The following is a 72,089-nucleotide window of genomic DNA, read 5'->3' as shown; positions in this document are numbered from 1 at the left end:
GACACACCACATTAAAGAGTTATACACGTCGGGTGTACGCCTACACCCCGTGCTCTGGTCGTGGCCATCTCGTAAGATAATGCCAAGGATATCCGGGACACGGTCAATAACCCCCCAAAGCCTTTAAGTAAGACAAGACTGTTTAAACGAAGTCGCACAAGCTATTCAAGACTGTACACCCATAAGGAGCAGGACTTGTGCGCCCGATCAAGCGGTATTTTAAATACCGTACCCCAAGCCCGTATAGGGAAAATAAGTCAAAATGTATTTACCTGAGCAAGTATAAGTCACAAATGATAAGTGTTGGTAGCTTTTACCGGGCCTCCTAATCTGGAACAAAGGTTTATAATTAACCTATTAGATTCCTAACGGCCTTTTATTTAAGCTTAAGCTTTGACCGGTTAGTTTAAGGATGATACGGTTTACGCACGATTAAGCGAAAGACCGGATAGAATGTGATTTAGACCCGACAAGTTTGAATACTTGTATAATATGGGTATACTAAATACATTCTGGATTTTGAAATAAAAATGATATCGTTTGGCCCGTTTCGGTCAATTTACGCAAACTAGTTACGTAAACCGAACCGAACGTAAAAAGGGCGATACGGGTAGACAAATGATTCAAATGCAAGTTCCCTGATATAATATGCTTTAAATATGATATAATATCAGTAAGTTATGTTCTATATTGCCCGGAATAATTTTAAACTCAATTTATGCCTTAGAAGGGCATTTTGGTCATTTAAGAGATAATAAAAGAGTAAAATTAGAACTCTGAGTTTCGGGTCTGGTTCATACAGTAATTATACTTAATATAACATATTATATCAGTAGGGTATGACCCATATACCAAATTTATCATTTAAAACCAAACTATGCACCGTAGGGGTATTTTAGTAATTTCACAAGGGCTAAAAATGCCAAAACTGGAAGTCTGAGTTCATATACTTATACTTACTGTTTTTATATGAAAATATGCTAAACACATCAGTAGGTATAGGTCTTATATGTTTAAAACAAGTATAACGCTCACTATGCGCTTAAAACGCTAGATATGCGATTTAAGGGCGTTTTCGGGTTTTCAAATTAAATCTGAGATTTTTATATTTCCAGAATACTTAAAATAATTTATTCATCATATAAAATCAGTAGAAAAACGTTTCGGGTCAAAAGGATGTGTAAAACTCATTTTATGACTAAAACGGTCAAAACCGACATAAGCCGAAATGACTAGGCGATCTAGGATTCGTTCAGCCAAAAATTAATTAAAAATCATCAAAATTCCCAGAATATTATATTACTTCTGTTGGTAAAGAGTTTCGTATCAAAACGTGGCCAGAAACGGGTTCTACGCGAAAAGGACCGTTTATGTAAATTTATAATATAGTTTTACGCTAATGGCCATAACTCACAATCTGGACCACCAACTGATCCGAAATTTTCGGTGCAAGTTCATATATTAGAAATGAAGATTTCTATCCTTTCACTTTTCCAAAAATCACGTTTTAAATCAAAAAGGGCAAAATAGTCAACTTTATGCATAAATCGGAAACATGCATTCGAATCGGCTAAGCATAGACTTATGACATGAAATTTCCAGAAAGTTTAACTAAAATGCCAATGGTCAAAAATGCTCTAAAATACAGATCTCACACATGCATGTACGGATCCGAACCGATAGTTTACGAAAAAGTCGTTTATTAAGACTTTCGGTTCCAATCCGGGTTTACACTAAAGATTGTCGAGTTGATCGTGGTAAAATACATTCTTATATTCATAATAAAGCTTTCTATGAAGATCAAACAGATTGCATGTCATCTATATCATTATTCATGTCATTTTTCACAAAAATCGCTTCTGTTGACTTTTTAGAAATAGGTTTGACTCGACATTTAGCATGCATGTAGTGGGAATCAGAGAGTACCCTTTTGAGGGTTTGTTTCCCATACTATTACCAACATAAATCAGGTTTCAATTCGAGAAATGACTGATTGAAACTTGTTTAATCATAAAGTCAAAGCTTATGAACAAACAGTTTGACTTTTAGCAATAATCACAACAAGAACGGATTAGAGAACGAATTGAAAGCTTACAAAGGTCCTATAGGTGATTAGTGAACACTAGGATTCGGCCTTGATGATCAGATTAACTCCAGAAAGCTTGAGAGAGTTCTTGAATGTAGAGAGCTCCTTGTTCACAACTTCAAGTGCCAAGAACAATGATCTAAATCTGATTTAAAGCTGGAAATTAAGTCTTGGGAGTAGCCTACTGTAGTAATAGCCATGCATGGCATTTTATTGGAGCAAAAGGAGGCAAGAACCAGCTGTTTACAACTCAAATTCGGACCCAATTCAGCCCCAAATACGAATTTTGTCGCTGGCAGACCCACGCGGCCCGCTTGGGTCAGTCCAGGCGGGTCGCCTGACCCCTGTTCAGCCAAACAAGTTTCAATTTTGGCAGAAATGGTCCCTGAGCTTGTACGCGATGTTTCGGCTACTTTTCTCGACCCGTAAACCCCCAAACTTGGTTTCTAAGAACCTTAGGACTTTTACCAACATGGAAATGTCCTCGGAACATTTTGCGCTCAACCGAAAAGCCCTGAAATTCGACGTTGACGCTTTTAGTCCTTCAAGTACGGTTTTGGCCATAACTTTCTCATACGTTGACGAAACTTCATGAAATTTTTACCACATATTCTAGTGAGTATATTTTAGCTTTACAAAGCTTCGGGTCTGCCAAAAGTTCACTCAGAGGTATAAATTAAACATGTTGACACTTTTGGCCCCTATAGTTTGCAATACTTCACTTTTGTGCAATTTCCGCGTCGTATGATCCATGAACCATCCGTTTAAGGTTATAAACATTATGTAGGGTTATCATAGAGTCTATTTATCCATTGTTGACACTTTGGACCCTTACGTTCCATAGTTTTCACTGTTTGTCACTTTTAGTCCCTCTAAAGTATGTTTTCACATAACGGAACCTTATGACACGTGTCAAGACATTATTGGACGAAATTTTTCGAGGTGTTACAATAACCCTCGAATTTACATACTTTCAAGGTTTGTCAACTTTAGTCCTTTATTTAATATTAAACGCCACGTGTAAACTCAAGACACGTGTCAATACATTATTGGACACAAAATTTCGAGGTGTTACATTAACTACCTGGAAGGGGGTTAGGAGGGTGGTTTGGTAAAGTTCTTGTCTCATTCAGTGTATAGATCTTGCGAGGACTTGGTTCAAGCTTACTAGGTCCTCCTTCAATACCCTAAAGGTATTGGATGGCGGGGGTGCGAATAGCTTGAACCCCTCATATGTAAACTACTACCAATACTTTAAACCGGCTTCTTGGGATTGTATCCTTGCTGACTCAAACCATTTAGCCGAGGGTAACGTCACCTTCAAAAGAGGGACCTACCATTTTTCACATTAATAACTTACTTAATTGTCTTTCAATATTCTAACCCTTTGGGATTGTATCCCTGCTGACTCAAACCACTGGGTTGAGGGAAACGTCAGCTTCAAAAGAGGAGCCTACTACTATAACTAAGATAATCTCTTAAAAAGTCTGAAAGTGCGAAAATCATCAAAGGGTATATTAAAGATAAGTTGGATCCAAGTGATTCTATCTTGTCTATTTGTTTTTCATTTTATTATCTTTTCATTTTTAGTTTTACTTTCATATTTAAAAACTTTCCTCAAAAATTTAGATTGATTAGACGTTGACGATAAATCGGTATTAAAAGCTCTTGTGTCCTTGGACGACCTCGGTATCTTACCAACACTATACTACGCTCACAATGGGTGCACTTGCCCAAGTGTGTGTTTAGTGTTACTACAATATCATGTTTTATAAATTTAAAACTTGACTAATGCGTAAAATGGGCTTAAAATATCAATAAAATCATATCACGCTTAACGCACACCAATACCTTTCCCCTTGTGTGCACATCGGGTAAGCTCGAGAATCACGGGGCAGCCATAACATACTCATACCAGCCACAACAAGGGCCTTCTCATCCAGTTGAATCATCGGGGTAGCCCTTCGACTCAACGTCTTATACCAGTTTTCATCGGTAAAAGTTATGGAAACCGTAACCCTTGGTACACCCTCACTCTCCGACCGATAGTGCATGTCAATGGGATAACCCCACGACGAGTGTAAAAGAATTTATGTTTCCAATCATGGAGGCTCTTAGGAGGATCTCGGCTACAAGGTAGCACACCACTAGTACGAGAGTTAAAGGAATATAAACCCCCGGTGTAAGTAACGAAATAAAAAACGTTGAATTTCTCGAACGTCGGTTCTATCCGTTGAGCCCGGCAAATAAAGTCAAAGTGAGTTATCCAGGGTAATCCCAACGCATTTATCTGAGAAATGTGTAACCCATAACCAGTCAAAACATCCCCAACAATCTTCGACATCGGCAACCGGAAGTTTCCCTCCCAGAAAAAGTCAGCATACAGAGTCATATAACCGGGGGGAGCATCTAACGCCGTACTGCTAGGAGTAGGGAACTGGATACCCCAATCGGAAGGATATGCAAACGTTTGAATAATATTGTGCAGATCTTCTTCCCCCCAGTTAATAACAGCCTGATCGAGACCAGGAGGGTTTTTTGGCTTAGATTTCCTTTTCCTCGTATCAGTAGGTTTAGCACCGGTAGACATTTTCTTAGAAAAATCAAAAAGATGAGAGGAGATTTAAGGAGGAGAAAGAGGATTTTGAAATTTGAAATTCAAGAGAGTTGGAGAAAAAGGTGGAACATCTGGTGGAATCGCCAACTATTTATACCCATCACATTTAATGTGATGGGGTAGTGGATCGTCAGAAGATAGGCGGTCAACCAACCAGGAGATGACACGTCAGGAGAGAGAAAATGAATCGCCGCCTCTTTAGGGCGCGTGGCCGCCACGCGCCTAACACACGATGAAAAACGTGCCTGCCAACTGGAAAAGTAACTGTTCCACCCCTCCGACAAGACAGCCGCCTCAGACGGAACATCAGGCACACATCAAACATCATCTTTTCTCCAAAGTTGAAGATAAGACTTCTCCTTGAAGAAATCTCTAGGGATAAACTCCATGCGCGGTGCGCCGTTTTGGCTCAATTTTGCACGCCATCTCCATGCGTCGTGCGCTGTTTTGGCTCAATTTCGCACGCCATCTCCATGCGTCGTGCGCTGTTTTGGCTCAATTTCGCACGCCATCTCCATGCGTCGTGCGTTGTTTTGGCTCACTTCTGTACACCATTATCATGCGCCGTGCGCCATATATGACCCACCACGCGCGCCAGTGATCGAACGCAACGCGCCGCGTCAATCCAGAAATACATACCATTCCTTAACATGGAACAACATGCAAATCAACCAAATACAACCGATAACATCTCTATTCTTCTGAGTCCAGAATCTCTCCCAGATAATAAACTCACCTAGAAGACACACTGCACTAGGGGGACTTGAAGAGGTATGGTCCCAAATCCATGCACACATGGCAGGGACCACACCACTTTCCCCAGCTTGGCGCCCACATCAGCAGGATGAATCCAGAAGTTTCTAGAAGCTTCTAGAAGAAATCGTAGGTGACAAAGAATATGCTCTCCCAGACATAAAGGACGACATGTGTCACCTATGGATGGACGTCAACTAGACCTGCAAGATATTTGGAGGACAGACCGACAGCCACTGCCATAGTACACCCAGTTGGACAAATGGGGGCATGCCACGTCACCCACTACCCTGACGACAGTAGAGGAGACAAAGAGGTTATTCCCCTTGGTCGGACAGTTGGCACCCGCTGGCTAGCTGGCAGTTCTCCTCCTCCTCCTTCATCCTTCGGCTATAATTAGAGGACTCCCCCTTCAGGTTTAACATTCTGCTCTCACTCTATTTCACTCTAAACACACACTGATCTCCTCAGAACAGTACTTATTCGCACGCCGGAGGGTGGTCACAAGGAGAACCCCCCTATTCCACTCCTTATGGCGAGTTACCGGTGTTCTGTTTTGTTGGAATCCAGCGATTGACGAGTGGAGGAAGAGATTGAACCCTAATACACAAGACAACCCAACTGGATAACCTTGTGTTAACCAGTATTTTATCAACATGCATTGTTGTGCTACTTTCCACATGTTTGTTTGACACACACATTTTTCATTCTTATTTTTTTAAAGTTACATGTTACATTCAAGTTTTACCCTTCATTCCTTTTATTTATGAGATATGTTTGGTGTCTTTTTATTTTAAACGAGTTGACGTCAATCTGCGCGTTGCAGCGGATTATGTATGTCTTACTTATTAATCATGGCATTTTATAGATCTGGCCCAGCATAATAGTCTGATCAATCTTGAAAGTTTTGTAAAACAATCAGCCCGCTCCTATTGAACAAATCCATTTAATCTAAAATTAATTAATTTGAAATGGCCATGCATACATTTTGTTTAAGATGAAAATCATAGGAGAAATGAACATAGATCATATATTCATATTTTTATTATATATTTGTGTTCGATGGTGGAGGAGGAAGGCAAGTAAGCATCATGAATTATGGCGATTTCATATCAATTTTACTTTCTAGAATCAAGAAACACAACAATTACATATTTACATGATGATTTTAACGTTGAATGAATCGAACCAACAGTTGCAGTTATGCATCCGGTATTTATAATTGTTGGAATTTTGGAAAAGCGGTGCATTCACAAACAGAATCAACGCAACCCTTGAGAGTGAATTTTGGTGAAGCGTTGCATAGGGAGTGGTTTTGAAAACGAAAGAAGATCCGTAACAATAATATTAGAAATAAAAAAAATCATGCTGACTCCAAAGCTTATCGAATAGAACTAAATTGATTTTCTATTTTATCCAACTTCTTTCTCCTCTGCTCTTTTTCTACAACCCTAAAATCGAATCATTTTTCCGTCTAGACGTCGATCACACAACCACAACAACAATTTCCATTTCTTTGTTTACAAACACGTTATCAGAAAAGGAAACTTTAATTCCTCTGTTACTTAGACATAATCATATATCATCTATTAAAGTCAAATCGCTGAGAAAAACCTTCTCTAAATCAAATTCTTCACAAACCTGCAAATCGTAACTTCCGGTAAGCAAGTGTACGCAAAAGTATTCAACATCGATCAGACGGTGTGATGATACAAACGAAGATTTTTGGTACCACTAGGAGTTATATAGGGTGGGAAACGACGGGAAATGGTTGTCGAAGGAAACGCGTCGGTTTGGTTATCAATATCAACTATAAAGTCAGGACGGTATTTGAATGTTCTTGCTGGTTTTATTAACGGTTGTCGAACTGTGACGAATAATGAATTTATTCTCCGGTTATCCAGTCGGAGTAACCGCCGTTGTACGTTGATGAAGGGATGCGACGTACTAATACTATTATGTTGAAATAATCTATACTATATATTATACTTGAAACAGTGGCAATGTAATTATAAGCCAACGATTTGTTTTTTAGGACGCAACGGTCATGTTGTTGACGTAACGGTTGACTGCCAGTAGGGATTTTGGTTGGTAAATGTATAAGGGTATAATTAATCGTAATATGAAAAAAAAAAGTGTTAAAAATTGAGATGCATTATTAGTTTGACCAGGGGCGGAACCACGGGAGGGTCAGGGGGGTCAGCTGACCCTCCGGCCGGCCGAGTATAAGTTAACCGGTATGCCACTGAAAACCAATTTTTTATAGTTTGACCCTTCAGAATGTATGATATACATTCTAGAGTAGTACAAGTGGAGAAAAAAACAGTAAAAATAATGTTTACAAAGGTTTTTCCGGTGACCGGAATAAGGCTCTGCAACTTCAATGGAGAAGGAGAAGCAAGAAAGAAGAAAAAAGGGAATAAGGAGTAGCCAATAGGCTTTGGTTGCGTGTAACCTTTTTATTTCTAGTATTTTGATAATTAAATATACTAACTCCTTCTCGTGCTCCGATAATGATCAAACAATACCTTTTTTCCTTCTTTAAAATTATTTATTATTAGTTTAAAATAAAAAATGTTTACCAGAATGATATGATAGTGGTATCTTGGTGGTGGGATAAGGCTTATGACCATTAGGTCATGGGTTCGATTCCCACAAAGGGGGTTTTTCCCAGATTTATTGGGTTTCCTCCTGAATTGGTGTATAGGCATTATTGCCTAGTGGAGATGGATATGATCGGGTGGTTCTGCTGGTGGCACGATGATACTCCAGTAGTCCGTCAGTGATCCAAATTTGCCGTTCAAAAAAAAAAAAAAAAAAAAAAAAGAATGATATGATAGTATTTTCCATTTATGTTAGTTTTTTTCTATTTGTTTTTAATCTCATTACTTTATTATGTATTTTTGTTTATATATTTACATTTATTATATTTCAGTATTATCACTTTATCTAATTTTCGTCATGATGTTTATCATATTTTAAAAATAATGTATTAGATAATATTATTTTTCATAATGTAGAGATATATTTTTAGAAAAATAACCAAGTAAATTAGTTAGGTAAACAATTCTGAAAGCAAACATAATGGGGCTTCTTGTAATTATAAAAAGAGTTACAAAATGGGTTGAACTATAATATACCGAACATAAAAAAAAATTCTATTACGACCCCCCAGTTGTAAAGTTTTAGTTCCGCCACTGAGTTTGACAGAGTTACTTTGATTGAATTCGTTCGTAATTTGAGAGCTAACGTTGAAAAAATCAAGGGAACTAATTCTAGTTTTATTAAAATTCACTATTTGAACGAATATGCTATCTCTTGAATTTAAGGGGTGATCATCAGAACACATTTTCCCTATATTTTCCCTATATTAATTAACAAGTTTTGTTTGTGTAGATAAATTACTATTCAATTTTGTAAAATGTGATTGGTCCATCGATTTATATAGTTCCAAATGGTTAAAAAAACCTCTACTATACACGTACACGTACGCCAATTAAACCAATTTCCATAATTTTTATTTTTAAATTGATTTCATTCTCCTTTGTCTTTTATGGTATCTATAAACATGATACCAAAACATTCAAACTTACCCAATTCTTTTTTTTATTTTTTAACATCTTTAGTTTTTTTAACCTATAATAAAGATACAACACAAAATTAAGATAGGTATTTTGTACACATTAGAACCAAAATAACATACCTTATTTTTCTTTGAGTAAACTGCCAAAATAGTCCTTGAGGTTTAGTCAATTTTATCACTTTAGTTTAAAAACTCAAACCTTTTGAATCTGTCTCCCTATGATTTCAATTTTATTGTTTTTTTCATCCAAAATCAAAATCCGGTTAGATATTTCAGTTAATATCCAACTTTTTGGTCTTTTTTCTCCCTTTTAATAAAGGGGAAAATGGTCTTTTAACGTTTTATTATAACAAATTAAAAAATCTGACCAATTCGCCCTTTATTAAAACGGAAAAAAAGACAAAAAATGCTGAATGTTAACTGAAAAATCTGACCAGAATTTGCGTTTGGAAGAAAATGGCAACAAACTTGAAATCACAGGGACCCAGATTCAAAAGATTTGGGTTTTGGACTAAAATAGCAAAAATGACCAAACCTCATGAACCATTTTAGCAGTTTACTCTTTTTCTTTTAAATCAAAACAACCAATTCAAACTTTTTCAAACTTTAAAGCATGTCACTTTTCTATTTTACATTTTTCATCACTTACACTTAGGTGTTGTTTGTTTTTGCAGACATAAACTGTCTGTAAACTAATTTCATCTGTTTTCATGTCTGCAACTAAAAATATGGTATGAAGATCTGCAAGCTGAAAATATAAGATTGTTTGTTTTTATAAATTGATACTGTTTGTACAAACAATCATCATACACTTTGTATCTTCACAATTAACATATCCATGATCCAAGTATCTAACTCACATTTTAATTAATGTATCTTCACAATTAATAAAATTAAAAAATTATTAACTGAAAAAAAAAAAAACAACCCCATCTTCACATTATTCAACGTGAGCAGCAACCATCTTCAACATCTTCTTCAAGATTCAACCCCATCTTCTTCAAGATTCAACAGCTTCTTCAAGATTCAACACCTTAACAACCCCATCTTCAGCAAGCATAGCATACCTCCTGGACCTAACCCTTAACCCAAATGGTGAGGTCGGAGATGATGATGGTTTGGAGTTCGTCGAAGGAGTCGGTGGTGGTTTGGAGTTCGTCGGTGGAGTTGGTCGGAGGAATGGGTGGTGGTGGTTGAGGGGCGGAAGGAGAGGGAGCGGTGGTGGGTGAAGGGGCGGTGGTGGTGGCAGACGGAGGCGACGGCCGGTGTCGTAGCTTCCTCTGAAAGAGGCCTTCATGGTTTTGTGTGGAATTGAGAAGAAGAAAAGGATGCTGGAGATGTTGGTAGCAAGATGTTTGAAGGAGTTATGTGAAGATGTTTGAAGCAAGGGTTCATAGCTTTTGTTTTAAGATGAAATAAGCCATTTTCAGATCTGTTTAAAAAAAAAACAAAACAAATAGTCTTCAAGAGAAACGTCTACGTGCCTGCAGACAACAGTTCCCTTGAAGATGTTTGAAGAAAAAACAAACACCCCTTTAGTTAACTTATTTTATTCACAACATTATCCTATTTTACATATCACTCCCTAACAATTTATTTAACATAAATTTCTTTAACAATTTATTTAACATAACTTTCTTTACTAATTTACTATCATATCCTTCAGCTTTAATTAAGTTGCACTACGAGTCTTGAACTTTATAAAAATTATATTTCTCTTTTTTAACATTGTAAAGCTTGCATTTAAAAAAAATCACCACATCTTCTATAATCTATAATTTGGCCATAAATGTTTTCCCCATAAACTCCCTACATTTTAGTATCTTTCATTTACACTTTCGAATATGACGTGATGATGGGTGTTTTTATTTACGTTTCGATTTTCAAAATCGGGTCATTACCAGAGCAACGTATTATGTATCATTGCGATTTACTTATTTTTATCTACGTTTTGTACCTACCGCAATATTCTTTTCTACGTAATGTTTACGTTTCGGTGACGAGTCAACACTCCGCAACGCGCATAGTGATTTACATCCCCGTCGCAATGCACGGGTCCTAAAAACTCGTTTTCTTTAAAGAATGAATTGATTTTGGTAAATGAAAATCATGTCTTTCTTTGGGATCTATTCAAATTATACAAAGGGTTGATTTGATTCTAATCAAATTATACACAACGGGTTACTACAAACAACTCAACTAGAAATTTTAAGAGTAAAATATTAAAATGGTCCTGAGTTTAGACCACTTTTGGCACTTCCAAAAATGAAACCTTTGGTATTTGGGTCTCTGAGGTTTCATTTTTGTTGTCATTTTCATCCAATTGGCAAATTGGGTTCGAATTTTCTGTTAACTTCTCCATTTTTTTGTCGTTTTCCTCGTTTAATCAAAATATACTATGACATAAAATGACGAATATACCCTTCATTTAAATGAGGAAAACGACAAAAAGGGGAGAAGTTAACAGAAAATTCTAACCCGATTTGTCAATTGGATGAAAATGACAACAAAAATGAAAACTTAGGGACCCAGATACAAAAGGTTTCATTTTTTGACTGAAGTGGCAAAAATTGACCTAAACTAAGGTACCATTTTGGCATTTTACTCAACTTTTAATTTGAAACACGTATACACCACGGATATTTTTTGTCGCCCCAATCATGACCACTATCGTTGGTGCTGCTACCACCATCACCACCGACGACACCAACACCACCACTCATCTCCGCTAGCCGCCACCACGGCCTATACCATCAAGTTAAATGCATCTTCGAACATGAACGAATTTTAGGTTTGAGATTTAGATCCTAATTTTATTAATTTCTACCTAATAAATAAAGTGTTTTAAAGAATAAGAGAGGTACCAGATCTACGTGTAATAATAGTTGTGGGGTCCATTTTCTTATTTTGTCTACCTAATCTCAAAAGTCAGTCTTGCTAGCGTCTTCCAGGAACTTGCCATGACTCTGTAAACGTAAAGGACAATAAACATTGTGGAGAATTGGTACAATAAAAGTTTGTTAGGACAATGACCAAGAAAATCCCAAAATAGTCTGTCAAGTTCTACCCTCAAGTTTGATACTTTTCTTTTTTGCACCTCTTACTACCGCCTTATGTCGATGTTCACCATCCATTAACAAAAGTGTTAAACATTGCTTCATTTTGTATGAAGTTGTGATGTGCCTACTAACTCATTCCATGTTCCAGTAGTTGTCAAGTTTATTTTAGTATGTAGCTTATTTATTAATTAAACATGTTTTAAGTTATAGATAGTGGGTCAAGATGGTGGGATAGTGGTTAGTTATTTAGCTTAGTATTTATAATGTAAGTCATTGGATGTTTTGGAGATATGAATGAAATTATGAAATTAATCTGATTATCCTTCTACAATTCTAATCTGGTTTCTGTCTATTTTCTTTGGCCAACGATTAACCTGTTGGAACCATAACAGAAGTTAAGGTGAAAAAATCATTAGTGTACTAGTTTAGGAATTCTACTATGCTCCTACTATGTTTCTTGAAGTATTATGCTATGTTTGTCTTATGAGAGAACTAAAAAACACATTGATTAGTTGACAAAACTAACATTTGCTCAACTGGAATAATTTATAAGTGAAAGATACATTGACTACACTTTATAATCATCTTTGCTAAGGTGTCAAATTAAACATGAGGAGTAATAGAGAGATGTTTTTACATGATATACACCATATGAATTATATAATGAAATTTTGAGATAAAATATGATTTAGAAATTAAAGTATTTTAAATTACTAAAAAAAGTTAATTAAAAGAGTGAAATAAGAAAAATGAGAAAAAGAATCTTGGACTTATATAATTGTAACACTTGAAGTAGCCAATTACTTTTTTATTACGTCAGTTACTTTTTTATTAAAGATAGATAGATGGTTAGATTTAGCATACCAACTTATTCAACTTCGTTCTTATGGGATTGTAGGAAACTAACTCTTTGAAATTAATATTCCATAAAATGTAATCAATAATCTGGATTCTAGTTTGTAAGAAGTCTCACATCCTACATAGGCTTTTCTACATTAGAGTATTATAAATGAGATATTCTTGGAACCCTTTCCATTTTATAATTTCTTAGACACCACATTAGTTTGTTTTGTTGACCGCCTTGATTTGAGGTTTGCTTGGTTTTAATAAAATTCACCTTTAAAAAAAAGAAAAAAAAAACTTTTTGGTTTGTTGTATACAAAGTATATACATGCATAATTCAAAGTACAACCCTATAAAGATGACATAAGAAATACATAACTTGTTTTCAACCAAAGTAAAGTTGTCTAAAAAGCTCGCGGCGCAAAGATTGCTCGAATTTAGCTTAGAAAAAACTCATTTGATATGGCTTGGTTTGAAACTGACCGAGCTGGGAAGTGAGCCTAGCTCGGCTCGTAACGAGCCGGAATGGCTCGATTTGGCTCGGTTGGTAGCTCGGCCCGGCTTAACTCGTATTATTTTTTACTTATATTATATTTTATTTTTTATATATATTATAATATATTACAAAGGGTAAATTACACTTTTCGTCCTTTATGTCAATTAATACTTTTATTTAAATGTTTAATAAATAAAACCAAAAAAATTGCATATACACTTCATCTTCCCCAATTTCCTAACCTAAAACCCTAACCACCACATCTTGCCACCACCACCTCATCCTGTTGCCACCACCACATCCTTCCGCCACCACCTCAAATCTCATCACCACCACTCTTGCCACCATTGATGTGAACGGTGATAATCGTGACTTATGTTATTTTCGCTTAAGATTTCGCGTAGGTGTGGTAGGAAGATACATGTTGAAGACCGGAAATTAGGGATTCTTCGTACTCTGGGGTTTGGGGAAGATGGTGTTCTTACTAATGAATAATGTGAGAGTGATGTTCATGTTATTGGGTGGAATGTTTTCATCGTGGGCCTAAGGAACTGAATAGGAGCCTTGAGAAGAATTTGACCAACCGAAAGGAAAAGGTTTCGGAGCTCAAAAAGAGGAACATGGTTCACGGGATTCGGTACTAGTAACCGACAGAGAAATGGATGAAATGATACAAGAACTTCCTAATTGCTTACCTGCTTAGGTCACTAGAGATCAGAGGTGTAACGCCCAGCATCCCTAAACTTTAGGCTCTTGGCAGGATTAGTCCCTGAACTTTTGTCTGTTGTCAGTTCTAGTCCTTGTAATTACGAGTGGTGGATACTTTGACACTTTTGGCTATGAATCTTATTGAAACTTGATACTTGATGCTTGAATCTTGATTCTTGATACTTAAACTATGATACTTGACACTTAAATCTAGATACTTGACTCTTGATGCTTAATCTAGACACTTGATTCTTAATACTATGATGATTCCTGATACTTGATACTTGAGAAGCTATGATTCTTGACTCTTGATACTTATTTGGTGCTTGACTCTTTAGACTCGTGAAATTTGATTCTTGTTGAACAAGAGACTAGAGTCTTGTCACTGGCGGAATCTAAGAAACTTGGAAACTTTTGTGTTTATGATGTAGTCTAGTAATGTGATACCTTTACCAAACTATACGCAATGCAACGCTTAATCTAACTCGTGAAGTGAATCAAACATGGGAACGCGGAAAGGATGGGATTGACCAAGTGGCAATCCGATCGGATGACCACCCGATCGGATGGCCACTCGATCGACCTGTCATCCGATCCGAGTGCGCCCTCTTAGCCTTCACTCTCACACTATAAATAGGCCTGTCACATCACCTTTTTCAGTGATGTGACAGCCCTGCTCGACCAGACACACGCACACTACATTTCTCCATTTTTCTTGATGATTCCGGTATGTTTTAGGCTAGATTCTTGTACTTTCTTGATCTATACTTCATTCTCTACACGATTTACCTTTGAAATCACACTTTTCACCATGAAATCTCTCGGATCTGAGTTCTTGAGGATGATGTCATCATGGTGGTTGTACAAACTGACTATATGATGTCATTCCTTGCAAAATCCAGCTCGGATATAAAAAATTTCATGTGTTTTGCACCGACTATAAGCTAAATCTAGGATTTCATAAATAAAACCTAAGTTTTCTTCATCTTTTCCTCAAACTTTTACTTTAAACGATGGAAATCTGGGAATAAACGGATTGTGGACTCGATGTGTAGTCTAGAGTAGGTTTGAGAATGGATTGTTGCCGGAGAAGACGACTATGGAACGGATTCTGACATAAACCGTTATAAACAGACGACTGACCGGACAGGGGTAATCCCCATCCGATCAGGACGACTGCAAGATGATGAGTTTACCATTGTCTCAATACGTCCCGTGCCGTCATCGTTAGTTAAGAAACTTAGAAATTTTATAAAATTACAAACAGAACAAGGATCACTCGATCGAGTGGCAATCCGATCGGAGGACCATCCGATCGAACAGGCACCCGATCGGGTAATAGTTGTCTAGCTAACTTAAATACTTGAGACTTTGAAACTTTTCAACACTTAGAAACTCTCTTCGGAAACTTGGAACCTTGGGAAAACCCAATCGAGTGGCAACCCGATCGGATAGCCATCCGATCGAGCAGCCATCCAACCGAGGTAACCAAAGCATTTAATCAATTTGAAACTTGAATACTTGGATAGGGTGGCCACCCGATCGGACAGCCACCCGTTCCACTTGCACTAAGTCACCCGATCGAGTGGCAATCGGATCGGATAGCCATCCGATCGGACAGCCATCCGATCCAGTGACTGATCCGGCACTTTGCGCAATCTCGTTATTCTGCCTGACTCTTATCTGTTGTAATCTAACTGGGCTAATTCTAAAAAGAGCTCCCTTTGATCCAATAACAATCTATTTTGTTAAGCAATCACTATGAGTATACTCGATCCCTTTTTATCTTAAACTTTGGGATGTAACATGTGTTCTATAAACTACGATACTTGAAACTTTTTGAATCTAAACTCTATCCTACGTGTATGCGACACTTGTGATTCTTGATTCTTGATTCTTTGTGCTATGTGACGTTTAATCCAGAGTGTATAGTTCCGCCTTAACAATAGTAGCGTTATAGGAGATGCACCTCTCCCATTATTCTCGGGGGTATTGTTAGGAGGATTCTAGTTTACCTTGAGTCTTGGGTAAATACCAAAGCATCGGGATACTTGGGCTATCACTGCATGGACTGCGACACTAGCACAGCTGAAACTATTCTTATACTTACGCTATGGATATGAGTTGTTTTTAGTCTATTATGCTATTATTCAAACTTGTATACTCGCCAATACTTTGTATTGACATTTTAAAACATGTTGCAGGCTGATAGGACGCTACGGGATCTAATGGAATCTAGCTAGGGCGATGCCTAGAAACGTCACGTAGTTAATCTAGAAACTCTAAGATAATATTTGCTGATGATGTGATTTGATACTTATTGTGATGATTGTATGGTTTAGGCAATGCATGAAATCAATTTAATTACTATCGAAATATCTAGTGTTGTGGAATCTCATGAGCAATCTGAACGCTTAGTGCTCGCACCCCGATGTTTCCAGCACCGATTAGGGTGTGATAGATTGGTATCAGAGCCATAACTATAGGGAATTAGGATAAGTAGGAATACTTGACCTAGTCTATAGTTCTAGGAATCTTGACTATTAATTGTTGTTTAAGACTTATGCATTCTACCGTGTCTGCTTCCTAGCAGCACATGTTCCTGTCAAACTTACATGCCTTTCCTAAGGATAACATAATATACACTTGATACTTTGAAAACACTATTCACCAGTGTTTGTATTTTGCACGAGATTTGCCCTTAAGATAGGAGTAACATCCGAACCTTGATGGAAATTCTCCCTATTATTCTAGTAGGTCTTATCTACAGATAAGTACCAACGCTATTAGGGTACGATGTTGTCAAGATAGAGGTGAAACTCTGACCTTGATAACTAGTCCCACTCCGTGTTGGTTTTATGTCTCACCAAAGTCTCGCAACTTCCAATCAATTAGGAACGTGAAATGACTAAAAGGACGAATATCATAGGCCTAACATCGATGACGAATTTGTCTACGTAAGTCAAGACACGTTACCTCAATTCGAAAGGGGTCCGAATCACTTTGGTTAGTCACTGTTCCTCTACCCGGAACAATCCTATGTTTTACAAGCCTATCTTTTATGTTATCTCGATTGTATGTATGTGGTTTTAACTTGATTCTTCGTTTATTTTGGGGTGCTTTTACACTACTCACACGTGTGTCCGCAATTTAAAACGTTAATTCTAATCTGGGGATCAAACTAAATTTATGAAGCTTTTACATTGTGTAATCTATGTGGAAATATTAATACTATGCGAAATCTATTTGATGAATATATGGGTGTTGTTGTGGGTATGGAACACTAAATGGCATGAAAATACGAGACAGAAGTGGCATGTCTGAAGCATGGTGGATACGCCGCTGGTACATTCTATATAAGTGCTTCCGGCATGTTACCAACTTTCGTACCAAGTGCCATGTGAGACTTAGTATTTGCAGACCGATGTGGGGAATGTTAAAATCCAATCTATGAGAGATCTAGGAAATCTATGGGCTCTATGTAAAGTCTATGAGAAGTAAATGTAACCTATGCAATCTATGGGAACTCTAGTGAAATCTATGTTAATCTATTGAGTTAATCTATGTTAATCTATTTGAGTTAATCTAGGATCATCTATTTGCGCAATCTATGAGGATCTATTGAATAACCTATGAAAACCTATTTTGAGTAATCTATGTGAACCTATTTGGGGAATCTATATGCATATGATGATAATGATGATGAGTGAATTGTTGCGTTTGGTAATCACGATACGTAGCATGACACCGAGTACAAGGCAAGGCGATGTGCCCGAAGCGTGGTGGATACGCCGCTGGTACTTCCTATATATAAGCGTTTGTGGCATGTTGACCAAACTTCGTACAACGTGCCATGTGAAGGTCGTGAGTATGCGGTGTTGAGCCTTGATTCTTAAATCTATCGTGTGTGATCCCTTATTTATGAGACTTCGTAATCTAGACTGATACGATCCTCTTGATTGGATCTGTAGATGTCATCTCGAAAGCTATCCGACACTCTCAAGAGATCCAGGGAGAAATCTCAGAAAAAGATGATGTACTTCATGACCGACCAGATTGCTCGAGTTGTGCCAAAGATCATCTCTGAGATCCAAGGATCAAACACTCCTCCATCCTCTATGGACTCAAGGGCCGAGAAGCAAAAGCCTACTAAGTTCAACTATAAGCATTTCATCTCTTGCAACCCTAAGTCTTTCACAGGCAGTGATGGGGTGACTGCTATGCTCGAGTGGTTCGACAGTATTGAAGTTACCTTCATTAACAGTGAGTGCCCAGATCATCTAAAGACTAGGAGTGCAACCGGGATGTTCCAAGGCAGAGCATTGGAGTGGTGGTCGAATGAGAGAAACATACGTTCGAACGAAGAAGTTTACGCTCTTCCATGGGCTGAGGTGCGAGAACTGATGATGCTTGAGTTCTGCCCTCCTCATGAACAATTGAAGCTCGAAGAAGAGTTTTGGCACTTCAAGAAGATTGGTAAAGATAATCTGGCTTATACTACCCGCTTTAGACAACTCAGTTTGATCGTTCCTCACTTGGTTTCCACTCCTAAGCGAATGATAACCAAATACATCAATGGTCTACCTTCTGCTATGCGTGATTTAGGGGTGTGCATGGGTCGGTTTGGTTCGGTTTTGACCAAAAACCATAACTATAACCGCGATGTCGGTTGTTGGATACCCATAACCATAACCGATCGATTATGGTGGTTATGGTTATTCGGTTTTGATGGTTATAGCGGGTCGGTTATGGGTGGTTAACCGTGTATTTAGGCTTAGCTAAAAATAGCTTAATTTTCTAACATGAAATAAATTGTTGTTGCATATTTGTATGTATTAGTATATTACATAGTACTAAAAAATACATATAATCTATAATATTAATACCAATGATTATCAAATATTCCAATAAAGTGATATGATACATTCCATAAATTCAAATAAACATTTAACCAAAACCACAAAATGATATGAAAAACCCATAAGTACTAAAAATCTTCAGTCAAAAACATCAAATATTAAAAATATGGTGAAAAGTCCTAAATTCTACAAAGATTTATTACATGTCGGTTCGGTTATGGTGGGTATGGAAAAAATGATAACCATAACCGACCCGCTACTTTCGGTTTTCAAAAAAACCATTAATCGACCCACCAGTTTTTTATATGGTTCGGTTTTTTCGGTTCGGTTTTGTCGGTTAATTCGGTTATGATTCGGTTAATTTGGTTTTTTGCACACCCCTAGCGTGATTCTATTGAAGCAGCTCAACTAGAAACTATTGAGGAAGTCTACCGTCTTGCAGCTAGTCTCAACAACAACCGTGTGCGTGATAAGCAGTTTGCTACTCCTGCTCCTTCAAAGTCTGCAAATCAAGTTACCCAGCAGCCAAGTGGCAGCAAGAACAAGAAAAGGAAATCTCAGGGTTCAGGATGCAATGCTATTGTTCCTGCTGCTAAGCCTGCTCCTACTACTGCTGCTGCTAACCCTGCTGCTCCTGAAGCTAAGAAACAGTACACTGGTGCTCATCTAAAGTGTACCACTTGCAACTTCCATAATCCAGCTACTTTTGCATGTCGTCTGTTTACCAACTGTAACCGCTATGGTCACACGACTCCCTACTATCGTCAAGCTAACCCTGCACAAACAGCTCAACAAGTCCCAGCTCAGGCAGTTCAAGCAGCTCTACCAGCTCCCCCGCAGAACCCATGTCCAGTCAACGCTGTTCGTGCATGCTTTCAGTGTGGTGATACTACCCACCTTCGTAATAGTTGCCCCCAGCTGAATCAAGATCAACAAGCAGCTGCTCGTGGACGAGCATTCAATCTCAATGCTAATCAGGCTCGCAACAACAATGACGTGGTGAATGGTATGTTTCTCGTTAATAACCTTTATGCTTCGATTCTATTTGATACTGGCGTCGATAAAAGCTTTGTGTCCGTGGAATTTGAGTCGTTGATAAACTGTACACGTTCTAAGTTACCTGAGTCGTTCTCTGTTGAGGTCGCCAATGGCAAGTCGATCCTTGTTAATTCTATTGCTCGTGATTATTCTCTGACTCTTAACGATCACGAATTCTCTATTGATCTCATACCCATGCGTTTAGGTAGCTTTGATGTTATTATCGGTATGGACTGGTTACGTAAGAACCATGCCGAGATTGTTTGTCACGAGAAACTCGTTCATCTTCCTCTACCGTCTGGTGATACTTTGAACGTCTATGGAGACCGGCCTTCAAAAGGGCTGAGGCTGATGTCATGCACACAGGCGAGCAGATGCTTACGTAAACAGAACTTTGCCTTCTTGGCCCACGTGGTGGAACAAAAGGGCAAAAGGAAGAACATAAGCGACGTTCCGGTGGTGTGTGATTTCACCGATGTCTTTCCTGAAGATCTTCCTAGTCTTCCTCCTCCTCGATCCGTCGACTTTCGTATTGATTTAGTACCTGGTGCGACTCCTGTCACCAAGGCTCCCTACCGTCTTGCACCTTCTGAGATGCAAGAATTATCCAGCCAACTACAGGAATTGCTCGATAAAGGTTTTATTCGTCCAAGTGCCTCCCCGTGGGGTGCCCCTGTGCTATTTGTCAAGAAGAAGGATGGTTCATTTTGTATGTGTATCGACTACCGTGAACTTAATAAGCTTACCGTGAAGAACCATTATCCTCTCCCTCGTATTGATGACCTGTTTGACCAACTACAAGGTGCATCCTGCTTTTCTAAGATCGATCTTCGATCTGGATATCATCAGTTGCGTGTCCTCGAAGATGATATTCCTAAAACCGCTTTTTGTACTCGATATGGATACTACGAGTTCGTGGTCATACCTTTTGGACTGTCCAACGCACCCACTATGTTTATGGACCTTATGAATCGTGTGTGTAAACCCTATTTGGATCGTTTTGTGATAGTCTTTGTTGATGTTATTCTCATATATTCTAAGTCTAAAGCTGATCACGCTCATCATTTACATCTTATGCTTGAACTCTTACGAGGTGAACGCCTGTATGCTAAATTTTCTAAGTGTGAGTTTTGGATTGATGAAGTGCAATTTCTTGGTCATGTCGTTAGTAAGCAAGGAATCCATGTTGACCCTTCTAAGATCGAGGAAGTGAAGAATTGGTGTATGCCTAAATCCGTGTTTGAGATTCGTTCTTTTCTAGGATTGGCGGGTTATTACCGTCAATTCGTCGCAGATTTTTCTAAAATCGCGGTTCCTCTTACTACTCTAACCAAAAAGGAGAAACCTATTGTTTGGGGTCCCAAGCAAGAGGAGTCCTTTCAGGCTCTTAAGGGCTTGTTATGCAATGCTCCTGTTTTGCCTCTTCCTGATTGCAATGACGACTTCGTGGTATATTGTGATGCCTCGAACCATGGATTGGGCTGTGTGCTCATGCAGCGGGATAAGGTTATTGCTTATGCCTCTCGTCAGCTCAAGGTACATGAGAAGAACTATACTACTCACGATCTGGAGCTTGGTGCGGTTATTTTTGCGTTAAAGATTTGGCTACACTACCTATATGGCACAAAGTGCATGATTTTCACTGGCCACATGAGTCTTCAACATATCTTTGACCAAAAAGAACCGAACATGCGACAGAGGCGTTGGGTGGAGTTACTAAACGACTACGACTGTGAAATTCGCTACCATCCTGGCAAGGCGAATGTAATGGCTGACGCCCTTAGTCGTAAAACTCATTTTAAGGCTATTCGTATCTCTAGTGACTTGCATACTTGTATTCGCGAAGCTCAGTATTCGTCAGCTGATGAAGGAAGTCTAACTGTTGAAGTTCATGGTGCTAACGTGAACCAGTGATGCGTGTCGTGTGTTAGAGGTTTTTATGTATATTTTTAGCCCTTTTTACACTTTAGTCAAGTTTTAAATTTATAAAACACGATATTTTACTAACACCAAACACACATATGGGCAAGTGCACCCATCGTGAGCGTAGTATAGTGTTGGTAAGATACCGAGGTCGTCCAAGGACACAAGAGCTTTTAGTACCGGTTTATCCTCAACGTCTAATCAAATCAAAATTTTGAAAAAGGTTTTAAACTAGAAAATAAAAACTAAAAATGCTGAAAAATAAAAATAAAAATAAAAACAGATAGACAAGATGAATCACTTGGATCCGACTCGCCTTTAGTGTAACCTTTGATTATTTTCGCACTTTTGCACTTTTTAAGAGATTATCTTAGTTATAGTAGTAGGCCCCTCTTTTGAAGGTGACGTTACCCTCAACCCAGTAGTTTGAGTCAGCAAGGATACAATCCTAAAGGGTTGGATTATTGAAAGATAATTAATTAAGTTATTAATGCATAATGTGGTAGGCCCCTCTTTTGAAGGTGACGTTACCCTCGGCTAAGTAGTTTGAGTCAGCAGGGATACAATCCTAAATAGTCGGGTTAAAGTTTTTATAGTAGTTTACATATGAGGGGGTCAAGGAGTTCGGACCCCCGCCATCCAATACCAGTGGGAATTGAAGGAGGTCCAACTAAACTTGACCCAGGTCCTTGCAGGATCTATACACTGAACAAGGCAAGACTCTTACCAAACCATTCCCTTAACCCCCGACCAGGTAGCCAACATATCTCCATATAGACCGTGGAGATATGAATGGTGAAAATCTTTTATTTTATATGGACAGTAAAATAACGCCAAGACCCCACGGACAAATGATAAGGAAGATTCACCTTCAACATAAGAAACTAGTTATTAAAGTCATTAATACATAACCAAATAAAAAAGTGTGAAAAGATTAAAAATAAAAAGTATTACACTAAACACTTGTCTTCACCAAGTGATGTAAGAGGCAAACATGACCTTTGATTGTCAAGAACTCTTACGATCAATCTTGGATCCCGAGACTACTCACACACTCTATGATGGATGATGGATGATAGTGGTGGATGTGGGTTATGATGGTGGTGGTGGGTGGGTGAAGTGTGAGAGAGGTGGTTTGCCAAGGGATGCTTTGCAAGTGAGCCAAGCACCCCTATTTATACCCTGCACAGAAGCCCGGACACGGCCCCGTGTCCACCCATCTTCTCTTTCTTCATTAATTGCATTTTGTCTGCATTAGTTGACCACGCCCCCGTGTCCGCTGGGCACGACCCCGTGTGCAGAAGTGTATCTGTACTATCAAGATTTGCCTAGATTCTGCGAATCTTTGCGTTGACCACGGCCCCGTGTCTACTAGGCACGCCCCCGTGGTGGGTGATAGAAGCTTCTACAACTTTGTCTTTTCTGCAGACACTTGGGCACGTCCCCGTGCTCATTGAGCATGGGGCGTGTTCAGCCTTCTGTTCTCTTGTTTTTGCTTGGGAAGATGCTGTCAGGGGGTCGGGCATGCCACGTTTGTTCCTTTTCTTGTATTATTGTTAGATTTGGCTGCATTTTTGCTTCTTTTGTTCATTTGAGCTCATTTAATCCTGAAAATACAAAAGGAAGACAAAAACACACTTTTCCCAACATTAGTACTAAAAAAGGGTTAGTTTTATGCCACATTTGATGTAATTTATATGTTGCATTTTGCGCACATCAACCAGCTCGAAACTAAATCTGATGGTCTTCAGTACTATCTCAATCACATCTGGGTGCCAGATCGCGATAACCTCCGTCAGCTCATTATGACTGAGGCTCACAAATCTCGTTACTCTATCCATCTAGGTGCCGATAAGATGTACTAGGATATGCGTACGACTTATTGGTGGCCTGGCATGAAGAGGGACATTGCTGTATATGTGTCTAAGTGCCTTACTTGCTTAAAGGTAAAGGCTGAACACCAGCGTCCTTCTGCACTCTTTGAACAACCTAAGATTCCAGTTTGGAAATGGGATAGCATTGCTATGGACTTTATTACCAAACTATCCCGTACGCCTTTTGGTCACGACAGTATCTGGGTGATAGTCGATCGTTTGACCAAATCGGCCCACTTTCTTCCTATACATGAAGATTATAAAGTGGAGAAACTTGCTCGAATCTATACTGATGAGATTATATGCCGTCATGGCATACCTCTTGACAGAATCTCTGACCGTGATGGTCGTTTTACTTCGCGTCTTTGGCAAACGTTTCAGTCCGCTATGGGTTCGCACTTGAATCTTAGCACGACCTTTCATCCTCAGACGGACGGACAGACCGAGCATACTATTCAAACCCTAGAGGATATGCTCCGTTCTTGTGATATCGACTTTGGTGGTAACTGGGATGTACATTTACCATTGATTGAGTTCTCGTACAACAACAACTATTATTCCAGTATTCAGATGGCTCCTTTCGAAGCTTTGTATGGCCGCCAGTGCCGATCTCCTCTCAGCTGGCATGAGGTTGGTGACAAGCTGTTTACTGACCCTGAAATCATTCAAGGGACAACGGATAAGATTCTCCAGATCTGTGATAACTTGATCAAGGCTAGGAGCAGACAAAAGAGCTATGCTGATAATAGGCGGAAGCCTTTGGAATTTTCTGTTGGTGACCGAGTTCTTCTCAAGGTACCTCCTTGGAAAGGAGTAGTTCGTTTTGGAAAGAAGGGAAAGCTCGCTCCTTGCTATGTGGGTCCTTTCGTGATACTTGAAAGGATTGGAAAGGTGGCGTACAAACTCGACTTGCCACAGGAACTAAACAATGTGCATCCAGTGTTCCACATATCTAACCTACGTAAATGCTTAGCCGACGAGGAACTAGAGGTTCCCCTCGAAGACTTGCAAATAAACGAGGCTGTTCAATTTGTGAAAAACCGGTCGAAATCATGGATCAAGTTGTCAAGCGTTTGAGGCGCAATAAAATTCCCATTGTTAAGGTTCGATGGGAAGGAAAGCGTGGCGCCGAATTCACTTGAGAGTTGAAAAGTGATATGAAGACTAAGTATCCGCAGCTCTTTGAGCAATCTTCTTCTAAGATTTCAGGGACGAAATCTCCTAAAGGAGGGGAGACTGTAATGCCCAGCGTCCCTAAACTTTAGGCTCTTGGTAGGATTAGTCCCTGAACTTTTGTCTATTGTCAGTTCTAGTCCCTGTAATTATGAGTGGTGGATACTTTGACACTTTTGGCTATGAATCTTATTGAAACTTGATAATTAATGCTTGAATCTTGATTCTTGATACTTAAACTATGATACGTGACACTTAAATCTAGATACTTGACTCTTGATGCTTAATCTAGACACTTGATTCTTAATACTATGATGATTCCTGATACTTGATACTTGAGAAGCTATGATTCTTGACTCTTGATACTTATTTGGTGCTTGACTCTTTAGACTCGTGAAATTTGATTCTTGTTGAACAAGAGACTAGAGTCTTGTCACTGGCGGAATCTAAGAAACTTGGAAACTTTTGCTTTTATAATGTAGTCTAGTAATGTGATACTTTTACCAAACTATACGCAACGCAACGCTTAAACTAACTCGTGAAGCAAATCAAACATGGGAACGCGGAAAGGATGGGATTGACCAAGTGGCAATCCGATCGGATGACCACCCGATCGGATGGCCACTCGATCGATCTGTCATCCTATCCGAGTGTGCCCTCGTAGCCTTCGCTCTCACACTATAAATAGGCTTGTCACGTCAGCTTTTTCAGTGATGTGACAGCCCTGCTCGACCAGACGCACTGTAACAACTGCCACTAAAATCAATAATTAGGACAATAATTAGTCAATAAGAAAACCCTAATTGAGACACCCAAGTAATTCTGCATTAGCCCTAGAATTTTCAGAATAATCGGAATCAGGATCAGGGCCCCTAAAACTCGAGGAAGGCAAACCCTAGTTGATAATTATCTAAATGTAAACGTTGCTATGCTCTGATTGGTTAATTTGTTGAATCACCAAGGCTAGTCCCGAGTCTAGGCAGCCTATGAATTAGATTGCTTAGCTTACGGACCGTAAGGGGTCGGGCATACGGTCCGTAAGGGAGACCCAAAAATTACTATAAATAGCAGACATTGGGACTTGAACACTGAAATGAAAACGACGTAAGAATTCTGTCTGTGCGTCGAATTATACTCAAAACAGTCCCCAACACACACACGATCACGAGGTGCTGCCGCAATCAAGGTAATAACTCGATCGCTATTACGATTCAACGTCCGATCGATTATAACTATCCAACGATTGTCCGAGTGCTGCTCAAATTGAGCTTATACTTTGTTATTCATTGTGAGTTCGATTTGAATGTTTGAGTGCTGTTCGAATTCGGACTATGCTCTGTCATTCGTTGTGAATCCATTGGATTGTTAAGTATCGCACTTGATAATAGTTGTGAGGGTTTAATCTCGTGAATTGACGTAACTGCTGAATTAGTTACTAACCCGTTTGTGTGTGTGCATTTTATTTAAATTAGGTTAATCACAGGCAAATCAGTAAAGCTTATACTCTGCTCGTAAATCTGCAATGTGAGTCATTCTCTTTTTATCAAATATGCTTTACAAAACTCCAAACTATTTTAAGTTATAACTACAGGGATTAAGTCTATGTAATCACCAAAATACAGCCGGTATGTGGGGTTTTGTATACATTACTTATTTCCCGTCACACTTGGACAACGAGTTAGCCAAGGGGTGATCTGACCACAGTCACAGACACCATTTGGACAACGAGATAGCCAATGGGTAGTCGAGTGACAAGTACTGTGGGTAGTTGGTTTGAAATCAGAAACATTGTAATTCCCCTTAATACTGTAAATTATAACAAACGAGTCGTTTTAGTAAACTGAATGATTCACTCAGTATTTCCCCGCTGACAAAACCTTTTTCAAACATGTTTCAGGTGATCTGATGTGAGCAAGGAAAAGTGTCGTGGAGCACTCTCAGCTTAGAAAAGTGGCTCAATGTAAATAAATAAAATGAACATGTTTTGAAAATAAAGATTTCCCTGGGAACTCACATTATTGTAAAATACGGGAATTTATCCCTAAGTTATGAAACGAGCAGTTTAAATTATTGAAAGATCCTGTTTTAAAAAGACTTCCGTTGTCGCCTAAATTAAATACCACGGGATTCCTGTCCTGCGGCTCCTGAAACGGGTCAAACCGGGTCGGGAGCCGTGACAGGAAAAGGTGGTATCAGAGCCACTGTTTTAAGCTTACTGATTAAGCTCACTGTTCTAATTGATTTAAGCCTATTACAATTAGGAAAATTTATATTTGTCATTATGTGAATATATGTGCATTAACTTATTAATTGTTGAAATTACAGTATGGGTAAACAAAAGATTTCTGCTATCTACCGCAAATTAGATAGTACACCTAAAGAACAGGGAACCTCTTCCTCCAAATCTCCCATCGAGTTAGAGGAAGGAATCTTTGTTCGTAAGGCAAATTATGAAAATCCACTTACACCGGAGAAAAGGAATTTGATTATTAGGAAGAGTCAAGAGAAAAAGAAACCCCAAACCAAGAAAGTGAGGTTTAACCCAGAGATTCAGGAAATTCACAATAATCCACCAGGGGAAAATAACCTAGGTGAAAAATGGGCAAATCTGTATCTGCTCGCTACTGTAGCAGAAAATGCAAATCTTTAAACTTTAAATCTAGAAATAAATACTTCCCAGTAAATAAATAAATAAATCTGAGTGTGTTCTGTTTGCTGTTATGTTGTACAAATTAGTGTGCAATAAAAATGTTTATTTGTTAAGCTTTGTTCCAAAGTTTTAACTTAACATTTTGTGCATTTTTGCATATATGCTACACAGCATGAGTGAGCTATCCGAGGCGTTTCAGAACCTCAACCTCAATCCTGTGCCAATTGAAGTCTCCCACAACTTCACTGGTTACATTGCTGACATAGAGGAACCTCTGGAATTCCAAGCTCCACCGCTGGAAAAAGCAAAACCTAAAAAGAGGAAAAGATATGTAGGGTGGCGAAAAGTGTGCAGAAGGAAACCTAGGAGACTCCCTAAAATAGAAAATCCTGTAAGTGTAAGCAAGGGAAAGGAAATAAAAACCGGAGAAAGTTCCAAACCAGCAGGGACAGAAATAGGGATAGACCTAAAGCAAAAAGGAATAGAGATCGGAGAAAGCTCTAAACAGCCTGAGGAAATCACATTCCAGGACGAAATAGACCGTCTACTGGATAATTGTGATATATTAGAGCCTACCAACGATAATCTCTTCTCTTACCCTGTGACAGCCCAATTCCCAATAAACCTAGAACCAGCTATTCCAGACCCACTAGTCCACACACGACCGTTAGGCCAAATGGGGGAATGGTGGACCAATGACTGGCAATTCCAAAATATAGTCAATAGTCCCTATAGTTTTCTCCCACAATTTGATCCAGAACCTATCCCTAATCCGCCAATGAGCTATGAAAATTTAGCTGAACTGCGTCAGTTTGGTGAAGAACTGATAGGCACCGGGAATAGGATCCGGGAAATGGGGGAACAAATCTCCTGGAAGTACGACGAGAGGGAGCGTCATTACTGAAACTGCCAGTGAATCAAAAGATAGGAGGGGTTTGGAGAAGTTTGTTTGTATTATAACTAATATAGTAAAACTGATTCTGTAAAATGGGCAATAAAACAATGTAAGATAAACAGTGTGTATTGAAGCAGGTATAATATATAAAACAAAACAAAAGTCGAGGCATCGACAATTTTGGCTATGCTTGCATGTTATAATGATTCATGTGTTTATCTGTGATTTTGTTATCAATAATTAGACACTAATAATTCCTATTAATACTAATTCGCAGATGGAAAACGCTAATAGTGAACCAGTTAATGAAGTAAATCAGTCTGAGCAAAATCAGGAAGATCAATATCTAACTAGACAAGATATTGAGAACTTTATTGCTCAAGGGATAGCCAATGCTATTCCAGAAATCGTGGCTGCTGTTCAAAAACCTGCCGAACCACAACAATTAATTCCTAGTAAACGTACTCCGGAAGATAACGACAGTAACAGCATAAATGGAGGCGGCAATCATGACGATCATGATCCGCAACAGGCCCCACTCCCTAAGAAAATGAAAGCTGCAACGCCTGGTTGCACTTACAAGGAATTTCTTGCCTGTAAACCAGCAGAATTTGCAGGTAATGAAGGGGCAACTGCAACACTGCGATGGTTAGAGAAAACCGAAGCAGTAATTGCGATAAGCAAATGTGCTGAAGAAGATCAAGTAATGTATGCGTCAAATCTGTTCAAAGAAGGGGCGTTAGAATGGTGGAACACAGTGCTACAAGCAAAAGGAAGAAGGGTGGCCTATGCAATGAATTGGGAAGAATTTAAGAGTCTTGTCGAAAGAAAATTCTGTCCCGAATACGAAAAGGAACAAATGGCAAACAAGTTCCTGAGCCATCGTATGATAGGTGTAGACTGTCGAGGATATACTTCGACATTTTTCGAATATGCGAGAGTGGTACCTTCCCTGGCTTCGCCAGAACCAGTACTCATTTCCCGTTATATTTGGGGATTAATCGGAGAAATCCGTAACATCGTTAAAGCTGCAAGACCACGCACTATTGACGATGCTGTAGAGTTAGCCAACACCTTAACCAATGAACTGGTGCGCACAAGAGAAGCAGATCGAAAGAAGGAATTGGCTCAGAAGATTACCTAGGGATTTCGTATGGGTAATAATAACCGCTTCAAAAGAAGAGGAACAGGGCAATCCTCATCACCTCCTGTCTGCAGAAATTGCAATAAGAAACACTATGGGCAATGCAATATAATTTGCAACTTTTGCAAGGCCAGAGGACATCGTGAGGAGGATTGTAGGAAAAAAACCAGAATTTGCTATAACTGCGGAGAAACAGGGCATATCAAACCTGACTGCCCTAAGATAGTCAAAACCATAGATAATAAAGGCAAACAAGCTGAAGGGATAACTAAGAAAAATGCTCGCGCATTCCAGCTGACCACTTAAGAAGCCGAACTCATTCCAGACGTGATAGCGGGTACGTTCTTAGTGCATAACGTCTATGCAAAAGTATTATTTGACTCTGGTGCAAACCAAAGTTTTATTAATACTGCATTCTGCCAAGCTCTTAACCTACCTTTAACTACCCTTAGGCAGATTTTTACAGTCGAAACGGCAGATGGAAATTCTGTCAACATAGATAAGGTATTGCAAGAAGGAAAAATAGAACTGTTAGGTCATAAGTTTTCTGCAAACCTGTTACCTATGAATTTAGCCGGATTCGATGTAGTATTAGGAATGGATTGGTTAGTCGCCAACCATGCTCGAATCCTGTGTGATAAGAATTCCGTAGAAATCCGTACCCCCACAGGAGAAGTAATCTTAATTACCGGAGATAGACCTCGGAAGCCACTAAAATTCATTTCAGTAATGAAATTGGCTAGTTATTTAAGGAAACAAGAAATGGTGTATATGATTTCTGTAATCATTAACACTAAAAATAAGGAACTCCAGGACATCCCTATAGTTTCAGAATACCCAGATGTCTTTCCAGAAGAATTACCTGGGTTACCACCAGATAGGGAAGTAGAGTTTAGAATTCATCTAATTCCAGGTACTACACCAATAGCTAAAGCACCTTATCGATTAGCACCTACTGAAATGCTAGAATTGAAAAAGCAATTAGATGAATTACTAAGCAAAGGATTTATACATCCTAGTTCATCCCCTTGGGGTGCACCAGTGTTGTTTGTGAAAAAGAAAGATGGGTCGACGAGAATGTGTATCGATTATGGGGAATTGAATAAGGTTACAATCAAGAATCGATACCCACTACCTAGGATTGATGATCTTTTTGATCAATTGCAAGGAGCTAGGTATTTCTCAAAGATAGATTTAAGATCCGGATACCACCAGTTGAAAGTACAAGAAGAAGACATACCTAAAACTGCTTTCAGAACTAGGTATGGACATTATGAGTTTACAGTCATGCCCTTTGGACTAACAAATGCTCCAGCCGCATTTATGGACATGATGAATAGGATCTATAAACCATACTTGGATAAATTTGTGATCGTTTTCATTGACGATATACTTATTTATTCTAAAAACCAGGAAGAACATTGTGAGCACTTGCATGCACTCTTAACTTTGCTAAGAAAGAAAAAGCTTTATGCCAAATTCTCGAAATGTGAATTCTGGCTGCAGGAAGTACAATTTTTAGGTCATATGGTAAATCACGAAGGAATTCACGTAGATCCTGCTAAAATAGAAGCAGTCACAAATTGGAAAGCTCCACAAACAGTTATGGAAGTTAGAAGTTTTCTAGGCTTAGCTGGATACTATAGACGATTTATTAAAGACTTCTCTAAGATAGCTGTACCTTTGACCAAGCTAACCTGTAAAGCAGTTAAGTTTGAATGGGGACCTAGACAAGAGGAAGTTTTTAAGATTCTAAAACACCAATTGACAAATGCTCCAATTTTAGCTTTACCCGAAGGAACAGAAGACTTTGAAGTCTACTGTGATGCTTCAAAATTAGGATATGGATGTGTGTTGATGCAACGCAAAAAGGTAATTGCGTATGCCTCTAGACAGTTGAAAAAGCACGAGGAAAATTATACAACTCATGACCTAGAGTTAGGAGCCATAATTTTTGCCCTTAAAATTTGGAGACATTATCTGTACGGAAGTAAGTTTACTATCTATACAGATCATAAAAGTTTAAGGTATATATTTGGGCAAAAAGAACTAAACATGAGGCAAAGAAGGTGGATGGAAATCCTAAGTGATTACGACTGTGATATTCAATATCACGAAGGAAGGGCAAACGTAGTAGCAGGTGCCTTAAGTCGTAAGTATCATGAAAAGCAAAAACAAGTCCGTGCTCTTGGGTTAAATCTACAATTAGATTTAATGGAACAATTGAAGGAAGTTCAAGGAACGGCAATCAAGGACGATGCCGAAGGAATGAAAGGTTACCTAAAGGAACTAGAACAAGGAAAAGATGGAATTTGGAGATTCCACAAGAAACAAATTTGGGTACCTAAGCAGGGAGAATTAAGAAATAAAATTTTAGAAGAAGCACATAAATCTAGGTATACTGTACATCCAGGAAACAATAAGATGTACCAAGATTTAAGAAATAATTTCTGGTGGGTAGGAATGAAAAAGGACATAGCTGAATATGTAACCAAGTGTCTTACTTGTTCACAAGTTAAGGCAGAACATCAGAAACCTTCACGGCTACTACAACAGTTAGAAATGCCTGTATGGAAATGGGAACTTATAACAATGGACTTTGTAACTAAGTTACCCAAAACCAGAAAAGGTAATGATGCTATTTGGGTAATTGTGGATCGATTAACCAAATCAGCTCATTTTCTACCAATGAAGGAAACCTTTAGCATGGAAAGGTTAGCCAAGTTGTATGTAGATGAAGTAGTATCCTTACATGGAGTCCCACTCTCCATTGTATCGGATAGAGATAGTCGTTTCACTTCCCGTTTCTGGACAAGTTTCTAGGAGGCAATGGGAACTCGATTTAACTTAAGTACTGCATATCATCCTCAAACGGACGGACAAAGTGAAAGGACAATACAAACAATGGAAGACATGCTCCGAGCATGTGTAATTGATTTTGGTGGTAATTGGGATAGCCATTTGTCATTAATTGAATTCTCCTATAACAATAGTTACCATTCGAGTATCGAAGCTGCTCCATTTGAAGCACTGTATGGACGCAAGTGCAGAACTCCCGTATGTTGGGCAGAAATAGGAGAAAGTCAATTATCAGGACCAGAGATTGTGCAAGAAACTACTGACAAGATATCACAAATCAAGGAAAGACTGAAGACTGCTAGAGATCGTCAGAAGAGCTATGCAGACAATCGCCGCAAGCCGTTAGAATTCCAAATCGGAGACAAAGTACTATTAAAAGTATCTCCTTGGAAAGGAGTAGTACGATTTGGTAAGAAAGGAAAATTGAGTCCAAGATATGTTGGACCCTTCCCAGTAATCCAACGAATAGGACCAGTAGCTTATCGTTTATAACTACCAGAAGAATTTGTTGGAGTACATGATGTGTTTCATGTATCCAATCTCAAGAAATGTCTATCAGACGAATCCCTGGTAGTACCTCTTCAAGATATAGAGGTAAATGAAAAGCTAAAATTCGTAGAGAAACCCCTACAAATAGAAGACCGAAAGATCAAGTTTCTCAAACACAAACGACTAGTGCTAGTGAAAGTCAAATGGGAATCCAGGAGAGGACCAGAGTACACTTGGGAACTAGAATCAGAAATGAAGCGAAAGTACCCTCATCTGTTTCAGTAAATCTCGAGGACGAGATTTTTCTCAAGGTGGGGAGGATGTAACAACTGCCACTAAAATCAATAATTAGGACAATAATTAGTCAATAAGAAAACCCTAATTGAGACACCCAAGTAATTCTGCATTAGCCCTAGAATTTTCAGAATAATCGGAATCAGGATCAGGGCCCCTAAAACTCGAGGGGGGCAAACCCTAGTTGATAATTATCTAAATGTAAACGTTGCTATGCTCTGATTGGTTAATTTGTTGAATCACCAAGGCTAGTCCCGAGTCTAGGCAGCCTATGAATTAGACTGCTTAGCTTACGGACCGTAAGGGGTCGGGCATACGGTCCTAAGGGAGACCCAAAAATTACTATAAATAGCAGACATTGGGACTTGAACACTGAAATGAAAACGACGTAAGAATTCTGTCTGTGCGTCGAATTATACTCAAAACAGTCCCCAACACACACACGATCACGAGGTGCTGCCGCAATCAGGGTAATAACTCGATCGCTATTACGATTCAACGTCCGATCGATTATAACTATCCAACGATTGTCCGAGTGCTGCTCAAATTGAGCTTATACTTTGTTATTCATTGTGATTTCGACTTGAATGTTTGAGTGTTGTTCGAATTCGGACTATGCTCTGTCATTCGTTGTGAATCCATTGGATTGTTAAGTATCGCACTTGATAATAGTTGTGAGGGTTTAATCTCGTGAATTGACGTAACTGCTGAATTAGTTACTAACCCGTTTGTGTGTGTGCATTTTATTTAAATTAGGTTAATCACAGGCAAATCAGTAAAGCTTATACTCTGCTCGTAAATCTGCAATGTGAGTCATTCTCTTTTTATCAAATATGCTTTACAAAACTCCAAACTATTTTAAGTTATAATTACAGGGATTAAGTCTATGTAATCACCAAAATACAGCCGGTATGTGGGGTTTTGTATACATTACTTATTTCCCGTCACACTTGGACAACGAGTTAGCCAAGGGGTGATCTGACCACAGTCACAGACACCATTTGGACAACGAGATAGCCAATGGGTAGTCGAGTGACAAGTACTGTGGGTAGTTGGTTTGAAATCAGAAACATTGTAATTCCCCTTAATACTGTAAATTATAACAAACGAGTCGTTTTAGTAAACTGAATGATTCACTCAGTATTTCCCGCTGACAAAACCTTTTTCAAACATGTTTCAGGTGATCTGATGTGAGCAAGGAAAAGTGCCGTGGAGCACTCTCAGCTTAGAAAAGTGGCTCAATGTAAATAAATAAAATGAACATGTTTTGAAAATAAAGATTTCCCTGGGAAATCACATTATTGTAAAATACGGGAATTTATCCCTAAGTTATGAAACGAGCAGTTTAAATTATTGAAAGATCCTGTTTTAAAAAGACTTCCGTTGTCGCCTAAATTAAATACCACGGGATTCCTGTCCCGCGGCTCCTGAAACGGGTCAAACCGGGTCGGGGCCCGTGACACGCACGCACACTACATTTCTCCATTTTTCTTGATGATTCTGGTACGTTTTAGGCTAGATTCTTGTACTTTCTTGATCTACACTTCATTCTCTACACGATTCACCTTTGAAATCATAGTTTTCACTATGAAATCTCTTGGATCTGAGTTCTTGAGGATGATGTCATCATGGTGGTTGTACAAACTGACTATATGATGTCATTCCTGGCAAAATCCAGCTCGGATCTAAGAAATTTCATGTGTTTTGCACCGAATCTAAGCTAAATCTAGGATTTCATAAATAAAACCTAAGTTTTCTTTATCTTTTCCTCAAACTTTTACTTTAAACGGTGGAAATCCGGGAATAAACGGACTGTGGACTCGATGTGTAGTCTAGAGTAGGTTTGAGAACGGATTGTTGCTGGAGAAGACGACTTTGGAACGGATTCTGACATAAATCGTTATAAACAGATGACTGACCGGACAGGGGTAATCCCCATCCGATCAGGACGGCTGCAAGATGATGAGTTTACCATTGTCTTAATACGTCCCGTGCCGTCATCGTTAGTCAAGAAACTTAGAAATTTTATAAAATTACAAAAGAAACAAGGATCACTCGATCGAGTGGCAATCCCATTGGATAACCATCCGATCGAACAACCACCCGATCGGGTAACAGTTGTCTAGCTAACTTAAATACTTGAGACTTTGAAACTATTCAACACTTAGAAACTCTCTTCGAAAACTTGGAACCTTGGGAAAACCCAATCGAGTGGCAACCTGATCGAGCAGCCATCCGACCGAGGTAACCAACGAACTTAATCAATTTGAAACTTGAATACTTGGATAGGGTGGCCACCCGATCGAGTGGCAACATCCGATCCAGTGACTGATCCGGCACTTTGCGCAATCTCGTTATTCTGCCCGACTCTTATCTGTTGTAATCTAACCAGGCTAATTCTAAAAAGAGCTCCCTTTGATCCAATAACAGTCTATACTGTTAAGCAATCACTGTGAGTATACTCGATCCCTTTTTATCTTAAAGTTTGGGATGTAACATATATTCTATAAACTACGATACTTGAAACTTTTTGAATCTAAACTCTATCCTACGTGTATGTGACACTTGTGATTCTTGATTCTTGATTCTTTGTGCTATGTGACGTTTAATCCAGAGTGTCTAGTTCCGCCTTAACAATAATAGCGCTATAGGAGATGCACCTCTCCCATTATTCTCGGGGGTATTGTTAGGAGGATTCTAGTTTACCTTGAGTCTTGGGTAAATACCAAAGCATCGGGATACTTGGGCTATCACTGCGTGGACTGCGACACTAGCATGGCTGAAACTATTCTTATACTTACGCTGTGGATATGAGTTGTTTTTAGTCTATTATGCTATTATTCAAACTTGTATGCTCGCCAATACTTTGTATTGATATTTTAATACATGTTGTAGGCTGATAGGACGCTACGAGATATAATGGAATCAAGCTAGGGCGATGCCTAGAAACGTCACGTAGTTAATCTAGAAACTCTAAGACAATATTTGTTGATGATGTAATTTGATACTTATTGTGATGATTGTATGGTTTAGATAATGCATGAAATCAATTTAATTACTATCAAAATATCTAATGTTGTGGAATCTCAAGAGCAATCTGAACGCTTAGTGCTCGCACCCCGATGTTTCCGCCATCGGTTGGGGTGTGACAAGAGGACTGCTTATGACAATGATAATCGCGATGTTGATGTGAACGGTGGCCGGAGTGGTGGTGGTGACGAGATTTGAGGTGGTGGCGGCAGGATGAGGTGGTGGTGGCAAGATGTGGTGGTGAGGGTTTTAGGGTTGGGAAATTGGGGAAGATGAAGTGAATATGCAATTTTTTGGTTTTATTTATTATACATTTAAAGAAAAGCATGAATTGACCAAAATACCCTTAAGTGAATAAACTTAAAAAAAAAAATTTAATCTGGTTAGTGTTAAAGGACGTAGAGTGTAACGAGTTTTGCAAATAAAGGATTGTGACTGTAATTATTGAAGTTAAAGGTTATCCGTTGCAATTCGGTACAAACATAAAGGAAGAAAAGTGTAATTTACCATATTACAAAAAAAATGATTATTATTTACATGTATTTAGGAGTGTAATTTGATATCTATAGCATATTTAAAGGTTGATTACCATGTTAATGAACTAATATTGTACTTCGTTGAAATTTAAAACTTATTTGTGTTGTTGAACTTGATTTTGGCTTGTAATGTATTAGATTGAACTTATTTTGGATATGTTCTTTTGAACTATTGAATAATATTTTAGACTACTGAATTATGAGTGCAATGTATTAATTTTTCTTTTTAAAATCGAGTCAAACCAAACCGAGCCGAGCCAGCTCTGTTTAAAACTAAGTTAAGCCCGAGCTTAGATTTATGCTTGGTTTCAAATCCAAACCGAGCCCGAGCTTGACCTTGACCTGGCTCGACTCAGCTCAGCTCATGAACACCCACTAGAGTTTTATTCCTCCTTTTGGTGTTTCCGCTTCTACTGTCTTTTTTCGCCATAATTGTATCCAATGTACCAATCTATGTCATTTTTGACCATAACTGTATCCGATGTACCAATCTATGCAGTCGTAATTTCTATAATAGCTTCCATGAAATCAACCTGACCTGCAACTTGGATTGGGAATATACGTCCGTGAATTACTTCCTGCATTTCGTCATATATCGACAAGATCTCTTCTAGTAAAAATGTTGATATCTTACAAGTAATTTCATTTACCTCTACAAATTACTTATGAGGTTTGAAAACTATTGTAAATCACTTGTAGCAGCAATGTTGTTCGGTTATCTCATATTTCATTATAAATTTCTTAAATGAATAAGGATTTACGGTTGCCATGGAAAGAAACTTACAACTCTAATGTCATTTTTAACATCCGACCAATATTGTCATTTTTGCCCACTAGAAACTCACAAATTTGCTTTTTATCACCCGGGTGGAGACTTCCAAAGATGTTCCCCATCCTTTGGGTAGCCTCGCCTCAGTATTCTAAATATGGAGTTTTCATCACATACAACCAGTACACCTAAAATGTGGTAGTGGTATTTGAGGTTTGATATTCCTTATGCTCTAGTATCCTAATATCCCTCATATGAACATAATAAAATAATGTGAGAATTTCCAAAGGTGTCACGTATTATCACTAACCAAATTTATCTTACTTAATGAATACACGTACAATGTTGGATCTTTTTATTCTAGAAACACATGTATCATGAATCCTATTTGCCAATTTTACCAACTTTTATCTAGCTTCGCCCATGTACACTCTTTTAGATTTTCAAGATTACTTGTTTGATGCTCTATAAATTGCTTTATAGAATAAATTGTGTGTACAAGTTCTATTCACATAGTTTCTACAATCTTTGGATTAGTTGATGACAACAAAGAACTAATATGAACTAAAAATAGTAAATGTTAATAAGTATATTCGTTAGGGTTAAAAATAAACACATACAAGCAAGTCTTGAATTCATGTGCATTATTTGGAAGGAAACTAGGTTACCATAACTTCACAAGATTAACATGTATTTGAATAAGGTATGTAATATTTGTTGTCTTCTAGTTTGCTAAGCTTGGCAACTATGAACAATGAGTCAAATATGTATGTCGTTAAAATAAGATACGATCATATGACCAATATCTATTAATATCTATTAATGAAAACATCTTTAAAATGTTAATCTAAATCAATTTTGACTATAATATCTTAAAGATTTTGCCAAATAGTTGTTAGATGCTCCCCACAATTATTTACAAAACGACTAAACTATACAAATACTTGTCAGATGTTCATGTGCCAAACCTTCAACTAACTTTAAATCATGAAAACAACTTGTCCTCTTGCATATTAGCCTAAATATAATATGCCACAAACATCTATAAGATTGTTTTTATATCCTTCGATCACAAAGTGTTTATATAGTTTAAATGTTGTATAATCAATTATATAGAATACAAGTTCCGTGCTTTATAAAGTGTTTTTATGGATTCTATTTTCTTTTCTAACTTATGTTCACCTATATGCTACATTTTCTAGAGTAGGAATTTGAGCTTTGATGACAACAAGAACTTATAGGAACTAAAAAGAGTAGACGCTTCTTTAGTATATTCATTGGAGTAATAAATAAACACATATAAGTAATGCTTAAATTTATGTGTTCAATTTGGAAGGTAACTAGGTTATTAAAATTTTCTAGACATACTCACCATTGTTCTAATATGCTAAATATGACAACTACAAACGATAGTCGAATCTCCATGCCATAAAGATATGATCATATAATCAATATTGGACAATTATAACAATTATTTCTATTGCTATTCTTTTTTTTAACAACAAATTTGGATCACTGAACCACTGGAGTGTCATTGTGCCATCAATGGAACCACCCGATCATATTCATCTCCGCTACCCTCTTGTGGGAATCGAACCGAAGACCTAATGATCTCTAAGCCTTATCCCATCTCCAAGATGCCACTAGGCTATAATGCCATAGGGTTTCTATTGTCAATCCAAATCAAATTTCCCCATAATACGTCTATGATTTTGCTAATTAATTAGTCGTTAGATGCTCTTCAAAGTTTTATTGAAAACAACTGAATGATACAAGAACTCATTAAATGTTCATGTGCCAAACATACAACTAACATCAATCAAGAAAACGTTTCATTTCATTACATGTTTGCCTTAATCTTATACACCGCCGTTTGTAAGGTTTTGTTAAATTCTTTACAAATTGTATGATTAGTAAGAATATTGTATGATTATTTCTTATTTTCTAGAGTACACGGTTGATGCTTTATAAGTGCTTAATGGACCATTTTGTACTTTTATAACCTAATTTCTACATTTTCTAGAGCATGAATCTGGTCGTCGATGACAACGATGAACATGTGGGAACTAAAAAAAGTAGGCACTTATTTAGTATATTCGTTGGAGTAAACAACAAAATGTATAAATTAAGTCGTGAATTCATCTGCTGGATCTGGAAGGCAACTAGGTTACGATAACCTCAGAAGATTAACATATATATGAACAGGCAACTAGGTTACGACAACTTCACAAGATTAATATATATTTGAATAGCAGAGATAAGATTTAAATTGTCTTGGCAAATCTTAAAGGTACTTAATATTATCTATCTTACAATTTTTCTAAATCTAACAATTATAAACGATGAGTCGAATCTTCATGCCATGAACATACATTCATATAAGAAAACAATTATTTCGGTAGTCAATATAAATCATATTTCACCTTTATACTCTAAGTTTTCGCTATAGATGCTCCACATAGTCGTTTAGAGAATGGTTAAACAATACAAAAACTCGTCAAATGTTCATGTGTCAAACATACATGAAATGTCAGATCACGAACATGTCTCATTCTATCGCATGTTTACCTTAATCCAATACACCACCAACATCTGTAAGCTTTTGTTAGACACTCCTTAGATGCTTTACAACGTGTTTATAGATTTCAAGTACGATATGATTATTGTGCTAATTGTATGAATATGCTTATTCTAGAATATCATTTGGTAAGTGTTTTATGGACTTTTATGTATTGAACTTCTATTAACCTAATTTCTACATATTCCAGAGGAGAAATTTGATCTTCGATGACAATGAAGAACATGTAGGAGTAGACGCTTCTTCTGTATATTCGTTGGAGTAAAAAAAATGGGTATAAAGTAAGTCTTGAATTCTATTGCTCGATTTGGAAGGTAACTAGGTTATGACAACTTCACAAGATCAACTTCTATTAGATGGGGATGAGATAAGTTATAAACTTTCTTGACAAAACCTTAGGGTACTTAATATTAGCTATCTTTTTTATTTTGCTAAATCTACCAACTATAAACGATGAGTCGAATCATCATGTCATAAAGCTGCATTCATATAACCAATATCAGATCACAAAAACTATCCCTAGTCTAAATTATATTTCAGCATTATACCTTAAAGGTTTTGCTAAATACTCGTTGAATGCTTCATACAGTAATCCAGAAAACAGCTAAACAATACAAAACACACGTCCATCATCAAATCATGAAAACAACTCATTCTATCGCACGTCAACGTTAACCTAAATACACCACCAACACCTACTAGACATCATTAGATCCTTCGTAGATCCTTTAGAATGTGTTTATACACTTCGAATTCGATACGATGTCCCTATTTATACGACCAACATCAAATCACGAAAAACAACTCATTCTATCGCATGTCAGTGTTAACCTAATACACCACCAACACCTACTAGACATCGTTAGATCCTTCGTATATCCTTTACAACGTGTTTATACACTTCGAATTCGATACGATGTCCCTATTTATACGACCAACATCAAATCACGAAATCAACTCATTCTATCGCACATCAACGTTAACCTAATACACCATCAACACCTACTAGACATCGCTAGATCCTTCGTAGATCCTTTAGAACATGTTTATACACTTCGAATTCGATATCATGTCCCTATTTAAAAACTTATCACAAGCACAAGGTCTAATCAAAACAATTACTTAACTAGAAGGACCAAACATGGTGGATCTTGCTTGCTCCCCTCCCTCTTCATACTTTATAATATGAGAAGACGAGCAAAAGCAAAAGTCAAAATGTCAACTTTTTGACCTAGCTCCAGATATATCATCAATTGCATCTTCTTGAATCTAATCAATTCAGATCTCAACACCGTTAGGTTACACAGGTAACAAATTTGTATATAGACCGATTATTGTTCATATATTTTTTCTAGGGTTATCGCATCAATTTCCGATCTTCTTTTTCAGATTTTCGCTGATTGATCGGCGTCGAAGTTGCAATTTTGTATCATAATAGGTGAATTCAATTCGAATTTGTTATGTGTTTATACGTTTTTTGTTGAATTTGTGTACTGATTTGGTGTACGGAAAGTGAATCTTGTCGTGTTGTTGATGATTTGTTGTGATTTTGACTTTTTTGGATGTTGATTTAGCCCTAATTATTTGATCTGATCTTTTTTTATTGTTAATATTGGTTCTAGAATGGTTCTTTTTAGTTGTTTGATTTTAGGGCTTTTTGAATGCATAGATAATATGATGTTTGAGTTTTAAAGATTTTGTCAGAATAATTAGGGTTGTTCAAATAGCTCGAAGTTTTTTTTAAGATCGGTTTGTTTACAAACCGATCCAACTCGGCTCGGATCATTTTTAAACCAAGCTGAGCTCGACTCGGCTCGGCTCGTTTACAAACTAAGCTTGGCTCGGCTCGGCTCTTTACAAACCAATCTGAACACGAGCTGACCCTGGCTCGGCTTGGCATGGTTTGAAGCTCGCTCGAAAAAAAAAACTCTTTCAAAATTGGTTTTTTCACAAATCGAGCCAGCTCAACTTGGCTTGTTCACAAACCAACCCACCTCGGCTCGGCTCAGCTCGCTTACAAACGGATCTGAGCACGAGCTGACCTTGGCTCAGGTTGGTTTGGTTGACTTGGCTAGTGAACAACTCTAGTTTGAATGAGTTTTTGATGAAATCCAAAGTTGAAATTTAGCAATTTGATTCGGTTTTTTATGTTATCCTTTGAAATTGATCTTATTTTTATAGGGGAGTTAATTCATTGTTGGTGGATATGGGGTATTTGAGTTCAGTTTCATCGGCCAGCATGGGTCAACCGAATGGTGATTCGCCTGTTAGTGGTGGTGGTCTGAGTGAAGACTCAAAGTTCAGCTACGGGTTTGCAAGTTCTCCAGGAAAAAGATCTTCGATGGAGGATTTCTACGAGGCAAGAATCGATAGCGTAGATGGTGAAACGATTGGTTTGTTTGGAGTGTTTGATGGTCATGGTGGAGCTCGAGCTGCAGAGTACGTCAAGCAACATCTTTTCAGTAATCTCATCAAGCATCCGAAGTTCATATCTGACACCAAAGCGGCAATATCGGACGCGTACAGTCATACAGATACCGAGTTTCTGAAATCAGAGAACAATCAGAACCGTGATGCTGGATCAACTGCTTCAACCGCTATTCTTGTCGGTGACCGTTTGCTCGTTGCAAACGTCGGTGACTCACGCGCTGTTATTTGCAGGGGTGGTAAAGCCTTTGCTGTTTCCCGTGACCATAAGCCGGATCAAAGTGATGAACGACAACGTATTGAGGATGCTGGTGGTTTTGTCATGTGGGCTGGGACTTGGAGAGTCGGTGGTGTTCTTGCTGTTTCCCGTGCGTTCGGTGATAAACTTTTGAAGCAATACGTTGTGGCGGATCCGGAGATTCAAGAGGAAAAGGTTGATAACTCACTTGAGTTTCTAATTCTCGCAAGTGATGGGCTCTGGGATGTTGTAACCAACGATGAGGCCGTTGCAATGGCGATACCAATTGACAGCCCAGAAGAAGCAGCAAAAAGGCTGATGCAGGAGGCGTCTCAGAGAGGTAGTGCGGATAATATAACAGTAGTTGTCGTTCGTTTCTTGGATAATGAAGCTAGTGGCTCGAGTTCCCATTGAAATACAAGTGTTATTTGCGTTTATGGACTGTGTTTTGAGTTGCTGCAAGTGTTTACTGACCAACTTTCATATGTTACTTTCGCGGTTGCTTAAGTTTGTTTTAGGGTCTGAGTTTCCCGTGCGTCGAAAACATAATAAATGTAACGAGGATTGTTTATTTATATCTGTTTATGTAATATGTAATGCAAAGTGTGAAAAAGAAAATACCTTTGGACTCTAATTTGTATGTTTACAGAACATGGTTATGCATCATCTTATTGTGCAGAAAAATGTTACAGGTTGGTGATGAGATTGAAGCCAAAGATGTAGTTTGGTTCACCTCTATCTACACTATCCACTATGGAATACCGTAAAGAATATTTAACACTGTAAATTTATGAATAGCCAGTAACTAAGAGCACCTTGTACCTTCAACCCGTGTTCGTGGATGAAGCCTGTGTGGAGGAGGTAAGAGATGTTGTGGTTAATGTGGTGAAGTTGAACCGTTATGAGAGCATGTGGAGGAGAGGAAGAGGGGTGCGTTTGTATTGTCCGTCTGGGCAGGAGGAGGAGGAGGAGGAGAGGAAGAGGGGTGCGTGTGGCCGTGTGTATTGTCTGGCTGCGTGCCCTCATCGATGTAGAGTCCCATCGGAGACGCTCTAAGCGGTTACCATATATATTTGTGTGCAACTAAATCACAAGCGTGTCGTTTTCAGAAACTTTACCTAGCTTTTTCATGTTTAGAAACTTTACCTAGCTTTTTCATGTTAATTGTAATTTTGTAAATAGTTATAGATATATAGAGAATGTATATTTAAGAAAAGTTAGTTTTTTTTTCTTTTATTATTTATCTCTAGTATTTTAATATATGTATTAATTAACTTTTATGTATTCTTATGTGAGTCTGTAATATATGTTTTAATTAACTTTTATGTATTCTTATGTGAGTCTGTGTATATAAGTACGTAACTAGAAAAAAATAGTAATACAATAAAATAAAATAAAAAGCTAGTGTAGAAAATATTAATTAACGCTGATCTAAAAGATATTTAGGGGCTGTCTGGTAGCCTCTTAATAACCATTCAGATGCTACTTCTTAATGGTTTAAAACCTCTGAATGAATAAGAGGTAACCTAAAGTCTGAATGGTTAAGAGGTAACCTCTGAATGGTAAATTATCACATGTCACATTCTTCTACCTTCTCATTGGTAAAATTCTTAATGGTTCCATTAAGAGGTAGCCTCTTAATGACCATTCAGAGGCTACCAAACAACCCCTTATACTTGTTAATGAACATATTTTAACAATTTTTTTTACCATAAATAAACACCAATTGATGCGCTAAATTACGTCATATTCCATTTTTAGCTTTCATCAATTTTTGGGTTGATGAGTTTATGACTCAAGGTGAGCTCAGAAGTGTCATGTTATTTATATCAAGGGTAGTTTGGTGGTACACTTTAATAGAGTTGATAAGTTTATGACTTAAGGTCACCTTAGAAGCATCATGCTATTTATACCAAGGGTGGTTTGGTGTTACACTTTAATATTCATTACGTTGATAGATAAACATTGACGATCAAAATGCTCACATATAAAGTTAATGAAATTTTAGGTCGGCGAAGGTTGCACAAAATTTAATGAACATGATGTCAACCCTATCACTGTACGTAGTGGTTTAACTTAAAAGTATAAAAAATTCTGTTATATATTATATAAGCAGTGAGGTTTAACTAAACTACATTTTCACAAAAAGTGTAGTGATTTAAGTAGTAAACTAAATAAAAGAAAAAAGAAAAAATAAATGTGTGTGCACGTGATTGGTGGAAGGTCTTGAAAAATGGGCTTACGCCCCATTTGGCGCTGCCTTGGAATGGCAAGGCTTTTGTTACTGATGTGGAAGTTACGCTACACCACTACGGTTAGACTAGTGGGTATGGGAGACGGCCAAGGCCGGCCAGGCACGGCGCCACCCCGGAACACCGACCCCTTGGCCCGTCCCCGTCTTCTCCGTCTGATTTTGGACGATCTCGCCGGCCCACTCCATCACACACATACCTATACATACATACCCACTAGTCTAACCGTAGTGGTGTAGGGATCCTGCGGAAAGTGTGTTTTTCCTAGAAAGTGTAGGAAGTGATCTGGGCCATTAGATGAGTGTGTTTAATGGCTTAGATCAAATTGATGGCATTTTCGTAATATCTAAGTTATATAATTAGAGACTTTTAATATAGTGAGGGTATTTTGGTAATTGGAAATGTTTTAAATCAATTAAGAAACTGTCATATCAATAACCAATCCCTAAATTCATACGATTTCCCCCCCCCCTCTCTCTCTCTCTCTCTCCCCCTCTCTAAACCCACCTCCAAAAACCTCAAAACGGTGATGGCCGCAACACACAGTGGAGGAGGGATTTTGTGGGGTTAGGTGGCGGCGCAGGATGGCGCTGTGGTGGTGGTGCTCAGCGACCAGAAGGGGGTAGGCAGAGAGGAGCGGCTGGGGTGACGCCGCCGCCGACGATCAATCAAGGTTTCCGGCGAGCTCTTTTCGAATCCAGGTCAGTCTCATTTAACTCTAGGTTACCCGATTCACTTCCGTATCTTCGTTGTATGATTTAAGGTTGATGTGTTTTACCACTTTAAGGTTGATGTGTTTTACCATTTTAAGGTTGATGATGACAGTGTGTTTTAAAATGACATCTGAATATGTTGATGATGACAGTGTGTTTTAAGGTTTATGTGTTTTACCATTTTAATGTTGATGATGACAGTGTGTTGAAGATGAAGACACTGGGTTGTGTTGAAGACGAAGACACTGACAGTGTGTCCAGCAATCTGCTTGCTGTTAAAACACAATGTCAAGAAATCTGCTTGTTGTTAAAACATTCTGTTATATATTATATAAGCAGTGAGGTTTAACTAAACTACATTTTCACAAAAGTGTAGTGATTTAAGTAGTAAACTAAATAAAAGAAAAAAGAAAAAATAAATGTGTGTGCACGTGATTGGTGGAAGGTCTTGAAAAATGGGCTTACGCCCCATTTGGCGCTGCCTTGGAATGGCAAGGCTTTTGTTACCGATGTGGAAGGGACGCTACACCACTACGGTTAGACTAGTGGGTATGGGAGACGGCCAAGGCCGGCCAGGCACGGCGCCACCCCGGAACACCGACCCCTTGGCCCGTCCCCGTCTTCTCCGTCTGATTTTGGACGATCTCGCCGGCCCACTCCATCACACACATACCTATACATACATACCCACTAGTCTAACCGTAGTGGTGTAGGGATCCTGCGGAAAGTGTGTTTTTCCTAGAAAGTGTAGGAAGTGATCTGGGCCATTAGATGAGTGTGTTTAATGGCTTAGATCAAATTGATGGCATTTTCGTAATATCTGAGTTATATAATTAGAGACTTTTAATATAGTGAGGGTATTTTGGTAATTGGAAATGTTTTAAATCAATTAAGAAACTGTCATATCAATAACCAATCCCTAAATTCATGCGATTTCCCCTCTTTCTCTCTCTCTCTCTCTCTCTCTCCCTCTCTAAACCCACCTCCAAAAACCTCAAAACGGTGATGGCCGCAACACACAGTGGAGGAGGGATTTTGTGGGGTTAGGTGGCGGCGCAGGATGGCGCTGTGGTGGTGGTGCTCAGCGACCAGAAGGGGGTAGGCAGAGAGGAGCGGCTGGGGTGACGCCGCCGCCGACGATCAGTCAAGGTTTCCAGCGAGCTCTTTTTGAATCCAGGTCAGTCTCATTTAACTCTAGGTTACCCGATTCACTTCCGTATCTTTGTTGTATGATTTAAGGTTGATGTGTTTTACCACTTTAAGGTTGATGTGTTTCACCATTTTAAGGTTGATGATGACAGTGTGTTTTAAAATGACATCTGAATATGTTGATGATGATAGTGTGTTTTAAGGTTTATGTGTTTTACCATTTTAATGTTAATGATGAAAGTGTGTTGAAGACGAAGACACTGGGTTGTGTTGAAGACGAAGACACTGAAAGTGTGTCCAGCAATCTGCTTGCTGTTAAAACACAATGTCAAGAAATCTGCTTGTTGTTAAAACACAATGTCCAGCAATCTGCTTGTTGTTAAAACACATCGTCAAGGAAATCTGCTTGTTGCATAGCGACTTTTGTGACCTTGGTTGTTAGTGTAGGAGAGGGTAATGATAATGATAAAAGTATAAAAAAAATTATTTAATTGATAAAGAAAGAGAAAATGCATTGTTTTTTTAGCATAAGGGAGTTAATATTCACACAATCCTCTCTATCTCTCTCTCTATATATACATATATATAGAGAGATAGAGTGAAAGTGGATGTGAAAATAAGATTTAGGGGTGTGAGAATAGTGAAAGTCTTAGTATAATTATAGAGATAAGGAAAGGGCTATGAATGCCCTTATGTGTATTAATTTTTTGGGGTTACTTTGTAGAATAGTAACCAAGTTTTAAAAGTGTTCCAATTAGGTCACTCAAGTTCCAAAAGTGTTCCAATCAGGTCACTCAACATTCATTTTTCATTAAAATTAAGGGTTTTTTCATCCATTTCATAAGTAACCATGGTGATGTGGATTTTTGTTTCTTTTTTCCCTTTTATTTGATGCTAACTTTGAGTGATGACGTGAATTGTAACTTTTTTTTTAATTTTTAATGAAATTAAAGTGTTTTTATTTTTAATAAATATAATTTCATATATTAAAATGATCCGACCCCAACATCTTATTCTTCATTTTTTTCTTGACACATAGAAAAAAAGACATGACTCGATTTGAATGTTAAGTTATCTAATTGGGACAAAAACGATACGAGTGACCTAATTAGAACACTTTTGAAAATTGGTTACTATTCTGTGACATATTCCCTAATTTTTTTTTTGAAACTTATGTGTAATAATTGACATACTAGTGGCTAAGCTAGTCCAGTAACTTAGGGGTATCCAAAAAAGGTTTTTTACCGTGCAATAATACAATAATAAAAAACGATAATACATAAAGTAAAACAAATACCCAATAAATTTGTGTTGTAGAACCTGATAATAAATAAAATAAAACAAAAACCTATCACAAGGATCCGAAGAAAGATCATTCAAATCGAGAATGTCTTGTGTTGTAGGAATTGAAGTTGTAGGATTACTTGGACCAATATTAACATTTTCTTGCATATTATCATTCGTAGCATTCAGACTTGCATTAATGTCATCATTTGCTTGCATATTATCATTTGTAGCATTAAGACTTGTATCAGTGTCATCATTTGCTTGAATATTATCATTGGCAACATTCAGACTTGTATCATTAGCAACCCAATTTTCATCAATTTGCTCAAATTTTCTTTTGAAAAAGTTCCCAATTAGAGATTGTTTTTTTAGATTGTGGTTTCATCTTCGCTTCAAGGAATCGACTTTCAACTTCAAATCAAAGAATTCAACTCCCTAGTTTAACACCAAAAATAGAAAAGTACAAGTTTTTGAAAATTTTAACTTATCTAAACATTTTAAGTCTTAACTGTTGATTATATCTTTAAACATGGGTCAAAAATAAAGAACCCTAATCATGTTTATTCAATCATAACGTAAATATAGATGCCAAGTTAGAGGTACTTACTTGTAGGGATGATTATCTTTGAGGATAAAGATGAAGTCATGATTCCCGTTATGGTACCTTGTGTTGATGAATCACACTAGAGAGAATTTTTAGTGTTGGTGTTCTACAAGAGTTTTTTTATCACCATTTATTATCAATATATAAAGATCAATGATTAATGGTCATGAATAGTGATCCGTTATAAAAACTCTATGTATTCTCTATTAATGGTACCTAAAGGGAAGTCATAATTGCCCCTTTAACTAATCAATATTTACAATTACTACCATCAAGTAATTGTCGGGGACTAGTTATGTCATATTGGTAATGTTACCAAATGATCTGTAAGGCCACATCAACGGGTTATTTCTAACATTCTCCCACTTGACCGAGTGATCATTTGTGATAAGTATAAGTAAGTTTGGTCAAGTTAAAACATTAATCAATGTTTCAAATTGAAATTGCAACAGAAAAATACTGTCATTGAGTTATTGCCAACTCAAGACCCCCATTAATCATGTTATAACCCCAAATCAAAACATACGTAAATTTAAGACCAAAATGACTGAGGTAAGCCCTTTAATTAATTTGTATAATTATTGTCTATACGTCATTAGGTGCACATATACGTATTTATAGACAAACAAATTTAAATAATTAAGGAAATTTAATAATAACTAATCATTCATATGTACGATATGCTATTATGTAAGGCCTTTAGTAAAACCCGTCTTTATTATGAGCTCTTAAAAAAACTTTGGGTGTAGACCTAAGTTATCGGATCCGCAAGCATATCATGAATGTAAATGTATTCGATACAAATATTTAGTTTCCTCTTCTTGTTCCTAAACGAACAATAATTTTGTATCAAAGTTTAATGCAGCACCTCTCGAACTGTTACTGTTCGAGGAAATAAGGTAGCTGACTTTTCACAGTAAGTCTTCAATATAGTATTTATATGGAGTTAATAAGTTTATGAGTCCACTGATAAAATTTCAACAACATTTAGTGACAATTGCGTTGTTAATTAACAACATATTATGTCATTATAATTTAGGTTGTTGTTAATAGTTTCTTATGACTCCTCCATGAGATAGATTTGTCCGCAGACATAAGGATTACCCTAAATTGACTTTTAGTTTCTTTTGAACATCATAAAATAAAGGTAAGAATAAGCAACCTCTTCTTATAGTCTTTCTCGTTTCTTAAAGATATTGTAAGATGCATCACAATAATCTAGAGTGGTCTAGTGTTCAGCAACGTCTAAACGAGTATAGAGTTGAACCTATATAAGGCTTCCAATTAATGAAGCATAAGAAAATAATCTCATTTATCCTTTTATCATTTAAAGGAAAGCAATATTGTTTGTTACACATGTAAGAGCCCGCTTTAAAGTAAAGCTTATGGGACCAAACTAATGTCCCGTTGGGTCAATCTCTGTATATTTTGATATCTCTAACGTGAGTGGTATCTCCAAGATTCATTATATCAAAATATGTGTGAGAAATTATTCGAATTGTGTAACATATACTTATCAAAAGAATGCGATCACTATAAGGACAAGTTTGCATTAGTTGCTCCCACTCATCTTGAGGTAGTTACATAAATACACTTAACTCTTGATGAAAAGATGCTTGCTTCAACCTATACATGGAAGTTATTGACATACAAAGTAAGTGTTCTTGACCTTCAGTTTAGAACTTTCAGGTTGTTTTATGGACATTTAAGTCTTTGTTTAGGGAAAGTTGTTTTAATGTTCATGTAATGTAGCTCTAAATGATTATAAGCCACTAGAACAACAATGATCCTCAAAAAAAAAATTTGTTAGAAAAGTAAGATGATTCTTTGATAAATAATCCTCTTCTGAGCATAACCTTTAACAATCAATCATGCTTTTAGTGTCTTAACATTTGCATTTGGATTTAGGTAGTTCAACCAAATCCCAAATGTTATTTTGATACATAAAATCAAATTTGCTAATAACAATTTTTTATTCCTTTTAGAAAATTGATTGATGCTAATGGCTTAATTAGAAGAGGTAGGATCAGTATACTTTCTAATATCCATTTCAACTTCAGTCAGGGAAGATACATAATCATCAAAGTTAGTAGGCTTTTAAACCTAGATGACCTCCTTAGTTGATTATTAGGTTTTATAAAGAGTTTCAGTTTTATGGATTAACTCTTGATTAAGTTGCTATCACTTTCAAGATTCTAAGTGTGTAAGAGTTGGTGTAGTATGGTGTGCAAGAGGTGTAATCGGAGTAAAATTTAATAGGTCTCTTCCCCTCGCCTCTTGCACTTCTGGCAAGTCCTGATAAGGACTTTTACTGCTCCCACTGACTTTGAAATCTTTAACAATTTAGCATGCTTATGATCAACATTAGAAGACCAATAAATTCTAATAGAGAAACAAGTTAATGATGTTACTCATTGTAGTTTCTCTATTTGAGGATTACAATTTTGGCTAGAAATCTGAGTGTGCCCACGTTTAAGCAACAATGAAAATTTTGTTAGAGTAGCAGTATATTCTTAAAGAGAAAAGTTGTGAAGGAGCAATGTCTTATACAAGAGGTGTAAATTGAGGTAATAACAAGTTTTCACTCCCCTACCTCTTGCAACTCTCGCAAATTAAGATTAAGACACTTAATGCTCCCACTAACCTTTTAGATCTGTAGGAATGCTACAAGTTTCAATGATGTATGTGCTGTGGGAACATGTCATATATGTTAGACTTGATTTCCTTAATGTCCATATGTTATAAAAATTTTGGGGACATATTTAGAAGGAATCATAGTATATATGAATTAATTTCTTTAATACCTTTATTCATATAAGACATATTAAATACAAGTAAATATTATGATAAATGAGTTATGTCTGAATATTTCATTTTGGGATAAGTTCTAATGAAATATAACTTCTAATGGAATTTAATTTATTCCCTTAGCCATTTAAATATTAAGGCTTATAACAGATGCTAATAAGTCACTAAGAATGAGATTTGATAATATTTCATCCTTCATTAATCTAGTCATGATTTCTCATGAAATTTGGTCTTAATGGATGGAATTTGTAAGTCTCATTTTTCTTTTGTTAAATTTTCATTTTCATGATAACAAAAGGTTGTGAAAAAGTGTAGCAACATCTAGTTCTATCTTATAGGTTTTCTATCCAAATAATATGAGAGTTTAAGGTAAGAGTGACTTTGTTTTAACCATGCAAACCTCACAACTGTCATAATGCAGCTTTTATATTGATACTAAATTCTGAATAATCTACAGAATATATAAGGTATCATAAAGCCCAATTATAAACAGTTTATTATGGTTCTTATAGTCTTAACATAAAATTTTGCCACTAATTCTCATATTAATTATTTGTTGATTTCTGGTAAGTAAACGTATAGAACTAGACTCAACCCGTCATGTGTTAATTGGAATATTATCATTAGCAGACTCAAATATCATAAATATCCAACTACTTATCTTAGCCAGCTGTCTCATTGAATTATGGATAGTATCGATGTTCATGCCTAGTTAATGGCAAAAATTTGCAGTGAGACTTTCCTTTGAAGAAACTTATAGCTGGAAGTAGTACTTGTACACTATCTCTGAATCTTTAAAGTATCCTCCTTTTAGGTTTAGTGGTGGTGAGATGAACAACATCTAATTTTCCAGTTCATGCATTCCTTTTCCTGTACATATGTTGCTAATCAACACACTCATTTTCCTTTGGTACTCTTGAGTGGTATAGTTGATTCTTAAGGCAACTTATGGTATTGGTGGAAAAGTTATATGTAAAGCATCGAAAAAGTGTACTGATTTCCATGTGTAAACCTTTAAGTAACAGGTCATGGAATTGTACATCATGATGCATTCACATATGCCACTAACTTTATAGAAAGAATCTAGAATAATGCATGCGTTTAAGGAGTTATTTTGATTCTTCCAAAGAAAACAGATTAGTCTTGGGAAATTTAGAATCTGGAATAGCTCCCTTGATGGGAATAATGAAATGAGTTCTTGATTATCATAAGAGATATAATGGTTGACTTATCCCACTAGTCATGCTCTAGTTTTCTTCTGTAATACTTTTATCAGAAAAGAGCAGTAAGATTATCATATCTTAAGAAATAATCAACAATCCAACAAGAGCAAATTTTGCAGAAACTCTTTAGTTGTCACACCCCGAAATATCAGAGCTGGCGTGACTGGACCGGTATCTTCATTGCATAGCGGAAGCAATTAAGCTAAGACTTCTAGAAAATGAACGCCACTAAGTACTCGAATTTCCATGGGATCTCCTATTCCAACCGTTCCATAGTTTTGAAATTGCCACCTGAGAAAGAACATGCGAAAAAGTTAACATAAAGTTGAGCGAGTTCATAGTTTGTTTTGAAAAGATTTAAAATAAATCTTTTTGATAACCGGTTTAAAAGTTGTTGAGAAAATATAGAAAAATCATTTTCTCGGCATGATATATGAGAACTGTGAGTCTAGCCCCCGAGAGTGTTTGTGCATTGCACGAGAGAGAATGGGCCGAGCCCAAACGAACCTTTGTAAGCAGGATCAGCGCTTCCTCTTACTTAGGTATAACTTGAAAAACGTTACCAAAGTCTGTAATTCATGTATTTGTGAGTTTCCATCAAATGAATCTTATGAATATATGAAAGTTTTAGTGTTGTAAATGGGTATGTAAAGCGTCTATGAACAGGTTGATCGTTAATGTTTCGCGAGGACATTAACGTATGCGACGACATAGGAAGTACTCAACCTGTGTAGACGATTTTTAGTGTCGAATCACCTCGACTGTGTCGAATCACCTCGACTGTGTGAATCACCTCGACTGTGTCGAATTCCCTCGACTGTGTCGAATCCCCTCGGCTGTGTCACCCGTACCCATTAGAAAATCACGCACGTTTCGTAATTATACGCGCGTTTTGTAAAACGGGTATGTTTGATCGAAATCATTCGTAAACCATTTAAGTTCCTTGAAATTCATTCGCAACACGGTTTAGAAACATGAGTCTTCGTTCATCGAAAAGTTGTTTATTTTTTGCAAAACTTGCATGTCTTTCCACCCCCGAAAACATTTATAAAAATGTAAAACAGTAAAAAGTGAGGGTTATGAACTTACCTGAAGCACAAGCAAATGTAGCAAAGAAAATAGCTAAAATCAAAGTCCGTGGACGCGTGACACGACCTACTTGTATCCTAGAATTCCAAAGGCACCATGAGGTCAATGTATAAATTCTAGCATATGGTAATATGTATCAAGTCACCCAACTAGCTAAATGTTGTTCTTCTTATCTTTGAAAATGTACCTTGAAATATTCCTAACAATTAGTGACACGTATATGTTTCTAGAAAATATATTTTTAAATAATATATTTATTTATCATGCTTGTAACTCGTCTTGTATTCTAACATTGGAATCCATGCCGAAGATTTGTAAAAAAAAAATACAGCTTATTCAAACCTGAAAGTTGACAGGATTATTTTATGAAATAAACGTATTTATTATATATTTATTTTTAGGGAAATAATCCAATAAGATCTATCGTGTCTTTGTTTTGAAAACCGAAAGTGGTTGATAGCCAAATGTTTATGTACAAAGCTACCCGCTAAGTTTATATGTCGGGTTTTTGTCAAACGTGTAAAAATAAACTTATTTTGATTTTTACATAAAGAAGTTAGCTCAAACTACATACACATGTATAAATAGGAAAATAGTCCTTGCATTTAGTATATATATGATTTCTAAAATACATAAATAAATGTAACTGTTTGTAGAATTAAATGACCAAAATGACTAAAAAGGCTAGTTGATTTCTAGTAAAAATCCTTGTAAAATTACACAACAATAAACATTCCGAAAATCCATATTATATAAGATTATCTAGTGTAATATATATAAAATAAAAATATGAATCTAAACCCTAATGTCTTTCAAATAACAACGGGATATTAATACTTAAAATTTTAAGAACATTTTCCAAAAATCCATGTCTTTTAAATATAGTTTTACAACTTACATGTGGAAACTAACTAGACAATGAGATGGTATAAGTTAACATTTCTTATAAGACAATAAGGATTTGAGACCATCTAGAAAAACAAACATGATTATCTAGAAATGGTAAGTATGAACAACCAAGTTTTTAACACTTTTTATATATACTTCAAAATCTACATTTTTAAGCATGCATTATTAGTTTTTAATCTTTAAGTTATAAAACTAGTAGTATACGAATATGTTGGGTAACTTGATTTTGATCCATACAAAGTAATAATAGTTATAAATAAGATTTTTAAAGAACATACCAAAGATTGATGTGAGAAGATGGAACAAAGTGTGGACTTTGGAAAACTTGTAAATAACCTTCCAAGTGTTGGAGGATGGTGGTTTGGTTTTGAGAGAGAGAAAGAGAGAGATGACTAGTTGTCGTTCGTCGGTTGCGTTAAAATCGCGTACGACGCTTCAGTTGTCGTTTCTTGTTCGTTTTTTGATCCGTTTTCAACTACGGGTAATAAAATTTAAAAAAAACGAAGCTAAATATATCATAATATATTAATATCGAGACGGAAATTCAAGTCCGGTGCTTCCTTTTCCTCGTTGATTGTCGGCGCGTTACTGTTTCCGCATTTTTTGTTCACGTTTGCGCTTTGTGTCGTTCGAAGGGATAATCTTTTGCAAAACCACATTCATAACTATAAGTTATACGTATAAACTTCCTATTTGTCGGCGTTGTCAGTATTTTGTACGGTTTCAATCCGTTATTGTTTAAAGTTCAACAATTTTCTTCACAAATCCACATACGCGCACCGTAAGGTTAGATAGGCGTTCCAAGAGCCTAATTAAGCTAATTTGTGTCTTAAACACTATTTGTTATTGCCTAAACATTCGCTAATCACGTCATTAGAAGCCGTTAATTACCGGTTGTCACATTAGTAAGCAAAACATTTTAGGTTTTGAAATTAGAGTGGATAAAATAGATGAGACACGAACTTAAGAAGAAACTTAGAGTGATTTACATTATGGGGTAATCAAGTAAGGCATACACAAATTATTATATTGAAGATATAGTCTACTATAACACCAAAACAACATACTAATTTAAGGTTCTACCTGAATTTTGGCTTCGCTTTGGCTTTGATCAAAATGCAGACATTATTAACGCACATAAATAACAAATTGTCTTGATGTTCTAAATAAATTTGGCTTCGCTTTGGCTTTGACCAAAATTTATGCATTATAAACATACATAATAGACTGACTTATTGTTCTACATGAACTTTGGCTTCGCTTTGGCTTTGACCAAATTTCATGTATTATGAACATAAATAAATAAAACCAACTTAACGTTCTGCCTGAATTTTGGCTTCGCTTTGGCTTTAACCAAAATTCACGCATTATGAACGATATAAAATAATAAACCTTGGCTTAATGTTCTACCTAAATTTTGACTTCGCTTTGGCTTTGACCAAAATTCAGCATTATGAACGATATAAATAATAGACCGTCTTTAGTGTTCTACATGAACTCTGGCTTCGCTTTAGCTTTGACCAAAATTCACATATTATTAACACACATAAATATAGACTGCCTCAATATTCTACATGAACTCTAGCTTCGCTTTGGCTTTGACCAAAATTCATGTATCAAGATGAACATATATACACAATAAGGTAAAACACATAAATATAACATAACACCTTTGGGCCAGAAATGAAATATTTATGTAACTTAGGCTAATAATTTATTGTATGTGTCGTTAAGCAATTAGTTGTTGGGTTCATTATCCAACAATACACATAATAACATAAAATGCCCTAAATTAAAGTTGGGCCATTTGCAAGTTATGGTCATACGAAACCAAACAATATAAGGCTTCCAAAAGTTAACATAAGACATGCGAATTCGTATAAACGTTATGCGAAAATTTATGCAGAAATAATTTATACAAAATATCACATGCAAAAGCTTAACATATAATTCATGTAGATCATACGAAAACATCAATTAATTAATTTCATAAATTAAATGAGCCATGCGAATTACGAGATAAAATCACACTAAAAGTTAGGGTGTGAATTAATTTTGATTCATACAAAAGTTTTGCACACAAAAATGAGCAAAAGGTCACACAAAATTAAGGTGATGCTTAATTAAGGTGAAAAGCATCACAGTAGCACCATTTTAGGATAAACATAACCATCAAATTGGATATCCCAAAACAACAGTGGTAATACTAATAAACAATCCATACCAACATCATCACTTAACGATGATTAAGAAATATATATAATACAAAAATATGTGATTAAAAATCTAACCATTGATCATCATAAGAATCATCTTTAATAATTTTCAATAAATTAATCAAAACACTTCAATATTTATTAATAATTCACCAACAAAAATCAAATCGATACGTTTTTGAATTTATAATGGCCTAGAAATTGATGCTTTAGATTCATATAATTGCAAATCAATTTAATTGTTTTCAAACTAATGTTAAAATAATGAAACGATTCATGCTTTAAAGCAATTAAAACAAGTTTTTTTTTTATTTCAGAAAACGGATTCATCAGAATCGATTTGCAGATAAATATGAATCGATTATTAAGACTAAATTGATATTATCAACATACATGCTCTGATACCACATATTGATTATATCTTTAGACATGGGTCAAAAATAAAGAACCCTAATCATGTTTATTCAATCATAACGTAAATATAGATGCCAAGTTAGAGGTACTTATTTGTAGGGATGATTATCTTTGAGGATAAAGATGAAGTCATGATTCCCGTTATGGTACCTTGTGTTGATTAGGGGTGTTCATCGGTTCGGTTTATGGTTTATTTGGTTTATTCGGTTCGGTTTTCAAAATTTTGTACCCCAAACCAAAAACCAAACCAAACCAAATAAGAAATATGCAAACTGATCCAAACCAAACCAAATTCAATTCGGTTTGGTTTCGGTTAGAAACCAAATAAACCAAATCTAACCAAATTGTACTTGTACTTTTTTTCCTAATTTATATTTATGTTTGTGTTCCAACTTCCGAACATCATAACTAATTTACACCTAACAATATATGAATACAAGAAAGTTCCATTGCGAAATAAAACAAACACATCCATAAAGTAGTAGTAGACACAACCACAAAGTTAAAGTTTTAAAACATAGATCATAGAAACTATTGGATGACTGAAAGAATGGTTTTGAGGTGGGCTTTTAGATTTACATTTGGTACTTTGGGCTGCATAAAAATAACTATTTTGGGCTAATAAATTGTATATGATTTATAAAATATTATTATTTTTATTTAATAATTAATTAAGTTAAATGGTTTATTCGGTTATCAAAATAAACCGAATAAACCAAATAAAATAAAATGTGGATCCATAAACCGAACCAAAAACCATATTCACAATTTGGGTCGGTTTATTTGGTTACGGTTTACGGTTTTTATTTGGTTACGGTTTTTTCTGAACACCCCTAGTGTTGATGGATCACACTAGAGAGAATTTTTAGTGTTGGTGTTCTACAAGAGTTTTTGATCACCGCTTATTATCAATATATGAAGATCAATGATTAATGGTCATGAATAGTGATCCGTTATAAAAACTCTATGTTTTCTCTATTAGTGGTACCTAAAGGAAAATCATAATTGCCCCTTGAACTAATCAATATTTACAATTACTACCAGGGGACTAGTTATGTCATATTGGTAATGTTACCAAATGATCCGTAAGGCCACATCAACGAGTTATTTCTAACATTAACTCTTAAACCCTAACAAATATACAAAGTAGAATTCCACATAAACTATAACACCAAACAATAAATTAAAGAGTAAACTGCCATTTTGGTCCCTTTGGTTTGGGCAGTTTTTTCATTTTAGTCCAAATCTCAAACTTTTTAAATCCGGGTCCCTGTGGTTTGCATTTTGTTGCCATTTTAGTCCAAAACTCAAAAACTCTCATTTTTTACTATTCTCACATCCCTTTTTTGTCTTTATCTGTAGGGGTAGTTTTGTCCATTTAATTTTCATTAAACCTATTTCTTAATTAAAAACCCCCCAAATATAAATACCCATATCAGTTCCCAAATTACATCATCATCTTCAACCTCCCAAGCAAACATTAGCAACCCAATTTCATGTTCCGAGCTTCAACATCTTGACTCCTGAAACCACACCCAAAAGTGTCGGGAAAAGAAACCTGGTTCAATCGGATCTAAGAAGAACGAGGGAAAGAAGGGTTTAGCCGAACTCCACTGAAAATCCCACCGCCGCCGTGAGCGGCGGCACTACCGTCGTCTGCTGTCTTCTCCGGTCTCCTTCTCTCTCTTCGGTCGATCTTCCTCACTCTTGCTGTTGAGTGAGAATGGCGGGGGCAAGGGGGTGGTATGGTGTCGGAGAAGTGGCGGCGGAAGCGGTGGGATGTTTTGGAAGATGGATCTTGGTTGTGGGTTTTGGAAGAGAGAGAGTGATCGGAGGAGAGAGAGAGAGTGACGGTGACGGTGACGTTGTGGTGAGAAGGAGATGGTGGTTGTGGTGAGAAGGAGGTGGTGGTAGCGACTGTGGTGAGGAGGTAGTGGTGGCGGTGGTGAGAAGAGAGGAGGTGGCGGTGGTGGAGATCGCTGCATTTGTGGAATTAGGGTTTGGGTTCATTTGGGGAAGATACCAACTGATTTATTTAGTTTTTTTGTTTTTAATTAATAATGAGTTATAATAAAACTATAATTACTAAAATATCCCTGGGGAAAAGGACAAAAATCAGGGTTTAATTTGGGGAATCTACTTGATTTCACTTTTTGGACCAAAATGGCAACAAAAGTGAAACCACATGGACCCAGATTTAAAAAGTTTGAGATTTGGACTAAAATGGAAAAAGTGTCCAAACCACAGAGACCAAAATGGCAGTTTACTCTAAATTAAAGAACAAGAAAACTCACAAATCACAATAGCACCCCGGTCAAATGCACTCGGTCAACGACGACGATTTCAGCAAAGATACGACTATAGATGACGCAAGTGTTTAACCTATTGTTTTGAAAACCAAAGTAATCGAGTAGTCAGACCGGTTGAAACAAATCGGTCTAGTTGCTGGATCAACATGTATCAAATTGACTACTTTGGATTGAAGTGGTCAGTTGCAGTCGAACTAGGTAATGGTGGGACCAATAAAGGACCACATATATCAACCATGACTTCAAATCTTGAGACAGAATGGCTTCATAGCTAGTAAACCAGTAGAGCGCAAAACATTGGTTACTCTTTACACCATACATTGATGACTATCCATTTGGACATTGTTGTACAATTCTCATGTACAACCCCAACTTTTCATTATTTATCTCCCTCAAATAAACCTTCAAAACCTTCTCTCCACCGAATTAGACAACGTAAAATCATGAAAGTGGCCATCTTTTATAATTATTTCATAAGGTTTATAACTTTTTTTATTAAAAGATGTATTTATTTATCAAGAATGACTAATTCGAAACCCTTCATTTGGCTACCGCGACGATTCGTCAACAAGGGAAAATAACTTTTTTATTAAATCAGTGAACACCTTCCTAGCTCGACCTTTCACTAATCGTGATGATTTGTCAGATCAAGTAAAAAACGAATTTGAAAGAACATGCTAAGTTGACATGCGCGAAACCAATTTCGTTAACGAGGAAGCAACATTAAGAAGGTTGATGTCATTCGGAGCAAACGCTACTTATCATGCAATTTGTTAGTCATTTAACATGAATTAGAGGAAACGTGTTGTTAGAGAGTTCTCCAATAGCTAATATTGTAACACCCCGTGTTTTCGAAAGTCAAAGTCAAAGTAAAGATTGAAGTCAAATGAGGAAAAGATCGCTAATTCTCCTTGCTCAATCCCTGTTTGACTTCTTTGACTGTAGTTAATCTATTTTATGTTTTTACGTTAGTTGTATTATGTGGAATAATTAATTACAGTCGAAGTAATCTAATGTTTATCGCTACGAACCGCTTTACGACTGTGAATAATAGAAAGTAACAATGCGATAAAGTTAATTAAACAATAATCGAACTAATCTAATCATCATCGAACTCGAAACTCGAATTATGCGACTTTGGTTGTTATTATACGTGTGTGTGCCTTATGTGTTACTTGTGCATGTTTATTTATGTTATATGTGGTGATCAATCGAAATGCAATCGAAACTCAATCAAACTCAATCGAAATCGAATTATGATAATTGGTGACGAAAAGACAGCGCGAGATATAGATGCTTGTATGTTAGATATAGTAGTTGGGATTAAAAGTAATTTAAATAGGAAACTCTATCGTATTCTCATCAATCGCAAATCGAGATCGAAATATCAAAAATCGTCGCACCAAATAATCAAACCAGGCGACTGATCGATCAGGCTACCAGCCGATCGAACAGCTAGTCGATCGGACTGCTGTCCGATCGTGCTGACCGACCGATCGGCCAGCCTTTACCTCTTTTGGCATCCTATAAATGCCCCTGACATTGTCAAACTTTCTACTTTTGGAAACCTCTGTCCGACCAGCACGCTCAACTCACTTTTTCTCAGATTTCTCTCGATTCCGGTAAGATTTCGACCTAAATCTTGTACTTTCTTGATCTACACGCACTCCTACACCTTTCTATCTTTCAAATCTTAACTTTTAACTGTGAAATCATCAAGATTCAAGTGTTCTAGGATGATGTCATCATGGGTTCTTGAAGAACTTCATGTTTCGCCCTCAATCCACCAAGAATAACTTGGATCTAGCCGATTTCCACATAAACAAACAAAGATCTTTCATAGATCTAAACATATACACGGTGAAAAGGATTGAAAGATGGTTTTTCCAACTTTCTTTCAACTCTTTTACACTTAATGCCTACAAACCGATAGAAACGGAGCTTGTGCCAACTTACTAATCACCCTAGTAGTTGTACGGTTCAAGATCCGGATTCTATCCACAAGGTTCACCGATTTCGGGTCTAATGTTAAACAACCATCCCGAACAGTTCACTGACCGGGTTTGGGTGATTCCTGTCCGATCAGGAGAACCAAGTAAAGATGAGGTTTCTGTTGTTTGACTCGTTCTCAAAGTACCTCGATAAAACGACAAACAATCAGAACAACCAAGTGTTAGACCGATCGGACTGCTGTCCGAACGGACAGCCAGCCGATCGGACAGTCAGCCGATCGACTGGCCAGCCGATCGGCTAGACATGGTCCCACACTTAATCAATTTATTCTTTTGAAGTTGAGTATTGAACGAACTGCTGTTCGATCGGACTACCGTCCGATTGGATTACTCTTCGGATCATGAGATACTTGACCTCAACACTTAATCGATTTTTCAACATGTTCGACGCACTAGTAATGCCACCCGATCGAACAACCGTCCGATCAGGTGACGCCCTGCTGAGAACTTGTTTTGCTAAAGTACCTAGCCGATCGGGTTGCCGGCCGATCGAACGACCATCCGATTGATCGACTGAAAGGTAAAGATACTTAAAGGTTTTCAAATACTACAACGAAAACTTCAAAAGACAACCATCATACACAAACACACCCTACTCAAAGGAAGAAACAATCCACTCGAACAGCCATCCGATCGGACTCCCGTCCGACCGGGCAACTGTCCGAACGGTCAGCCGTCCGATCGGACTACCGTCCGATCGACCAGCTGTCCGATCCTCCAACACTTGTTTCCATTTTACGCGTTGCTTATCATTATGCTATCGAACTATTCAGGCTAACCTTACTCTCAAGCGCTCCCTTCAATCCATCAATCGCTGTGAGTATACTCGAACCCTTTTTTGCTTTCGCACTTTTGGGTGTTACATACGTTACTTAATCTAAATCACAATCGAACACACTACGCAATACTTTAAACGCTAACCGTTATCGCATGTATTACGTGACTAAATGAATGCTTGTTGTTATGTTTACACGTGGAATGTTGTCTACCTGCCTTAACGACGATAGTACTATAGTTTGGACTCAGCACCTGTTCACACGGGGGTTGTTAAGGACAATTACTTGCATGGATTACGGTGGTAATCATGTATTGCGAACTGCCTCGGGCAGTCAACCCGCAGTCATTGGTATCGATAGATCCATGTCGATAATTAACATGCATCGTTTTCCTCTGTGTACGTGCTGGTTATGCGTAAACTATTTCGAACTCTATATGCTATTCAAACTTGTATGCTCATCTTTACATTTTATGTATTGACTTTATTTTAACGTATGTGACAGGTGTTTAAGATGCTTATATGCTAGGAAAGCGAGGCTAGAATAAAGCTCTAGAGCCCAACAAATAGTTGTCTGTTGTGGTCAAATTATGGGTCGCTAGAAGCAGATAAACAATTGCTGTATTTAAAATCTGAGTTGTCGGAACAGAAACATTTGCCTTGATTTTGTCTGTAATAATTTGTTTACTGTTTGAGATACGGTATGGGACGTATTATTTAAATTGAATAGTAATGATAATTGTTATGGAAACTTCTGGACAATCTGTTTCGCTCAGTGCCGCGCCCCGATGATTCCGCCATCGGTTGGGGTGTGACAAATATGGTAGCAACCAATGACGGATGCCACAAAAAAAGTTATGGATCCGCCACTAGTAGCAACTGTTGTGAGAGGGTTTGATTGCTACCATGGTAGCAACTGGTGCTACAGCTCACAGCCTGGTCACAACCCCTAAAATTGTGGTGGTGGAACGAATTTAGAGAGCTATCTCCAGCAATACATGTAGCTTTGACTGTTGTACCCAAGGAGATAGAAGTGATCTCTTACAAAAACTCAAAATCTGTTTTAAAAGACTTGTGTTGAACACGAATCATCAGTCACAATCGTAAACAATCTTGTATTCTTGTTTCTTCATTTTACAATAGTGTAATATTTATTTGGTAAATTACACTTTTCGTCCTTTATGTTTGTAGCGGGTTGCAATGGATGACCTTTAACTTCAATAATTACAGTCACAATCCTTTATTTAGAAAACTCATTACACCTTTCGTCCTTTAACACTAACCAGGTTAAAAATTTAAGTTACATCCATTCACTTCAGGGTATCATTGTCATTTCATGCTTTTATTTAAATTTTTTTTAATAAATAAAACAAAAAATTACATATATAACGTATCTTCCCGAATTCCTAACCCTAATCACTCACCATCTCTCTGCTTCTTTCTCCCACATTTCCTAACCCTAATCACCAACCTCCACCACCACTAATAAATCCAGCCACCACCACCACCGCATCCCACCTTTCAACTATATCTCACAACTATATCCCTACCCTTGTTTATGAAGCCCGACCCATAATTGATACTAGAAATAATGCCATAATTCAAAGAAGGGTATGGAGAGATAGACCGGTTAATGTCGAAGCACAACCCGGGACCCAAACTGGCACACAAACCGTTGGAAGTTCTCGAAATGTTGAAGAGGGTCGCGATCATGAGCTATCGGTCCACTGATTGAGCGGCTTAGGGAGCGTGGCGTTGAGCCTGAAAGCTTGGGTCTTGAGGGGATTGGGTTAGCTTCAACGGGTGCAATAAAGCTCGGTTTGGGGTACTTTATTTTCTACAATGTGTTGGTGGGAAGGCCTACAATGTATGATTTCATGACGGTTTATGCTTGTTATCTTGCTATTCAATCAAGGAAGGTAGAACCGGAAACCGATCATTTCATTTCAGGTCTCACTCCAGTCTATTCTCCCCAAATCCAACAAACTCCAGTCAAATCCACTCATCATCCAATTCCCTATTCAAAACCCTCAAAAGTTCCAATTTTTACACCAACCCACATCAGATCATGGACCAAACCCACAGAAACACACGCATTCTCCACACCCTAGGAGAAGAAATCATCAGAATCATAACCCCTGTTTCAATCTGCATGCTCTCAGTGGTCATTTTAGTCTCCATATTGGACAAAGATTCATCACTCTCTTCTTCAGTCTCCACCATAGCTTACACTGAAACCACAACCATAGCTTACACTGAAACCACATCTGATTCAGAATGGGACAAGTTCAAAGGAGCAGTCTTGAACTCACTTGTGTTTGTTACTGTTGTGACTGTAGTCACTTTCCTATTGTTGTTGTGAAGCCACGACAGTGGTGGTGGTTGTTTTATTGAGAGACATTTTAAATAAAAGCATGAAATGACCATGATACCCTTAATTGAAAAGATTTAACTTAAATTTTTAACTTGGTTAGTATGAAAGGACGAAAGGTGTAATGAGTTTTCAAATAAAGGATTGTAACTGTAATTATTGAAGTTAAAAGTTATCTATTGCAACCCGCTACAAACATAAAGGACGAAAAGTGTAATTTACCCTATTTATCTTTGTTATTGAGTGAATTGCAAGGATTGTCCTTTATCTTTATACCCATTTGCAGGCGCTGTCCTTTATGTTTAAAATTGACGAGTTTTGTACTTTATGTTTTCAAATCATACACGTTTTGTCCTTTAGCCCTAACCCAGTTAGATTTCACTGTCAAATCTGGTCATGTGCAATGCATATGAGGGTAAAATTGTCTTTTCACCCTATTCTTTAAAAATACATATAAAAGAAAAAAATATTATATATCATAACAAAAGCCCTCTTCTTCCCCAAATCAATCCCATTTCAAAACCCTAATTTCTCTCCAACAACCTGCAACATGACTGCGAGTGGCGGATCTAGGATTCCGACCAAGCGGGAACGTTTTATAAATAGGCGGTAACGAAATCGAAAAAACGTCAAATTTTTCCAAAATTTACACTAAAAACGTCAAAAATTTTCCGATCAAGCGGTAGCGGAGGCTACCCCTTGGTCCTCTATAGATCCGCCCCTGATGACTGCCAAATCTTGAATTCATGACTGCCTGTGCAACTGATTGTTGGAAGTATATCTGAGCAATGCAAATCTGTTAATAAATCTGAGCAATGCAAATCTGTTAATAAATTGATGCTTCTGTGCATCATTTGTTTTGTTCCTAAATCCTTAAATCAGTTCCCATTTTCATTCACAAATAGAAAGTTCTCTTTATAAATACGGTAGGGTTTTAAAATGGGTATCAAACCAACAAATTTAGGGAGATGGGTTTCAAAATCTATTTTCATTCTCATTTCACCGTATAAACACTGCTGAAGCACAAGAACTGGTCAATGGAGGCCAATGATTCCCGTATGCCGTAGTAAACTGACAAAGAAGTGGTTACGGGTCAACTTGACCCGATGCATAACACTCATATGCAAACCATTTAAAACACAAGGTAAAAAACAATAATCAATTAAATCACCAGTAATCTTTACATGAACAAACACCATCTTTGAAATGGTTTTGAAATTAGGTTAATTCAGGTTGTTGGAGAGAATTAGATTTTGATATGGGATTGATTTAGGGAAGAAGAGGGTTTTTGTTATGATATATAACTAGTCTAAGTTCCCGTGTGTTACACGGGTGGCTAAACAGGAAAACTAAGTCCTTTAAAACTGTAAAGTAAAAATTGTAATATTATATATGTTGAATTATTAACGAAAATGTTAGAGAGTGCAAGAAATAATTGAAATACATGAATACGACAAAAAAAATCACAACTCATTGAAGATTTCTTTATAAACAACTCGTTGAATTATTAACCATGTTGTGTTTTAATACTATTTATAATTATAATGTGTTATTGAACAACTTGTAGATTCAAAAACAGTTTTATAAAAAAAAAACTTTAAAGAATATAAAGGTGTGTGTATGCATAAGCAGTTTAAAACATAATATTAAACTATTGGTCTAAGTACCCTTGTGTTACACGGGTTACTCAACGTATGACTTGATAGCACTACCACAACGTGAATGGTTGTCGTATGAGAAATCGACACCAACCTTTTCGGCTCAGCCATCTTTATCTCAACCTAATATAATTAACTTATCAACTATTTCATTCCTTGAAAATACTAAATATTTTTCACAACAAAAAAAAAAGAAATTTAAAAATTTTACTCACTTGTTTGCCTCTCCTAGTTCATGTAGTTGACCATCAACAAATAACTAATCCACAACTTCTTTGTTGTCAAATGTGACAAAGCCAAAGCCTGGTGATCAACCCGTGAAATGATCTAATGCTCAACAATACCACCATATATGGAAAACTATTCCCCCAATTCATCTACAAATTAAAGTTACAAAGTTTATTATCCATACATGATTTAATTAATCCATAGACTATAACACAAGAAACTGTATGATATACCACCAACAAATATTTTCTTTGTTCTTGATACACCTCAACTTCCCTGTGTATCCTCTCTGGGAAGTATCCTTTTCACTTCAACCTAAATCAACCACACATTAGTATGCATAAAAAGTTGCTAATCAATTATAACTAAAATCAGCTACAGCCTACAGGTAGCAACTATGGCCAGTTTTCCTAAAAAAATTAGTCGACGATAACAGATGAAAATAACTGAGAGCAAGTAAATAAAAAGAAAACGGTTAAATCTCATTAGTCGTCAAAAGTTTTTTTAAATTCTTATAACCAAAATTGTTTTATTCAAAATTTGGATTACATTGATAATATAGCTTTTGTAATCATATTTAATACAGTAATAACTAATAGCATCTAAAAAATGCTGGCAAGTCAGCCCAATCTGACCCAACCCGGTCCATTTCTGTCTTACCGAAAGTTACCAGCTTAGAGTCAGAGTCAGTGACCATTACCTATCCCACCCGTTTTGGCAACTCAAGAGCAGATAAAATACAATATATCATAACTCACCTGCACTGAAATAAGATTCTTATCAGCAAACTGATTCTTTAGGAGAGGTTGGCGAAGCATATATCTTTAACAGGAAACACTATCAAACGCATACCCTTCATTGCATGCCTCAACGATTCATCAAGTTGCTTGAAGCCAAGCACTTTGGTCCATGTTTTGTAAAGTTCAGGTATTGCAGGAATCACCAGCTCATTAACACCAAGAGAATTAGATATCGTTATTTCTTTTATGTGAAATTATGACAATATACATAGTTCATTATACATAGTCAAGCATGAAAGAATAAAGATAGGTGCAGAGGCCACAGCCTAGGAAAAATATAACATATTTTTCACATGATACTTTGTAAGCTTCTAAAACCTGTTATAAAATAGTTATTCTTAAACTAAAATAATAAATTGAAGAAGGAATTCATAAAGAATAAAGAATGATTGACATTTTAGATGCATATATAAACTAAAGCAATAAATCGATTAACCCACATTGACATTTTAAATGCGTATAAAATGATCATCATCATCATCATACTTAGTAAATCCCACCAATAGCAAATCTAAGGTAGGGTATGGGAAGGGTAAGATGTAGAACGCCTTACCTCTACCCCATAAGAATAAAGCGGCTGCTTCCAGTGAGACCCCTGGCTAAATAGTAGTTTTGCGTCAAGCTTTGGACATAAGGCACATAACACTCAACAATTGAGACAAAGGCCGATTAGTGCATGTACCCCCTTGTCTTTCGGCTATCAACGCCACCACATGATGCATAATTAACCATCTCCCTTTTTAATGTTACTTTCACGAAATTAGTAAAATAATGTTAAAATTAGTGTACTTTCACTTTTGCACCCCGAACGCCCACACATATATACATTATAGGCGCATACCGCAAACGGGGCGTTAAATGCTTATAAAACAAAGTCCAAATAAAAGGTTTGAGATCCAAATTTTGAAAAAGAGATTAATGGCATGTGGATAAAGGTTGTCTCAGTGATATAGAGTCACCTTGTTCCAAAAAAATATATAAGTAGTAAATTATTATATCTATTTGATTATTATTATGAAATGTTACCTCATCATATGAGGCCAATCCAATTGTGACTGTAGTTCCATTTCTTTAAGCTCCTTCTTGGCATTTATTCTTATTAATTCACTCTGTCTTAGTAGACCCACATGCTCATGCAACTGTTGTTCCATTTCTTTCATGTTGATATCCTTCTCCCATGATTGCCACCCTTTTTAAAAGCATAAAAGTCAGTAATTTATTCGTTTTATTGATAAGATGAAGTAATAAATGAGCAATTAGCAAATGAAGATAATGTATGGTTAGCGAACCAAGTTACTCACACTTAGAACAAAGTTACCACCTGCAAGCCGAAGCTGATAATGTATGGTTGCCTTGCCCTTTGGTTTCTCATCGGATAACTCTAGAAAAAAGAATGAATAAAATACTTAGTTTCAATTCTTGCTTAATATAAAATAATTTACTAAAAGTAAGAGAACTAACAGAAACATGACAAAGCACCTTTTACCTAATGCCTATGCTATACGGCAAGATGTAGCAAAAGGTCATATAATTTGAGTTTTGCAACACAGGTGTAAACCTTTACAATTAAAACTCCACCTACAACAACAATATCAGATCTTCAAACTTAGTATTTATGTACACACATCTTATGAATTATATAGGTATATAATTCGAATAAATTTTCAAAATTCATATTGATTTCAAAAGTATTGACCAAGCTTACAATCTATACAGAATGCAATGTGCCTGCAACTCTTTCATCTTCAAGGTCGATTTCCTGACGAAGTGCAGGATCCTCGTTTCAAATCATTGAATTCTTGGACATTATTTCCAAAAGCCTAACGAAAAACTATAAAAGTGAACGTCTAACATGGTGGTAATTAAATCTTGAAAAAAAATTATTTGAAAATTAGCTTCACAAACTTTTTACTACCAGTAGTCGTTAATAGAAACTCATATAACTACAAAACCAATAAAGCAAAATGATTAAATTACATCCGAAGAAAAAGAGATAAAATGCTTACCCATGAAAATTTAACCATTTGACCCGTTTGTGGCAAAGTGTGACCAAGTCGAATCACCACAGTCGATTAAAAATCATTAGCATATGCGATATAGGATCTGAGAGAGATGATTCAGATTGCTTCTTTCAAACAATGCATCTCAAACTTTACCAATCAACTTTATCTAAACAAAACTCATATAAGATCATCCCAAATTACAAATCATCAGCCCAAAAAAAACAACACATAACACACTAAAAGTAACAAAAACATTAAGAACCTTATTCTTTCCATCCGGGAATACTTGTATGATCAATAAAATTAAAATCTCTCTGTAGTGAAGAAAATGTATGAATCAGATCTGAAACACACACAAAAATATAAACGCAATGTTGCAAATTAAGAAAAACTCAAAACAAAATAACAAAACTTCAAAACAAAATAACAAATTAGTTAATTACTTTCTTGCGTGATAAGAGGATAATCAAAGGCACCAAGATTAATAAGGCAGTCCCAATGACCACCATCTCGCAACAACATCGACACACCACAACATCCCCCACACCACAACAAACTTTTGTAACAGTTGGAAAGGCAGCTTTTTATTGTGAAAAAACTCAGATTTAGAAAAAAAATTGTTTGGAGAGCAAGATAAATGCAATCTTTAAACATGGGAAAAAACAATAAATCATCTATCTTTTTAAAAGAAGGTCCCAACCCCAAGTACTTTATCTCTATGTATACCTCAAAAGCATAAAGATGATCGGAAAACCTCCAGCTTGAACTATGGCCAACCTAATATAGGCCACTATCATATCAATGTTCACCCGGTTCTATAGATTTTGGGTTCTTAGCACTGAATTCAATGAAAGCTGCAAAACAAAAGGACTAATAAAAAATCCAAAGAACAATTATATTTTTCATTAGTAATGAACGTAACTCCTCTATCCCTAAATCCAAACACACATGATGATTTTTCCATTACTAATGATGTTTCAATAAACATATAAAATAGAGATTTAACATCACCACAACCTAAAAACCCAGCAAGCAGTTCAATCGGCCGATGCTCTAATCGGATTACATCATAAATATCAAAGAAAACATACCTAAATGAGAGTTCGAATGATTGAGTTTTAGGGATTTCTGAAGTGGGTATGGCCAAGTACAATCGCTAAAGATGAAGCCGTAGATGAGATTTAGGGTTTGTAAAATTGAATGTGGGTGAAAGATGATAGCCTGCAGAAATCAATTTGATTAGGTTTTGAGATTTAAAGAGAAATCAATTTGTCTTCAATTGATTGAGAGAATTGATTAGGTTACCAAATTGAAGAAAAGCGTATATAGGAAGAAGGAAAATGACGCCCAAATCACAATTCTCTGGCTAAAGAGATATGCCACATCAAGGTCAAAAAGTCAATCTTTATTTTGCTTTAGTATAATAGATAGATATTTTTTATTTTAAATGTATTTTAAAAGAATAGGGTGAAAAGACAATTTTACCCTCATGTGCATTGCACATGACCAGATTTGACAGAAAAATCTAACTGGGTTAGGGCTAAAGGATAAAACGTGTATTATTTGAAAACATAAAGTATAAAACTCGTCAATTTTAAATATAAAGGACAGCGACTGCAAATGGGTATAAAGATAAAGGACAATTCTTTTGTTATTTGTAATTTGTTTTCTTTACAATAATGCAATTTTTTTTGAACGATCACTGAATTATTCAAATTGGCTACTAGCGAAATTCATCACACAACCTTACCCAGGCCGAATCCCGTGAACACTAACTTCTTAAAATAATGATATTATCCTTCTGACTTGCATCAAATTTTATTATTTTTTTTGCATTTTTATCAATCTTAAAAACTATGTAATACCAGAACTATGAATCTCTTCCCTACAAAACCCCCTCTTCCCACCTCAACACGAACAACACCACCAATCCCATTCCAACTTTTATATGTTCATCATCACCAAACCAAAACCCCCAATTTCTAAAACCCTAATCTCTTCTCTCCTCCACATCAAACTATCACACGCCGGCAACCCCCACCACACCCCATCACCCCTCTCACTCCTCAAAAACCCATCAATTTTCTCCATCAATAACCTCCTTAGATCCTTCACCAACACCCATTCACCCCACAAAACCCTCAGTTTTTACTCTTTCATCCGTAAAAACAATAATTTCAAACCCAATAATTATACATTTACGTTTCTGCTTCAAGCATGTACTAAGTTTAATAATATTGTTGCTGGGTTTCTGGTTCATGGTCATGTTATTAAGCTCGGTTTTTATGGAGATGTGTTTGTTGGAAACAGTTTGGTTAATTTGTACTTTGTTTTTGGTGAGGAGAAAT

At 36.9% G+C, this 72,089-nt stretch overlaps 2 protein-coding genes and 1 long non-coding RNA gene across 10 annotated transcripts in view; 2 read left to right on the top strand and 1 right to left on the bottom strand.

The window, feature by feature from the left end:
- Nucleotides 1-41,408: 41,408 nt before the first annotated feature.
- LOC110877641 (probable protein phosphatase 2C 59) lies at nucleotides 41,409-43,587 on the top strand. 2 transcript variants are annotated; one of them, XM_022125804.2, is made up of 3 exons: nucleotides 41,409-41,563; nucleotides 41,646-41,694; nucleotides 42,438-43,587. In XM_022125804.2, the coding sequence occupies exon 3, from the start codon at nucleotides 42,463-42,465 to the stop codon at nucleotides 43,333-43,335; it is 873 nt and encodes a 290-aa protein (XP_021981496.1). In that variant the 5' UTR covers nucleotides 41,409-41,563; nucleotides 41,646-41,694; nucleotides 42,438-42,462; the 3' UTR covers nucleotides 43,336-43,587. The 2 variants fall into 2 exon arrangements, with proteins under 2 accessions (XP_021981496.1, XP_035833309.1); XM_035977416.1 differs by lacking the exon at nucleotides 41,646-41,694 and having other exon boundaries at nucleotides 41,413-41,563.
- A 21,959-nt stretch (nucleotides 43,588-65,546) lies between these two features.
- LOC110877642 lies at nucleotides 65,547-71,113 on the bottom strand. 7 transcript variants are annotated; one of them, XR_004866722.1, is made up of 13 exons: nucleotides 71,047-71,113; nucleotides 70,833-70,962; nucleotides 70,468-70,595; nucleotides 70,004-70,084; nucleotides 69,745-69,907; nucleotides 69,444-69,558; nucleotides 69,225-69,316; nucleotides 69,040-69,119; nucleotides 68,765-68,927; nucleotides 67,697-68,435; nucleotides 67,172-67,253; nucleotides 66,926-67,087; nucleotides 66,670-66,833 (listed from the first exon to the last, which is right to left on the bottom strand). It is a non-coding gene; the product is annotated as an uncharacterized LOC110877642 (long non-coding RNA). The 7 variants fall into 7 exon arrangements; XR_004866721.1 differs by lacking the exons at nucleotides 66,670-66,833; nucleotides 71,047-71,113 and adding an exon at nucleotides 65,547-65,833 and having other exon boundaries at nucleotides 70,833-71,038; XR_004866723.1 differs by lacking the exon at nucleotides 71,047-71,113 and having other exon boundaries at nucleotides 69,218-69,316; nucleotides 70,833-71,038.
- A 496-nt stretch (nucleotides 71,114-71,609) lies between these two features.
- Nucleotides 71,610-72,089, top strand: part of LOC110877643 (pentatricopeptide repeat-containing protein At5g66520) — a 1,963-nt gene continuing 1,483 nt past the window's right edge. The window contains exon 1 of the mRNA XM_022125805.2: nucleotides 71,610-72,089. This exon is cut by the window's right edge and continues 1,483 nt beyond it. Coding sequence (XP_021981497.2) covers nucleotides 71,690-72,089 — 400 coding nt within the window. The 5' untranslated portion in view covers nucleotides 71,610-71,689.

The sequence above is a fragment of the Helianthus annuus genome, chromosome 9 (genome assembly GCF_002127325.2).
Source record: "Helianthus annuus cultivar XRQ/B chromosome 9, HanXRQr2.0-SUNRISE, whole genome shotgun sequence".
Lineage (NCBI taxonomy): Eukaryota > Viridiplantae > Streptophyta > Magnoliopsida > Asterales > Asteraceae > Helianthus > Helianthus annuus.
This window is presented reverse-complemented; position numbering and strand designations above follow the sequence as displayed.

Coding starts and splice junctions, on each gene's coding strand:
- LOC110877641 (XM_022125804.2), top strand. CDS start 42,463: ATGGGGTATTTGAGTTCAGTTTCATCGGCCAGCATGGGTCAACCGAAT.